The sequence below is a fragment of the Protopterus annectens genome, chromosome 15.part0 (assembly GCF_019279795.1).
Source record: "Protopterus annectens isolate FY-2018-M chromosome 15.part0, PAN1.0, whole genome shotgun sequence".
Lineage (NCBI taxonomy): Eukaryota > Metazoa > Chordata > Ceratodontiformes > Protopteridae > Protopterus > Protopterus annectens.
In genome coordinates this window covers 766,953,556-767,025,644 of record NC_056749.1, presented here as the reverse complement: position 1 = coordinate 767,025,644, position 72,089 = coordinate 766,953,556, and positions in this window count along the sequence as shown.

The window sequence follows — 72,089 nt, the reverse complement described above, 5'->3', positions numbered from 1 at the left end:
TTGTTAATTTTTGGCTGGACATAATCATATACAGTTGTAATGTTTGTGCAGTGCATTTACAATTATGTGCCTCCCTTTGAAAAGTACCTTTATACTGTGTTTCTTTTTACCTTATACTAGAATCATTATGCATTCTACCAATTGTAAAGTCATACAATTATCTTGCCTTCTGGGCTCTGGTCATGGCTGAATAGGGTCACTGGATCAGTCCACTTACCCGAGTAACAAATTTAAATAAGTAGGTAAGTAAATAAATAAATATGTATGTTGAAAAAAAATAGATGAAATACCACCTCTCTGTGCCACTAAAGGTGGCAAAGTGAAAGTGTGCTGTTTAAAGAGAATCAGTGCGAAAGCATATACAGAACAACAAGAAAAAGTCATTAACCTTGCAGTGTGTCCCCATATAAGTTGTCATGTTGGCTTATTAAATTAAACAAACATAATAAACACATCAAGCACCTTATCATGAGGCATGCATAGATGAGTCACACAGACTCAGTCTGAAAGGCCCATAATGCATACTCCAGTATTCTATTATAGGTGACTCCATAGTGCAACACAGTGATGCACCACAGTCAGTTGCCTATCAGTTGCCAGGATTTGCCATGTCATGCATGCACTCATGTCCTTGCACCACAAGTACACATAAGACACAGTCATAGTGCATGTAGGTATAAATGATTTTAGACATACTTCCCTGGGCTATATGAAGAGAGACACAATAGAGTTCTCAGGTTGTATGTCCAAGGCACGTTTTATTCTGTCTTTGAACTGCATTCAACCATCACCAAGAATGATGCAGCAATATGAACAAAAGATAGTGGACTTCAGCAATTGGCTTAGATTCTTGTGTCATTCTAAGGGAGTACAACATATATCATCCTGAGAAGAAATGGTACATAGTCCTGTTTTGTCAGAAATGACCTGTACATCTCCTGCAATGGCTTCCACATACTGACTAAAGCCTTCTCCACTCCATTGTGCTTTTTTTAGGCAACGTCAGACTTCCTAAACTTCCAAATGTAACTAAACAGAATTAGAACAATATTAAGGTATGGCTGCTCAATGCTTTGAGTCTTAATACAAAAATTCCACACCCTGCAAGTACTACATAGCCAGGAAAATGTCGACATATGCATCATTACAGAGATCTTATTAAAGACCAGTGAAAACACTCTTTCTGTGGAGGGCTTCAATGCCTGTCACTCGTAGAGGCCCACCACAATAAAAATGGTGACTAAAGGTAGAGATGCGTCTGTATTCTTAAAATAAAAATCAGCTCACCGCCAGACCCTATTAGACAAGAAAATGACATGGAACTCCTCCAGTTCAAAGTTACTATAAACAAAACAATTATCATATCAAAGCTAACTACAGGACTCCCTCTATGTACCCCTTGGCCCAAACCTCCTACCTAGCCAGTATGACTCCTATGTATTAAGCCAGTACTAATCATATATCTAAATCGCACAAAGGCAGTCAACAGTATTCCACACTCGAGCATCATAAATAAAGTCTTACAGCTAAGTTTTAACCGCTATGTAACTCACTGTAACTGATTTGTTAGTAAATTGACTCAGAAATAGAGGAGGGGCTATATGGTTGATTGGCTCTACCTGTTTCAAGTCAGAAGTGGAATGCCCAAGGGTTCAGCCTTTGGACCACTTCTCTTTCATATCTACCTCCTAGAGGTCAAGGCTAATGTTAAGGGATTGTGACCGGCAAAGTTTGCAGTATGCAAATTCAGACATATAAACTCCACAGAGGACAACATGTTCCTATTACAGGGCTTGTCTCAAACAAATTATTGGTGCCAAAAGCATGGACTGAAAACAAATGTTAAGATGTGTAAAACTGTACCTTTCAGCAAGTATGACTCCCTTTGTAAATACCACATTGACAACACCAGCCTGAGAACTGATCCTGACTACATATCCATGGCCGTAAGGAAGTCCTTTTTCATTGCACTGCTTATATCAAAAGATATGACTTCCAGATACAGGGATGTCATTATTTCCCTGGACTCAGCACTCATTAGGCTAATCACTGAGACTAATGCCCCTTTCAGTATATACATCTCCTAACAGCTGTCATAGATAGAATGGCCACAGTGGTTCCTCACTAAAAATAGGGGTCTAAATCATAAAAACATCACAGACCATCACAAAGGCTGGTCTCTCTTCTCAGTATCATACAAGGTAGTGATAGGTGACTCCTGCCTCACCTATACAGCCTCAACTGACCTTGTCCTTTCAGATCAATGACACTTTTTGAATTTCAAAGGTATCAGGAACACCCCCTAGAGGAACCTTATTCACTTATGCACAATTAACAGAACATGCTGGACGGATAGCTATGTATCACAGTGTGTGCCACCTTAATGGAACTGGCTTCCACTCCAGATAAAGTCTACTTACCTCTCTTACTGTAGTTAACCATGATTTGGATGAATGGCTGGATAAGTGCAGATTCATTCTGGATTAGCACCAGTGGCCCTCATGGATAAGGGGTACGTGTAAATACCTCACAGTTACTTGTCTAGCCCCGTCTGTGGAGATGCACACTGTAAAACATACAGGCTACTGACTACTCTCAGAAATCAGAATGCAGGTCTAGGCTACGCAAGATCCACACAGATCAATAGTCTAGTAAGTAATTATGAACCTGTTCTTGTCTCATTCAGTTTTGCACTTGCAAACTCTTATCAGTGCCTTCCCCTCTTCTTCATATCATCTGTCATTCTTTCGGTTAGTGATGCCCACACTCACTCACTGTTTCACACATTGTAACTCATGCATAAACACTCACTCACTGTTTCACACATGTATATTCACTCATGCATTTCCTCAATCACATACTCTCACAACTCACTGTAATCATATAGATAGTCACTGTCTCATACAGTATCATGCACAAACTCACTCACTGCTTCATTCCTTTATTCACACAAAGTCGTGCATACTCTCTCAGGCAGACACTCTCACCCTGCACCACACATACACACTACATACTCATGCCCTTACTCGTACATAATCATTCATACTCTCTCAGGCAGACACTCTCACCCTGCACCACACATACACACTACATACTCATGCCCTAACTCGTACATGATCATTCATACTCTCTCAGGCAGACACTCTCACCCTTCACCACACATACACACTACATACTCATGCCCTTACTCGTACATAATCATTCATACTCTCTCAGGCAGACACTCTCACCCTGCACCACACATACACACTACATACTCATGCCCTAACTCGTACATGATCATTCATACTCTCTCAGGCAGACACTCTCACCCTTCACCACACATACACACTACATACTCATGCCCTAACTCGTACATGATCATTCATACTCTCTCAGGCAGACACTCTCACCCTTCACCACACATACACACTACATACTCATGCCCTTACTCGTACATAATCATTCATACTCACTCAGACATGCTCTCGCTCCTTTTTTCACTCTCATACATATGCATTCATGCCCTTATTCACACATAGTTATGCAGACTCGGGTCTTACACACACATTAATTCCTTTATTTGCACACTCATGAATACCATTCAGTCATGTATGGCCTCTCATTAGCTCATTTGCACTCTCACACTCTTTCCCTTATTGACAAAGGCATACACAATCAGACATTCATACACTCACTCACTTCTGCACGCACACACTCTGGAATATTTCAGAACTCACTCTATTATTGTCCCACTCATTGTTTCACTTCTACACAGTTATGCACACAGCCATGGTGTCACTCTTTACCTTCTACACAATCACACACAATCACACACTACTTCACTTGTGCACGCACACACTCTGGAATATTCCAGAACTCACTCTATTATTGTCCCACTCATTGTTTCACTTCTACACAGTTATGCACACAGCCATGGTGTCACTCTTTACCTTCTACACAATCACACACAATCACACACTACTTCACTTGTGCACGCACACACTCTGGAATATTCCAGAACTCACTCTATTATTGTCCCACTCATTGTTTCACTTCTACACAGTTATGCACACAGCCATGGTCTCAATCTTTACCTTCTACACAGTCACGCACAATCACACACTACTTCACTTGTGTACACTCACACACTGGCATATTCCCTCACTAACTCCTTTACAGCTACACAGATGTGAATACAGTCACTTAGCCCTTCACTGTCAGGCTGACTCTTTTACACACTTACTCAATTATTTGCTCCATCACTAATTCTCACAAACACACTCTGTCACTTATATGTACATTCATTTACTCTTAGATCATCACTCCATTTACAGAGAATAAAATGAATAACGTGTGTGTGTCTGTCTGCCTGTCCGTCTAAACTGCGCTGGATCCATACCTTGGCCCACTTTGTACAGACTGTATTGGTGTCGTTTGAGTTGATATGATTGTAGAGTGGTAAATATTTCAGAAGAGGTAAAGTTATTTATAGTTAAGCTTGTTAAATGTTTGCATAGCTGTGAATTACTTGATTGGTTGAAAAAAAAAATCTGCTGAAATAACTGGGTATGCTGGACAAATATAAAATGGACATTTTCTTTTCTTTCTGCATATTTGTATGTATAAGGCCATTGTTGCCTTCCTATATAAAAGCACAGACTTCTTTTGAATATGCCTGTACTTCGTGCAGAGATTTCAATAAATGAAAGAATTTTATTCACACTCTGTGATTATGTCTCCTGAAGCTGAATGTAAGAACGTGAATTATTTCTCTCTCTCTATATATATATTTTTTGTGAACAGTACACTATATCAGTTCTCAGTCTGGAGAGATAGCTTCCTACAGCACTTAAAATATATTTTTTTCTTAATTGCAGTTTTATGGATGCTTTATTTTTTTCTGACAGGCATTTTAATGAATGCTATTTTTAACAGTACCAGCTTCAAATCAATAAAATAATAGTACAGAGTAAACAACGCTTAGTTTAACTCGACAAAATATTTGTCTGTTGCCAAATGTACTGACGCATGTACTAAATTTGTCAATCCTGAGTCATTTATCTGTTGCCTGTCTCTAGGTAATCATATGGATTTGGTTGTTAATAACTCTTGCTATATGCCTTGGCAAGTATTGTTTAGAGCAGGAATGATAAACTTTCTACAGACACATGCAGACATGCAGTGAAGCACACAAGCATGCACATGCTCATGTGTGTACTTACACATACAGATACAAACACACATACTATACAGACACATTCATACAAACACAGGCACACATGCATGTATATAGTTATGCAATTAATTTTCTAATACAATATTTCTGTTTCTGATAATTATTCTCTGAAGATTTTTTACTTCAGGTATCCCCTGAAAATGGGCATTAGCACAGTTATTTCTTGATCATCAATGAGAAAAAAGTAACTAAATACAAATTCTATAATTAAAAATTGTAAAAATGACCCTTTATTTTTATTAATGCCTACACTAAATGTACAATAAGTGCACATTATTCTGAGTAAATAGACAACACAAGCACAATTCAGACTTTCTTCCTCCCGATTTTAGTTTTCCTGCAGATTTTATTCACAACCTTGAATACTGAGGGAAATTCATAAAGGTTACCACAATGTGTGGACTACATGTATACATAGTGTAATCTCTCTGTGTGGCTAGACAGAATACAAAATGTGGTAGGGATGTTCTTGAATACAGATTGTGTACACTTGGTGTAGATGTTAATGAAACTGTAGGTATGCTGGTTTAGAATGTCAAGTTAGCAAGATTTATATTATTCATGAGGTTATCTACTGAATCAGGAAAAGTAAAAGTTTCAACAGGGAAATGATTTTTTTGTGTTTTTATCATTCTAAATCAAGGAATTAAAGCAGACAAAAGCATGGCGGTTTGGTAAGAGTTTGTTAAGAGTGATGGTTCTTAATCTGATAAAAGGGCACAAGAGATTGTTTTTAAAAAAGGTCACTGAGGAAGATTTGAGCAGTTTAACGGCAATAAAAAGGCTGCATCTTTCAAACAAACCAAGAACATAAAAGTCATCATAGCTTGTTTTGGGAGGAAGAAGGCTGCACAGACAGACAGACAGACACACACAGAGACACAGACAGTCCAGATATACACTGTCTCAACAAATAAAATAAATCAAGCAAAATAACCAAATGACTATTAGAAACAAGCACAAATCCCAGTATATAAAATAATTTACCTTCACTCTGATATGAAAAAGTAGCTGCAAAAAATTAATATACTAGTTTAAAAAACACCAGAACTTTCTTCTTAGTGAAAAGCACCATGTTATCAAAAGATATTTATGTAACACTCATTAAGATTAAACAATCAAGCATTTAAATCAGCCAATAAAACCCTGAGTGTGCCTTGAAAGGTAAGCAGCAACATAATTATGTCACACTGAGCACGTCTAAATGAACAGAATATTTAAAAAAACAATGCATATTTACACTTCTACCCTTCTAAAAGGGCAACATTCATTTGGTAACTGAAGGCACTGCATGCATCCTTACAAGTCACAACTATACTGAAAGAGATTAGGGAAAGAACCCACTCGGGCCACCCTGGCATAAAAACAATAAAACTTTAATTCAAAAACCAAGGCTGAGCACTTTCAAGCAAAAACTGCTCTTCATCAGATCCATATTAAAACAGCACTTTTTAACAGAAGCAACAGCCAATAAGAATCAAGTATTGGTTCTGCGCCTTCTTAGGGCTGGTTTTAGAGGTAATACACCATTAAGCCCTGGTGGCCGATCTGCTTGTTGATCGGCTATCCATTTTAGTTCACTATATTCAGTCTCATGACTTATATTCCCTCCTCTTATATTCACTTTTTGTACATATAATACCATAAATTTAAAAGAATGCATAGGATTCAACATAAAATGCTGTGCCAAAGCATTGTGTATAACTTTATTATGGACGTCTCTCATATGCCTTAGTATTCTTTCTTTCTTTAACCATCTGGTTGGTTTTGCCTATATAGAATGAAGTCTAAAAGTGTAAACCTGACACTTCGCAAGATATATCAAATTCTTTTTCCGACAGTTTACATATAAATTATGCGTGTATTCCACTTCTGTAACTTGATGTTTTAATATGTTGGTATTATCACTATATAAGCAGCCTTTACAATGCATACAAGGAAACGTCCCTCTCCTGGTATATTTCTTCTCTTGTTGTAGAAGTCTGCCGGGACAGATGTCTTTACAAAGCATTCTTTTCAAATTCAAGCCATTTCTATAAGCGAATCCTGACATTTCCCCTACAATACTTCTGATGTGATCATCCATTTTTAGAATGTTCCAGTTCTTCTTTATTATTTGAGTGATCTTATTGTTGCAATTATTATATGGAAAATCATTCTCACATTATATTTTCTTTGGTCTTTAGAATCATTTGAGTCCTCACCATTCATTATAGTTTTCTTAAACCATGGCTTAGCCTTCGTATGACAGATTTCTGAACAATATGGTGTTTATAACCCCTCTTCATAAATTGTTCACTCATTTCCTGAATATTTTGTTCATATATATATATATATATATATATATATATATATATATATATATCATCTTGTGTACAGAGTCCAGAGACTCTCATCAATTGTCCCTTTATTATATTGGGATAAATATGTGGAGGGTGCATACTGTCTCTTTGTAGGAGCGAGTTTCTCCATCAGTCCTTCCCGTATAACTTAATTTGAAAATTATCAAGTTCATCTTTAAATAGATTGACATCCAAAAATTCTCTCTCGTAAAGATGCCTTCATAGTAAATGTTAAAAAATCCGTACTCTGTCCCAGATATTGCACAAATAACTGAAGTTGTTCCATGTCACCTGCCCAAAGAACAAAAATATCATCCACAAAACATCTGTAATAACATAGGGAGCTGTGCCAATGCTTATGTGATAATATAACTTCTTCTTCTTCCCAATGTGCTAATACTAAATTAGCATATATATTGGCACATGCAGTTCCCATTGCAACCCCACATCGTTGCCAGTAATGTTTGTGGCAGAAAAGAAACATGTTATTTTCCAACATCAATCATAGGAAAGTACAAACATAAAAACTACTTATATGCTATTCCCGAACTGACGTCAGTCTGGTTAACAACAGGAAAAATGATGCAACCCTTAAGAGTGAACCTACAAACTATCCTAAAACTTATCCATAAAAACTACAAACCAATAACTTGCCTTCCACCGATATTTAAACTTTATACTGGAATTGCTGCTGACAGTTTTTAGTCATTCAGAAGATAACTCAATTGTGGCAACAGAGCAAAAGGATAACCAAAAACAGTCATAAGAATCATTTGTGGTTAAATAAAGTCGTAACAGAAAATTGTAAAAAGGAAAGCATTTAGGTATGTCATGGACAAATTACAAAAAAGCATTTTGAAAATATCCCACATTCATGGATAAAGGAGTGCCTACAGATAAGATGCACCCTATATTGATCAGTTACATTAAAGTGACCATGAGACAGTAGCAAACCATTTTGCAGTTAAACCATGATTAAGGACAAATTATTATCCCAGGTATAAAAACTCAAAGGGGGGATATATTCCAGATTGTTTACGTCATCGCTGTTCTATTGTCTTGCCCTTAACCCATTCAGCTGTCTACTTAACAGATTAGGTCATGGCTACAATTTCTCTCCCAGAAGACAAGTGTAAAGATTTCTCATCTTCTTTTGTGGATGATTTAAAACTATATAGTTCATCAGATGAGGAGGTGAAAACACAACTGCAAGTGGATAAAACTTTCTCAGATGATATAAGAATGGCATTTTGTCTGGATTAATGTGCAAAAGCAACATTTAAAGGAAGAATGCTGCAATGTAAAGAAAAGTTCAGTCTGGAACAGGAATGTGATATAAAGGAACTTGACTAGGAAGGAGTGTATAAGTACATGAATGATCATCAATAAAACATGAGCAAATGTGAACAAAACTCAATGAATATTTTAGAAGATTAAAAATACTGAATACAGCCCTGACATCTATGAACAAAGTCAAAGCTAAAAACCAACTTGTGCTTTCTGTTTTTACTTATAGTTTTAGGGTGATTGACTAGCCCCAAAAGGTATTAGATCAGATGGACAAGTAAACTGGGTACTTGCATATTATTGGAACCACATTTTGAACAGGAGGAACGGCTCTTTTCCAAGTGGCTCAGCGGTTTCTTATGTTCTAAATCGGATTGTGATAATAGGTAAGAACCCTGGCATTTACTCTGAGAAGAAATAGAAGAACTGAAACATAAATGTATAACTTAATTGGAAAGCAAACTATATGAAAGAAAATGAAAGGATATGTTTACTTGCAATGTAAATGATGATTTAAACAAACAAGCACTTTTGTAAAATGGAGAAGCCGTGCTGATGGCAAAGAATCATTGGCAAAAATGAGTTAATTGAATAAATGCAGACCATAAGCTGTGATGAACCCATGCTATTCCTCCAAAATAAATGACAATTGTTGAAAGTAACCTGAGGATAAATCAAAAAATCACACACACAGTTACCTTACAGAAGGATCTTAACAGAAATCAGGTCAACAATTCGGTGAAATAACAAAACCAGTGTGCTTAACAGCTGGTACTGCTAATGCATATTTCCACATAAAACACATGGCCATCCTATACAGACGTATTAACACACATAACAGAAGCACTGCTGTTATTACCAGCAAAAGTGTGTAATGAAGGTAATATAGTACATGCAAACAAACTTATCAGTAGCAACTTCTCAAAATATGTACGTTTAATCAATTCCAAAATGGAGCTGATGAAACTTGCCTGATCAAGTACGATATGAAGACATAAAACTTCAGATGGGATCAACAGTCCAGACATTCAGTCCGCTGCTCATCAATGACAAGTAAACAATACAAGGCAATATGGTACCAGCATTCAAATACTCAAACTACTAACATCATAATATTACAAATAAGATGCAATGCACACTACACCAAGTAAAGTTACAGTACTGAAAACGACATTATAAAAGTCAACAAAATAAGCTTCCACTTTTTGAAAATATTTTCGTCAAACCATTACAAAGTATCGCAGGTTGGAAATGTGGTTGCGATAATACACAAGTACTGAAAAATTTTTATCAAATAATAAGTTAAAATCAGTATATACCAGGATTATATATCCCTCGTTCTGAAGGAAGTATGGGCCTCCTCAAAACTGATTACATGTACAGATCTTCAATCATAGGACTGCATACATATTTGCTGACTTCACCAGATCCAAACATATTGAAAATTTTAAAACATGAGGGGAAGTGTAAGATGATGCCCCTGCTTCATATAGCAGAAACATATCTGTGTCATGCAGGAACGTAAGTCAAACCAGAAGCTGATCAAAATCAGGCAGCAAATGAATGTGACAAAAACAAAAGAAAGAATATGAGAAGTATCAGATGAGAAGGCAAGAAATGTGAAAAAGGCAAATATATCTGTAAATAAAGAAAACTCTTGGAACAACCTCATGGCAATCAGTATCTGACACAGGAATGGTTAAGGAGAGGTGAACTTAAAAAGATGAAAGGTTAATACTGGTGGCGCAGGACAGTGGCCTATGTACACATTGGTTTACCAAGTCCATTGAACATGTGGGAGAAAAAGACAAATACAAGTTCTGTAAAACAGAAATAGAAACAGTAGCACATCTTGTTGCTTGGAGTGATACACTAATGGCAGATGATATATGGGCTCACCCATTTCCAACAATTCAAAAAACAGATGTGAGAAAACCAAATATAGTAGACCATGAAAATAAGACAAAAGTAGCACTGATCACTGAAATTGCTACACCCAGTGATTATAGTGTCCTACGTAGGGAGAGACACAAAGTCCAAAAATACCATGATTAGCAGGCAGAAATGAGGGCAATGTGGAGGAGGATACCTAAACATTTCCAATAGTAGTAGGAGCAATGGGTCTCATGAAAAAGAATTTACAGCTACATTTAGATATGCTATCGATAAAAATAATTCTGTATGAGCTACAGAAAGAGTAATTTCTGGCACATTCTGGGTGCTGCAAAGAGCACTTCTGATTAACATCAAAGACTGAAACAGTACTATTTTTGTGAACTTTAATGAGGCTTTGACTTGCAAACGGGGTTCCTCCCTATCATGGTACTAGAAACACAAAAGACTTTGAGAAATTAATCCAAGAACTGGATATACAGTGTCATTATCACATCAATGGTTATACAGTATCACATCACTGGGTATACATTATCAGTATCACATCACTGGGTATACATTATCAGTATTACATCACTGTGTATACAGTACCAGTATTACACCACTGGATATACAGTATTAGTATACACCACTGGATATACAGATTCAGTATCACAATACTAGACATACATTATCAGTATCACATCACTGTGTATACAGTGCCAGTATTACATCAATGGATATACAGTATCAATATCACACCACTGAATATACAGAATCAGTATCACAATACTAGACACACATTATCAGTATCACATCACTGTGTATCACATCACTGTGTATACGGTGCCAGTATTACATCACTGGATATACAGTATCACAATACTAGACATACAGTATCACATCACTGTGTATACAGAACCAATATTACACCACTGAATATACAGAATCAGTATTGCAATACTAGACAGATAGCATCAGAATCACATCACTGGATATACAGTATCACATCACTGGATATAAAGTATCAATATCACATCAGTGGGTATACAGTAATAGTATCAAAACACTGGATATACCATATCAGCATCACATCACTGGATATACAGTATCAGGATCACATCACTGGACATACAGTATCAGTATCACAACACTGGATAAACAACATCAGTATAACATTATTGGCTATACAGTATCACTGCAACAGACATACAATATCAGTGGCATACCACTGGATACACAATATCACTATCACTTCACTGGATACACAGTATCAGTATCACATCACAAGATATACAGTATTAGTATCACATCACTGGATATAAAGTATCAGTTTCACTTCACTGGATATACAGCATCAGTATCATCACTGGATATACAGTATCGCATCACTAGATATGCTGCATCAGAATTCCAACACTCAATACATAGTATTCATATCACACCACTGGTAGCTTTTTATCACTACCACACAACTACATACACAATACTATCCTATCAGTAGCTACACAGAGTATGTATCATACCACTCAGTAAACAGTATCACAATTCAACCAAGTGGATACAGGTTATTGATAATAACATCACCAAAATAATCTTCCAGCAATTCCTACAGACAGCTTCAGTCCTACATCTTTCATTCAAGTACTCTGAGAACACCTATCTTCCTAATGGAAGTGTCACTGCAGTAGGAGCAACATTTAAATTATTTAGATATTCGCCTTCACAAATGTTACCAATACTATCTGCTGAATATATACAGTAAAGGGAGTGACTGGTTATTTTCTTTATTACTGTCAATGTCACAGCCTACATGTAACAATACTGGGAAAATGCTGAAGTACCAAGCTATGTTTATAGCTTTTAGTCAGGATGCACTTCTCTATATCTGTTTATCTATCTACATAAATATAAATATATATATATATATATATATATATATATATATATATATATATATATATATGTATATTTATACACACATACATACATATATATATTTATACACACATACACATATATTTATATATGTGTGTACATGTGTGATATATATATATATATATATATATATATATATATATATATATATATATATATATATATTTATATATGTGTGTATGTCTGTATATATATATATATATATATATATATGTGTGTGTGTGTGTGTGTGTCACGTATATATATATATATATATATATATATATATATATATATATATATATGTGTGTGTGTGTGTGTGTGTGTATGCATGTGTATATATATATATATATATGTATATATATATATACATGTATATATACATATATAATATATAGATAGAAGAGACCAGTTGGTATAATGCTTAAGGTCTTTGCCTCTCGTGCACAAGAAACAAGGTTCAATCCTGACCTCCAGTCAATGCCTGTATGAAAAGTGCATGTTCTCCCTGTGTTTCTATGGGGTTCTTCCTATCTTTGAAAATCATGCTGTGTTTCCATCTGAAACTCACCAGTGAATGGAGCTATGGACAGTAGCATTATAGGTTGTAGAGCTGTATGTATAGATCAACCACTTGAGGCATCTACCGTGGTGCTCAGTATCCTCAAGATATGTAAATATGGCTCTAGGTGATTAGGTAATGCTGACTAATGTCACCAAATGGGCATAAGTATTTGCCAGTGATAAGTAGCTTGAGGACAAAGCCTACTCCAACCTATGCCAGAGACCCATAGTAATTGTGGGAGGGATTAACATGCCCCTTCTGTCCAGTGTGTGCCTGTGATAAAATCCAGCAACACTGGGTCAATAAACTACTGGCCAGTTGCACAGTCTGGGTTCCCTGGGATAGCTCTGTTGAGCAAAAGCTATATGTAAACTAAGCAACCTGCCAAACATGAATTATTAAATGCTGCATTCAGTGTAGATTCACTGACAGGATGGAGCTTGGAAATGGATGACATGATGCTACAGAGGAGGCTGGACATCCTATGTATTCAACAGACAAGATGGAAGGGCAGTGCAGCAAAGCCACTTTGCTTGGGAACCAGAGTCTACTACTTAGGAGGAGGACAGGCTAGAAATGGTATGGGAATTTTCGTGAGCGATAAGCTTCAGAAGACAATGAGGGAGGTCATCAGAATTAGTGACAGACTCATGGCAATGAGACTCCAACCTAATGATAGGCTGAGATTATGAATACTGCCCTGTGCCTCACAGCAGGGATGTGATAGTGTAGAAAAGAGTACATTCAGACAGCAGCCACAGGACCTACTAGAAAAAGCAACACAACATGAACTGTGTTGATAATGAGAGAACCGAATGCACAATAGTGAAAATAAGTAGTCGCACACACAACTTGATGGAGACTGCCTGGGTCCACAAGGGAAGCCATTTTAGACTTCTTCCTGGCAAATGGCTTGATTGCAGCCAATGTAAGGTTCAGAAAGAGAGAGAGTCACAAGATCACATACAAAAGTGACCAACACACAACTCAGGTAGACTTTTTCCTAGTAAGGAAATGGCAATTGAGTCGAATCAGTGATTGCAAAGTCATCCCCAGTGGAACAGTCAGTCCACAGCATAAACCACTGGTTACCATAATCCGGTGCAAGCAGTGGTCAGTGAAATCTCTAAGGTCAACAGAGACCAGGCTAAAGACTTGGAATTTGACTAGAGAGAAAGTGCTATAGTTCAATGAATTACGTGGGGCTTTAGCACCCCAAGAAGAGGAGGAAACAGGTGGAGTTGAAGAAGAATGGCAGCACCTCAAAACAGCATGTGTGAGGACTACAGAGCAGATATATAGCCAAGCCAGATATGGAAATAATGTATTTAAGGAAAGCTGGTGGTTAAATGCAGAAGTCAAGGAAGTCATAAAAAAAAGAATGAGTGCAGGAAAAAGTGGGAGACAGAAAAGTTGGACCAGGTTAGGAAGGAATGATGGTTGGCTAACAAAGAAGCTAAAAAAGGAGTCCCAACAGCAAAAAATGGGTATCAGAGGCACTCTACCAGCTTTGGGAAAGTGACTCAGTAGGTGACACAAAGAAATTATAAGGGGTTGAAAGGCAAAGATGCCAGTAACAACCTGCTCACAAGTCCACAGGACATAAATGACAGATGGAAGGAGCACTTCCAACAACTTGTGAATGAAGAAAACTCCACAGAAGCTCTACTACCTCAGACACAGCCTGCAATGAGAGAAGAAGAGGAGCCCACCCTAGAAAAAGTAAGAACTACACCAAGGAATTGAAGTCAGGGAAAGCAGCAGGCTCAGATAGCAGATAAGATAAAGATTTGGGTGAGATAGGGGAGAAATGTCACCTGTGGCGACTCATAACAGTGTGGAGAGAAAAGCGTATGCAAGATGACTGGAGAATTGTGTACAACAACAAAGGGGAAATTCACAACTTGACATACAGAGGTATCAAACTCCTGTCACATTTCATGAAAGTTCGAGAGAGTCTGAATGATAAATGATTACGCAGAGCAGTAGAAAATAAGATAGGAGATATGAAGTTTGGATCCGGATCACGATGCAGCACAACTGACACAATGTTCATAGGTTGGTACTAGGCTATCAGCCCTAGGGCCTATACAAGCATAGCCATAACAATTCCCTGGCTATTTCTTCCCACACTATTTACTTCCCTGGATCCCTGTCTAGCAGGGTGACTGACGTGATCCCTGGGATGAATTTCCTTTCTCCCATCCAATCGTCAAGGTTCCTTTTGAAGAGGACCAAAGAGGCACTCTGCTTGACATGTATGGGCAATCTATTCCAGAGTCTGGGGAGTCTCTGGGTCAGGAACCTATCCCTCAAGTATGTTTTGTTTATTGTGATGACAAGGTTTAGCTCTCTGGAGCCTGTGGCTGAGGGATTGGGATTTCTTTAAGTGTAGCATGTCCAACAGCTCTGGGTTTGACATGGCCTTGTATGTCAAGCAAAGATCGCCTCTGAGTAGACGATATGCGACAGAGTATAGCTGGAGTTTTTTAAGGTGGTCAGCGTAGGGCATCTGCTTTAGGCCTGTCTTTTAGTGAGGTATTTCTGTGGCCTTCCCAGTTGTTGCAGATGTCTTGAGAAGTACATACCAAAAGGGGCATTGTATTCTATAATGGGTCCAATGAGGGATGAGTACAGTGGGACAATGACCTCCTTTTTTCTGGATGAAAAGCCCTTAGTGATGAGGTGTGCCACATAGAAGGATTTCCTGACTGTTGTGGCGATGTGGTTATCGAAGGTGAGACTGCTGTCCACCTGTGTCCCTAAGTCCCTTATCACACTTTCGGTGTTTAGTGTACTGCCACCTATATGGTAATTCATGGATACATGTTTTTTCCCAAAGGGGATAACTATACATTTCTTGGCATTGAGCTTGAGCCCATGGCTCTGGCACCAAGCATCTGTTTCTGTAAGGCCCTTTTGTAGAGTATCCACATCATTTGGGGATTCAATAATGGTTCCCAGTTTGCAGTCATCTGCGAACTTTGTTATCCAGAGTCCCTTAGTGTTGGCCTGTACTTCAGAGAAGTAGATGCCAAACAAGAGCAGTCCCAGGACTGAACCCTGAGGTACTCCACTTGCATGTTTGCAGTGAGACAGATAGTTGAGAAGTTAGAGAAGAGGAAACAGTCTAAATGGGCATGCCTTGACTTGGAGAAAGCATATGACAAGGTGCCAAGATGATTTGGCAGTCCTGCATTGGTTTGAAGTCCCAGAAGCATTGGTAGAATTAGGGCAGCCTATGTGCAAAGAACCAGTGATGCAAGTATGAACAGTATTTGGTCTCACAGAAAGGATCCCAGTGGGACGTGTGCATCAGGGTTGGGCTATGAGCCCATTGCAGTTCATACCAGTGATGAATTACATTAGCAAAAATGTCAGAGGGGACAGATCAACAAGCCTGCTGTATTCAGACAACGTGACATTATAGGCAGACTAAGCAAAAACTTCAACAAAAGGTAGTGGAATGGAATGCAAAACTGAAGGCATAGGAGATGAAACTAAGTGCAGATAAGACGGTGCTAATTTGTGCAAATTGGGGAAATCAGAAGAAGCTGAAAATTGAGATATCAGGGAAGATAGAACAGTTTAACAGCTTCAAGTGTCTGAGAGGGGTGGTTAAGGAGAAAGGAAATGTGAATGAAGAAGTCAAAGGTAAAATCAGAGTGGCTGCAGCCAACTCTCACAGAGTGTCAGAGGTAATGTGTGACAGAAGAATGCCAAAGACGCTGAAAATTAAGGTGTACAAAACATTGGTGTGACCAATACTACTGTATGGTACAGAAACCTGGGCAGTAATGGCAGAGCAGATGAGGAAGCTAGGGATGATAGAAATTAAGTACCTGAGACAGATGATAGGATGCACACATGGGACAGATAAAGAAATGAGGATATAAGAGCTAAAGCCAAAGTAGTTCCAGCTGCAGAAAATACCAGAGAGGACAGATTATGGCAGTTTAGGCACATGTGCAGAAGACAATCTCGTGAAGACGATTTGGGACAAGATGGTAAAATGAAATAAGGATATCCAACAAAGAAGTGGATGGATTGTGTGAGAGAAGGTCTGCAACAGTCATGTATGATTGCTAAAGAAGGCAGGAGTGTGGCACTGAATCGAGAGAGATTTCAACAGTTAACATGACACCCCACCTCATGTAGAAAATGGGAAAAGAGGGGTTGATGATGATGATAATTTGTGTCTATATTAAGGTTCACATTTGGTATATTTTTCTGTGTTTTATGTACTTAGCTTTACATTTTACTTTTCTTTTATCCACATGCTTCTGATGAAAACTGGTTATGACTTGCCTGATTACTCTAAATAAGTAAATATTTTATTTTATATATAGTACAGATTCTGGTTTAAAAACAACAAGTTTACTTAGACAGTTCTTTGATGTAGAGGGATACAGCCCTGATTACAGCACAGATGACATGGACTCAGACATCTCTAGGATGTGCCTGGAGAGGATCTATATTAATGTTAATTTTACTGGGACCCTATCTCCCCTTGCTAAGGAGACTCAGTGCATGTAATCTGTCTTACATATGTTTTTCTAGCATCTACCTAAACTTGAGCAGCATTCTGCCTTGGTGCATGTGAAAGTAGCCTACCACTGGCCATTGCACAGCCCCCCCCCCAACCATGGCTTACAGTCTACTCCCCACAATACCTCTATTTAATCTCTGTAAACCTAACTTCTCTGTTGAACCTATTCTCCTCTGAGTGCACCTCCCTCCTTTATCCACTAGGTGGCGGCATACTCCTAATAAAAAGACCAGCAATAATCCCTTCTCCCTGCTCCACTAACTTACTCTGCATAAAAAGTGTCTCTGCCCTACACTAAGGAAACAGTAAATTACCTCCCCACACTTATGCACATTCTTTTAGAGAGTTTTTCACTAACCAAACATGAAGTCCTAAGTTATTAACTGTAAAACAAAGTTTGTAACCATATACCTGCACCCCTGCAGTAGTTCTTCTCCAGCCTCAGGTCACTGATTGTTTTTTGGGCCCTCCCACCTTCTTGACTCTTCCTCCTCTGTTCACCCTGTGGGCTTACTCCGCTCCCCTACACTGCCCCCAATCTCCACCCGCCCCCAGTGATTCTACATTTATCCCCCTCCTACCAGTCCCTCCCTCTCCACCAACCAATCCTGATGCATGTTTCCCCCTCCCCTTCCTCCAACCTACCTATGTCTCACTACCACTCCCCCCACACACCTAATATTACATTACCCTCTTCTCTATCACTTCTGACTCCAACTACCATGCTCACCCATCCTCCCAAAGTCCTTTTCTTCTCATCCTTCTTCTTCCTTCTATTATCTCTATACCAAATCACCTCCTATACTGATTTCCATTTACTCTCTTCTCCTTTTGCTCCCAGCACCGCCTTACATGCCACTTCCACAACATCTCAGCATCTTTAGTTCCCTCCCACCCAATCCTTCTCTTAAAATTAAAACTTTTTCCAATCTCAAATAATAACTACAAACCTAAACCAAATCACTACTAGCCTCTTCTATCAAAATACAAAACTAATAAAACGTATCCCCCATCCCTCTTACCTTTACTTAGCAAGCGACATTCACCAATCCAGGACCAAAATTCTCTCCAACAAATCACCCATGCACCAACAACAAATCCTCTAATAAAAACCTCAAGTTCCTCACTACCAACGCCCACAGCTTAAAAAATAAATTAACCCTCTTACATGCCTGGCTCAATCACAACTCTCCTGACACAGCAGCCATCTCTGAAACCTGGTTAAAATGTCACATTAATGACTCTGAATTCCTACCTCCAGGATTTCATTCTCTCCAATCTGACCACCTTTATAGAAAAGGTGGTGGTGTTGCTTTAATCTACTCCAACCTCTTGTCCATTACTCCTTACCCTAACCACACCCCTTCTTTCAATAATGCTGAACTTGTAATTGGCATACTAAAAATAAACAACCATAAAAGCATCTGCATTATTTGCCTCTATATTCCTCCAGGTAACAATACCAATACTCTGGAAGACATCCTCTCCTGGACCTCCTCCAATATTAATCTAGAAACCTTCATTATGGGAGATGTAAATATTGACTGGGGAAAAATCATTAACCCTAATCCCACCATTACAATCAACCTATTCAACTTCACTCAACTTACTAACTCCATTACTAGACCTAACAAAACCAATCCCCCCGGCTCCATACTTGACTGGATCCTAGTATCTCATCCTAACAAAGTTATAAAATCTGGTGTCACTCCTGACCCATTAGGAGACCACCTCCCTGCCTTCTCCATTCGAGCTACTCCCACCTCCCCACACTCTCACCACTACATTCATACTCGTAACTTAATTTTAACCCTACTTCTTGCTCTGGCTCCCTTAAGCTAACTGACTGGAACCCCCTAAAACACTACCATTAGATGAAGCCACTGACTATTTCAATTCAACATTCATAATTGTCCTTAACTCCCTAGCTCCTATAAGGACAAAAAGAGTTAAAACAAAAAACACCCCTTGGCTCTCCAATGATACAAAAAAGATTATGCTACAAAGGGATAAAACCTGGAAATCCTACCTTAAACACAAGTAGCCTGAAATCTTCCTTAAGTATAAGCAGTTGCCAAAAAACAAGTCATTAAAGATAAAAAGTCTTATTACATCAAACTACAAGAAAACCATGCAGGAAATCCCAAACAATTCTGGAATTCTATTAATTCCCTCCTTAGGCCAGGTACAAAAAACAACCCCTGTCCTGACACCAGCAAATCTGACCTTGAAATTGTCTCACTATTCAATTCCTTCTTCACCTCTTCCATTGCTGAGTTAACCAAGACTTTTACCAACAATAACTCTCCTCCCTTCCCTGCTCAATCTTCCCTTCCTTTCTCCCCCCTCTTTTGAACTCAAACCCCATATCCACCGATCTAATAAAGAAATTTCTCTATAAACTAAAGCCTTGCTCCAATGTCCCTGACAACATTGACAGCATTCCATCCTCCTTCCTACAAATAGCCTCAGATGCTATTGCTCTACCTATCAGCATCCTAATAGGTCTCTACTTAAATCCTATGTACCTAAACTATGGCGCACTGCTTTTATTCTTCCTCTCCATAAGGGTGGCAAAAATTGTAATGTCTCCAATTTCTGCCTCATAGCCATCCTCTCCCCTATCCCCAAAATCCTTGTAAAAAGCATCCACCTGCAGCTCTAGCCATTCCTTACCAAACACCAACTACTCTGTCCTACCCAACATGGCTTCCGCCCAGGACACAGTACTAATACCACCCTTCTCTCCTTCTTACACTCTGTCAATTCAGCACGTGAGTCCGGTAATATGGTATCCTCTGTTCTGCTACACTTATCCAAAGCTTTTGACACCATCTCCCATACCCACCTTCTAAACCATCTCTCTAATCTCATCCTTTGCCAAAAACTCTTTCCTGGTTCTCCAGCTACCTTTCAAACAGGTCCCAAGATGTGAATCGGAGCCAAGCCACCTCTACTTTCCTTCCTACCCCTATTGGAGTACCCCAAGGTTCCATACTTGGCCCATTGCTATTCAATATCTTTATTAACGACTTCCACAAAGCCATTCCTAACATCAAAATTGTGCAATACGCTGATGATTCCACTTTGATCAGCTGCGCCTCTAACCTAACAAAGCTCCAAGCTCTGACACAAAGTGCCTTCTCAACCACTGAAAATCGGATGCTTCAAAATCACCTCTCTCTAAATGCAAACAAAACTAAGATCCTCCTTTTCTCCCCCTTTAAATCCTGCTCTCTTGATAAAAACTAATTTCAAATTACCAGCCTTAACAACTCCACTATCGAGATTGTACCCTCCAACAAATTTCTTGGTGTTATGATGACCAACTAAAATGTAATACTCATATCCAGCTAAACATTAAAAAACACACATAAAACTTGACTTACTGTATAGAAACAACCACTTCCTCTCTCCTCCCACCAGATTAACTCTTGCCTCTACCTGCCTCCTTCCCTCTCTACTGTATGGCGCTCCTCTGCTCACTAATTTATCAACCACACTTACCTCCAAATTGAAACAATGTTACAACAAAATCTCCAGATTTGCCACCAATACCAAATTCTCCTCTCATCACTGCACCTCCCTTCACTTTCTAAACCATCACTGCACCTCCCTTCACTTTCTAAACTGGCTTGAGCTCCCCAATTAACTTGACTTTCTCCAAATCACTACAGCCCATAAATTATTGTTCCATCCTACTAATTGCCCTGCTCTTTCCAATATTCTACAACCTTATACATCCCTTAAATCTTCTCAACAAAACCTGATCACCGTACAAAAACCCGAGCACCCAGCAGGTCAGCTTCTCTTATCCTTTACCCTAGCTAAAAAATGGAATGCCCTGCCCTCCACACTAAGGACCTGTAACAACCTTAATAACTTTAAAACCCAACTTCATTCCTACCGTTATTTAAACCGGAAATGCAACTGCAATCTTCAGCCCAAAGCTCTCTTTCTCCCTTCACTCCGGGCTAACCTATTTACCTTCCTAGCCTTACTTTTAAATATAGATAGAATAGGTAATTAAATAGTAAAATCTTGTTTTTATGCTATATGCCTTTTATTTCCTCCTGAACAAAATAGAAATTGTTAGTATTCTTTTTTTGTAGCAACTTGATACTTGTAATGTAAACTGTCTTTGAATTTTCATGTAATTAAACTTTCTTTGCTGTGGAGCTTTTCTCCCCAGGCCTTCACTGAAAATGGGCCCCCAAGCCCAGTGGACCTCCCCGGTAATCAAACTGGAATAAATAAATAAATAATAAGGAATGGCAGTGAACTGCCATTATCAACACAAAAAACAGGGGTGTGGTGGGGTGTGTGTGTCTCTACCTCTATTTGGATGGCTCACAGCATTAACATATGTGTGTGTGTGTGTGTGTGTGTGTGTGTATACATATATATATATATATATATATATAGATATATATATATATATATATATATATATATATATATATATATATATATATACACACACACACACATACATTTACATATATACATATACATATATATATATATATATATATATATATATATATATATATATATACACATATGCACACACACACACATACATGTGTATATAACACGTACAATCATGCATTTTACCTAAAAGCTATAAACACAACTTGGTGCATCAGTGTTTTCCATCCATGTGACACCAGGCCTAGGGTGCACACACACTGCCATGGTGCTGAAGCATGCATTTCAAGGACTCCTTTTGCAGACTTATACTTCTTGCGGTAGCAGCACACAGTAGAACTCAGAAATATGTTCAAGGGAGTGTCCCCCCAGGGGAAAGTAGGCCACCCAGGAGGACTAGCCAGCTGACCAGCTCCCTACCACCTGAACTTTTTCTCTGCTTGGAGAACAAATGGTCTCACTGAGCTTCTGGTGCAGGAGGACTTTGATATGAAGGGCTACAGCACACATAGCTAGGCAGTTTAGTTCAAAATCTAAATGCTGACACAAAAAATATACTGGACATTGAGTTTATTTTAGATGGTGCAAGAGATTGTGCTATAATCTTCCTATTTTGCCTGTCAAAATGCTACAACACTTCCTCCTGATGCAGATAACTGAACATACATAAGGCAAAACATATACATATATATATATATATATATATATATATATATATATATATATATATATATATATATATTCATTATGTTTAACTCCCATAAAGAAAAACAAATCAAGATGAATTATTAGTTCCACTGGATGCACCTCTGTGGCAATCAGCCTTTGTGTCATGGATGATGCTACCTCAGACACTTTTGCTTCTATGGCTGAATGCATACATTGCATGTGTTCACTGTCAGTGCATTGTAAATATGGGAAACACACAGAGATGTTCATACATAGCAAGGGTATGTCCTGCAGCCTACCTTTGAGGCAGGTACTATACTACATTGGTGGTTGCTGTGCAGCACAGCAAACCCACTGCAGTCATGTCTGCTGACTTCACTGAGAAAAGTGAATATCAAAGCAGGAGTTGCATAGACAGGGGTAAAGTAGTAAATCGGAAACATAGGATTGCCGTTGCATATACTATGCGCATTCACTACCTGCGTGAATCAGATGGGGCTCTGCACTATGGTTATTATATGCTGACTGTACAATATGGTGGTAAATATGATGGTTACAGCCACTGGGTATCTTTTTTCCTACATAGGAACATGTAGCAAATGGGTAACACTCCCCTATAAATTGTAAGTAGCAGTGCCAACAAAAACGCAGTGGTAAAGTTGGCTTAATAACTGCCCTGTGCCAGTCCTTGAAATAAGGTCCCACCCACTTTCTAAAACTGAAGAGCCAAATAAAAAACTGCTCACAGCAGTATGAAGTATACACCCCTCCCAGGCAAATATCCCCTCCTTTTCACAGCTCTTCATCAGGAGATGAAAGAAACACAAGAAAATCAGCTCCACTCCAATACAATGGCTGCCCACACCAGCCAGATACACAACCATCGTACACCTCCTTTTCTAAAGAAGATCCAAATAGTGCAAGAACTGTTGCATTTTAAACTGTAACAAGCCAATTTGTAGCAATCTGTTTATTTAGCTTAACCGGAAATTGGAAAGTTGTTTCTGTACCGGCTTTTAGAAATGCCAGTACAGAAAGAATAATGCAAGAGCAGCATCACAGGATTGTGCCGTCTAGCAACTTTAACCTGGCGCACAGGCCCCCTTTGACCCTCCCTTGCTAATCTACTGCACAGAAGCAAGATGCAGGTCAATGACAGCAAATGTGTCAGACACATGAGGTCTGCTCCAATCACAGGTCTGTACTCCAAAGGTAAGTTTCTGTAAAATTCAGAATATATTGATTTAGTATATCTTTCCCTTGCTGTTTGTGTTGCACAGAGCATCAAGCATTGCTGACACACTGATTAGTATACCTCTGCTGCATCAATTCATACTGTGTCATGTGGGAACCATTGCACTGAATGTGCTGACACCCTGAATAGCATACATCAGCTGCTACATTCACACCGTACCATGTGTGAGTCTCTGCACTGTATGTGCTGACATACTGATTAGTATACCTCTGCTGTCTCCATTCATAGTGTGTCATTTGGGAGTCATTACACCAAAGGTGCTGACACACTGATTAGTATACCTCTGCTGCATCAATTCATACTACGCCATGTGTGAGTCATTGCACTAAATGTGCTGACACACTGATTAGTTTACCTCTGCTGTCTCTATTCATACTGTGCCATTTGAGAGACATTGCATGGAACGTGCTGACAACACTAATTCTTATACCACTGCTACCTCCATTCATACTGTCATGCAGGAGTCTTTGCACCAAATGTGCTAACACACTGATTAGTATACCTCTGCTGCTCCCATTCATACTGTGCCATGTGTGAGTCATTGCACTGAATGTGCTGACACACTGATTAGTATACCTCTGCTGTCTCTATTCATACTGTGCCATTCAGGAGACATTGCATGGAATGTGCTGACAACACTAATTCTTATACCACTGCTACCTCCATTCATACTGTCATGCAGGAGTCTTTGCACCAAATGTGCTGACACACTGATTAGTATACCTGTTCTGCTTCCATTCATACTGTGCCATGTGTGAGTCATTGCACCAAATGTGCTGACACCCTGATTAGTATACCTCTGCTGTCTCTATTCATACTGTGCCATTTGGGAAACATTGCACGGAAGGTGTTGACAACACTAATTCTTATACCACTGCTACCTCCATTCATACTGTCATGCAGGAGTCTTTGCACCAAATGTCCTGACACACTGATTAGTATACCTCTGCTCCTCCCATTCATACTGTGCTATGTGTGAGTCATTGCACTGAATGTGCTGACACACTGATTAGTATACCTCTGCTCCTCCCATTCATACTGTGCTATGTGTGATTCATTGCACTGAATGTGCTGACACACTGATCAGTATACCTCTGCTCCTCCCATTTATACTGTGCCATGTGTGAGTCATTGCACCAAATATGCTAACACCCTTAATATACATTTGATGCCTCCATTCACATTTTGCCATGTGTGAGTCACTGCACTGAACATGCTGACATACTGATTAGTACACCTCTGCTGTCTCTATTCATACTGTGCCATATGGGAAACATTGCTCCAAATGTACTAACACACCAATTAGTATACCTCTGTAGTCATAGTGTGCCATTTCGGAGTCATTGCACCAAATGTGCTAACACACTAATTAGTATACCTGTTCTGCTTCCATTCATATTTTATCATGTGTGAGTCATTGCACTGAATGTGTTGACGCACTGATTAGTATACCTGTGCTGTTTCCATTCATACTGTGCCATGTGAAAGTCATTGCAATGAATGTGCTGACACACTGATTAGTATACCTTTGCTGCCTCTGTTCATACTGTGGAATGTGGGAGTTGCTGCTAAAACGATACTGACACACTGATTAGTGTACCTCTGATGCCTCCATTCACACCGTGCCATGTGGGAGTCATTGCATCAAATGTGCTGTTACACTGATTAGTATACCTCTGCTGCCTCCATTCTTATTGTAGCATTTGGGAGTCATTGCACTGAATGTCTTGACAAACTGATTTGTATACCTCTAATGCTCCCATTTATATTTTGCCATGTGTGAATCATTGTACTGAATGTGCTGACACCACTGAATAGTAAACCTCTGCTGTCTCCATTCATACTGTACCATGTGTGAGTCATTGTCAGAACGTGCTTACACACTGATTAGTATACCTCTGCTGCTTCCATTCATACTGTGCCATGTAGGAGTCATTGCACAGAATGTGTTTACACACTGATTAGTAAACCTATGATGTCTCCATTCATACAGTGCCATGTGTGAGTCATTGTATTGAATGTGCTGACAGGTCTATAACATATGAGCGAATCACACAAATTGCGAATACTCATATCGAACATACCGGACCTCGAAGTGCTTTTCTGAAATCGCGGTACAGTGAATAATGGGATATTTGTCCTTTCCTCACAGTAGTGCGATCTCAGAGTTGGAATATATATTTATCGGGGGTGTGGGGGGCACAGCCCCCCACAATAGGAAGTTTGAAGTCCAGTACATTCGATATTATGAGCGTTTGCAATCTGTGCAATTTGCTTAGATGATATAGACCCTGTGCTGACACACTGGTTAGTATGTGGCAGTCATTGCACGGAATGTGCTGATAACACTGATTAGAATACACCTCCTGCCTCCATTCCTACTGTGCCATGTGTGAGTCATTGCACTGAATGAGCTGACACACTGATTAGTATGCTTCTGCTACTCCCGTTCATACTGTGCCATGTGTGAGTCACTACACCAAACGTGCTTACATAATGATTAGTATACCTCTGCTGCCTCCATTCATACTGTGCCATGTGGCAGTCATTGCATTGAATGTGCTGACACACTGATTAGTATCATATGCCTGAATGCCATAGAGCAAGAAATCTGGAGAAAACCTATAAATAAGTGAAGGACAAAGGCCCAAAAATAGGGACAGTTTTTAAATATTGCTCTTACAAATGTAGAAAGTTGATAGACTAAAAGGTTTTGTATGAGTATGAATTTTCTGAAGTGTATGAAGTCTGAAATTCTAATGTCTGTCATTATTTCCTAACTTAATTTCTTATTGATTTGCCACTAATCTGCCAGAAAAACACAATTTAATGAAAAATGGGACAAAAATATGAGGCATAAATATGAAAATTCTGAGAAAATCCATTCAGTTGAAAATTATGATTAATATACCTCTGCTGCCTCCAGACATACTGGGCCATGTGGGAGTCATTGCACCGAATTTGCTGACACACTGATTAGTATACCTCTGTTGCTTAAATTCATACTATGCCATGTGCAAGTCATTGCACTGAATGTGCTTACTCACTGATTAATATACTTCTGCTACCTCCATTCATACTGTGTCATGTCTGAGTCACTGCACAAAACTTGCTGACACACTGATTAGTATACCTCTGCTGTCTCTATTCATACTGCGCCATGTGTGAGTCATTGCGAGTCTGCTGACACACTGATTAGTATACCTCTTCTGCCTCCATTCACACTGTGCCAAGTGTAAGTCATTGCACCAAATCTGCTGACACACTGATTACTATACCTGTGCTACCTCCATTCACACACTGTCATGTCTGAGTCATTGCACTGAATGTGCTGACACACTGATTAGTATACCTCTCCTGCCTTCATTCATACTGTGCCATGTGGAAGTCATTGCACCAAATGTGGTGACACACTGATTAGTATACTTTTGCTGCTCCCATTCATACTGCGCCACACCTCTGTTGCTACCATTCATATGGTGCTGACACACTGATTAATGTACATCTGCTCCTCTCATTCATATAGTATCATGTGGGAGTCATTGCAGCAAATGTACTGAGACACTGATTTGTATACATCTGATACTCCAATTCATACTGTACAATGTGTGAGAGTCATTGCACCAAATGTGCTGGCACCCTGATTAGTGTACCTCTGCTGCCTCCATTCATACTGTGTCATGTATGAGTCATTGCACTGAATGTGTTTACACACTGATTAGTAAACCTCTGCTGCCTCCATTCATAATGTGCCATGTGTGATTCATTGCACCAAAGTACTGACACATTGATTAGTGCACGTCTGCTGCTTCCATTCATACTGTGCCATGTGTGAGTCACTGCACCGAATGTGCAGACATACTGATTAGTATACCTCTGCTGCCTCCATTCATAATCAGTGTGTCAGCACATTCAGTGCAATGACTCACACATGACAATATGAATAGAGGCAGCAGAGGTTTACTATTGTGTCATGTATGAGTCATTGCACTGAATGTGCTGACACACTGATTAGTATGACTCTGCTGCTTCCATTCATACTGAGACATGAGTGTATCATTGCAATGAACATGCTGTCTAACTTCCTGCATTTAATGTATCCCGAGTACCCTGCTTGTTTGCACATGACTCGCAATCCTTAGTTGTACTGCTTCATTTGAAAAGGCTAGTGATTACTGGTCTCTCAGCTTTGATAGGGGCCAATCCTCAAAACAAAAATACAAGTAGAAAGAAATTGTTTCCAAAAAACATAAGATAATGTGAAATAAGTGGAAAATGGATGGCACACACAGTATATGAAACAAGCAGAACATGCATGGGACATGCATAATGTGAAATTAATAAGATAACTTATAGGACTTACAAAGAGTGAAGCAAGTGGAAAAGTCATGGGGCACATGTAATGCAAAGTAAGTGTTTAAGCAGACTCTGCAACCCTCCAGTATTTACAGAAATGTCAACAATTTGGCTTAGAATATAAACATTCGCTTCAGAAAAGCTACTTTAAAGCCTGATATTTTCAGAAATTTGACTATCGTGCTTACACTCAAACAGCGTGGAAAAAGTTTGATTTATCATAACTCCCTTTTTACTTTCCATACATACATCAATATTATTATTAATCAATATTATTTTTGAAGGAAGTTAATAACTGCCCTTTTAAGTCTAAAGGGTATCTTATCTCGTAGTCTTAGAATGTTTTATACAACAGAGATGACATATACTTTTCCATTACCGATATTTTTAGTATTGGATTCTCCAGTCTGGCATTAGGTCACACTTCTGAAGTCTGAAATTCTAATGTCTGTCATTATTTCCGAACTTCATTCCTTAATTATTTGCCACTAATCTGTCAGAAAACCACAATTTTATGAAAAATGGGTCAAAATTATGAGGCAAAAATCTGAAAGTTCTGCGAAAATGCATTCAATTGAGAGGTATGATTAGTACACCTCTGCTGCTTCCCTTCATACTGTGCCATGTGTGAGTCATTGCACTGAATCTGCTGACACACTGATTATGAATGGAGGCAGCAGAGGTATACTACTGTGTCATGTATAACTCATTGCACCAGACGTACTGACCGATTAGTATGCCTCTGCTGCCTCCATTCATACTGTGCCATGTGTGAGTCATTGCACCAGACGTGCTGACACACTAATATGTATGCCTTTGCTGCTCCCATCCATACTGTGCCATGTGTGAGTCATTGCACCAGACGTGCTGACACACTAATATGTATGCCTCTGCTGCCTCCATTCATACTGTGCCATGTGTGAGTCATTGCACCAGACGTGCTGACACACTAATATGTATCCCTTTGCTGCTCCCATCCATACTGTGCCATGTGTGAGTCATTGCACCAGACGTGCTGACACACTAATATGTATGCCTCTGCTGCCTCCATTCATACTGTGCCATGTGTGAGTCATTGCACCAGACGTGCTGACACACTAATATGTATGCCTTTGCTGCTCCCATTCATACTGTGCCATGTGTGAGTCATTGCACCAGACGTGCTGACACACTAATATGTATGCCTTTGCTGCTCTCATTCATACTGTGCCATGTGTGAGTCATTGCACCAAATGTGCTGACACACTGATTAGTATGCTGCTCCCATTCATACTGTGCCATGTGTGAGTCATTGCACCGAATGTGCTGACACACTGATTAGTATGCTGCTTCCATTCATACTGAGACGTATGTGTATCATTGCACCGAACATGCTGTCTAACATCCGGCATTTCATGTATCCTGAGTATGCTTGCTTGTACATGACTCACAATCTTTGGTTGTGCTGCGTCATTTGAGGGGACTAGTGATTACTGGTCTCCCTGCTTTGATAGGGGCCAATTCTCAAAGCAGTAAAACAGGTAGAAGCAAATTGTTTAAAAAAAAAATAAGATAATCTGAAATAAGTGGAAAATGGATGGCACACACAGTATATGAAACAAGCAGAACATGCATGGGACACGCATAATGTGAAATAATTAGATAATGTATAGGACTTACAGAGTGAAGCAAGTGGAAAATTCATGGGGCACATGTAATCAAAGTTAGTGTTTAAGCAGACTCTGCAACCCTCCAGTATTTGCAGAAATGTCAACACTTAGGCTAAGAATAGAACCACTCCCTTCAGAAAAGCTACTTTAAATGTTGATATTTTCAGAAATTTGATTATTATGCTTAGAGTAACAGTCAAATGCAGCCTCCTGCACGGGAAACGTTGCACGGCACCAACAAATGTCCATAAGCACAAAAAACCAAAACAGAGCCAGCAAAGTAGAAATTAATCCAGTACAAATAAAATCCAACCTCTTTAATAAAAAGAGATTATAGCATACACATCACATCCATCACAGACCGGTTTCAGCTGGCAAAAAGCACAGCCTGCTTAAGTGAAAAAACATGAATGAGAAATGTGACAGTTTAAATAAACAATAGCTTACATCTCATTGGTCCACTCAAAAATTCTCATTTAATCCAGGTGAAAGCAAAGCACCTAGTTTGGTAATCCATTTCTTTTCTTTAGTATCCAAGATAGTGTGCCAGCCAGTCTTGTTCAATTTATTGTCCCTGATCATATCTATAATGATAAAGGAAAATTTAGCAGTATTATGTTTTAAAGTATGTTTGAACAGTGCACTATTAGTTTTCTTAGTTCTAATATTACTTATATGTTCGGAAATACGTAATTTCAAGGTTCTCGATGTCTGGCCAACATAGAAGGACCCACAATTACATGTCGCCAAATAAATAAGCCACTCACTACTACAGTTTTCAAAGAACCGAATTTCATAAACCTTAGAGGAATTCCTACTTGTAAATTGTTTAGATTTCATAATCTTATCACAATTAACACAATGCCCACAAGGGAAACATCCAAGACTTTCACCAGTTAAGGAAATTTGTCTTGATTGTGAAGTGCTAGCAGAATGTGTATGTTTATAGTGACTAAAACATGAAGCTAAATTCTTCCTTTACGAAAAGAAAATAAACATTTTTCAGGTATTATATCCGATAAGTCAGGGTGGCTTAAAAAGATGTTCCAATTTCTCTGAATACTATTTATAAGTACTTCCGAGTTCCTAGAATATGTTGTAACTGACCTGGTTGGCTGTGCAGTTACCTGTTCTCTGGATTTGTATATAAGCAAATTCTGCCTAGATGATCTATTGGCCCAACTGCTGGCCTGTAGAACATGTCCCATGGGGTAACCTCTTTCACGGAATCTATGTGTAAGATCCCATCTATGTAACTGAAAGGTATCATCCCTGGAACATATACGTCGCATATGTATAAATTGAGATTTAGGTATATTTTTAACAATGTGTGGTGGATGAAAGCTGGAGGCGTGGAGGACCGTGTTATATTCAGGATATTTCCTGAAGACCTGTGTGCTTAAAGTATCATCATCCTGTCTCGTGATAAATACATCAAGAAAGGTGATAGTATGTAACTCATAAGTGATGGTAAAATGTAAGCCCCACTTGTTATCATTCAAATATGAAACAAATTCATTAAGGTATTCAACATCGGCCCTCCAAACCATCCAGCAATCATCCAAATAACGTCTCCAAATATCAATTTCGGCAAGGTATATATTATGGCTGCTATTATAAATAATTACATCCTCAATGTATGCCATGAAAAGGTCAGCATAAATGGGAGCAAAAGATGCTCCCATTGCTGTACCCTTAGTTTGCCAAAAACACAAATCTTGATAAAAGAAGACGTTATTAGTAAGGACATGTTCTGCAAGGCCAACAAGAAAAGTGTTAAAATCAGAGTCATATAAATGAGCCATATTGAGCCAATGTGTCAGTGCTTCTAAACCAACCTCATGTGGAATGTTCGTGTACAGAGAACTAACATCTAATGTACATATCAGTCACCCATGCTATGCAACTTACCGTACTGTGACATTCCACAGTCAACGGTACAGGTATTTTACTATTTTGCAGGGGGGCAAGCCCCCATGCACCCTCCCAGACCCCTTGCAAATTATATATATCAACTCTGAGATTGTACTACAATGAGGAAGTGGGTTCATTCCCCGTTTCTCACTGAACCATTATCTCCATTCACAATGCCGAACTCAGATAATCAAACTACACTACCCATTCACTGTAGTGTAGTCGATGTTTTTTGAGTGGGCATTTTGCCAGTTTGAAAACTGCCTTTCAACCCAATGCTGGTCGACAGCAGTCACTTCGCAGATTCAATAGAAAAGCTGTATTATTATTTATTATTATTTTACATTTGTTACCCGGGACAGTCTGTCTGGGTGTGAGCCTATTTTCAGCAAAGGCCTGGGGAGAAAAGTTCCATAAAACATTATTTACATATGAAATAATATAAACAGAACAAATGCAGCAATATTTTGAAGTAAGTATAAATATACATTAGCAGAAGTATATAAAATATATAATTAGCATAACATACTTATATATATAGGTGTGTATATATATATATATATATATATATATATATATATATATATATATATAAAGATATATATATATACATACATATATACATACACACACACACACACATATATATATATGTATATATATATATATATATATATATATATATATATATATATATATATATATATATATATATATACACACACACACACACACACACATCAAGGGTTTGTGGGGAGGCTTGGCCCTACATAGGAAGTTTAAAGGAGAAAAGTGTTAGTGAATATTCACTCATTTCCCTTATTTTCAGTCTTTTTTTTCTGCATTTTGGGACTTAGCCTTGCAGGACACAGCATCATCTGGCTATGCCTGAACTCTAGCAGACAGATATACAGTATGATTGCTCTTCCAAGGACAGGCACCCCCATTCTCCATGTTAGCACCCTCAGATGCACATGCCACTAACTGAACATTGTGTCCAGTGTTGTGTCTTTCGGCTTTTCCCGGTTAGGGGTCGCCACAGTGGAACTCCGGTCCGCTAATGATTGGCAGTAGATTTTTACATGCCGAGTTGCCAGCCCTGACGCACAACCTTCAACAAAGGTATGCCCATTCACGCATGTCTCCACACAGAAGACGCTCTAGCTGAGAATCGAACAGGACGTCTTACTGTGAGGTGACAACGCTACCGCAGCACCACCACCGCAATGTATTCCTTCATGAATACCTGTCCATAGTCTTAAATACTTGCAGTTTGATTTAGCACTTAATCATCTGTGAAACATTTTCACTTTACCTGTAAGACATCGATCTTGCACATCACAAATAGCCACCTTGCTTGTATAAATTCCTATACCTCTTCCTATCAGCCATGTAATCCATGAAATGTTTTCAAAAATTATTCTTGGATACTAAATGTTGGTTTCCTATTTTAACAACTATAATCACAGTCATTCCTGATCAGTAAATCAATCTGATGCTCATTTTTCTCTCTCCTTAATTAATCCTTTTACAAATAATAAACATTTTTAGCATCCATAGTCCCAGACTGTTTGACAGTCAACAACTATTACTGCCCTGTCATCAAATAAGTGCACAAATAATAATAGCAGTTATCAATAATTAAATGTATAAAATTAGTACACTCTAAAGTATGAATGCAAAGTGGGGCATTCCTTGTATACCTTACTAAAAATACTCCGTATACATTAAACAGAAGTACTGTCGAATTTAAATTTATGTCATAACTTAATGAGCTATATGACCATGCATATCTTGTTTTATAAATAACTGCAACATATTTCTTTACCTAGGTTGCACATTTGCAACATTCTGTTAAATGTATTTACAAGCATGATCTGTGAATTAAACCCATATTTCACTGCTACATACTGGTCTATGAAACCCAGAATCATCAAAAGCTGCTGAATTTGTTGAACTTTCTTGAAATGTATCCACTAAGGTCTACTCTAAAAGTAACCATTTAACATGAGTAGTTGCTCATTTACTAAAGTATCTCAATGAATGAAAAGACACACGTGAGCGCATACCCCCCCCCCCACACACACACACACAAAATTTAATAGATATTAAAGTAAGACAAAAACATCCCCTGTGTACTTTAACTGATATTAAAATGGTGAAAGACTTTGTTGGTTCAGATTAGTGCACATATTAACTAAACATTGTAAACTTGAATTACAAATGTTGTTTCCTTAATTGGGAACAGGATTATGTTGGATGACATTCTTATGAAACGTCCAAAAAGACTTATGAAGTGGTATTAATATTAGTAGCAACCTACTTGAAACTATTTTCAAAAATTATTGAGTTACTGCACAGCTTTTCTTATCATGATACATTGAAATCAAACATGTTTGTCACTTCATATACTCAGATTAACACTTGCCCAGTGAACTTTAAATATCAGGCATAAATTAATAGCAGTTTTGTGGAGTAATACCCATGTTGGGCCAAAGGACATTCGCGGACCATTATGGTACCCTCAATTTAATAAGTGAACACATAATATTATGGAATGGTCATTATATTTAGTCAGTTTCCTAGTCTACCTAGTGTTAATACTAGCGCTAAAAAAAGATTAACGTAAATGTTCCTGGGAACATCTGAAGTACATCATCTGTGGCATGCAACTATTTCAGTGTTAAATCCAAGATTAATAAGAGAATATTCAAAGCCATAACTAGATCTTTGTGATTTACCTTCAACTAATAATCCAATGGAACGACTGAAGTAACCCAAAACCAAAATTCCTAATTAAAAAAATATATATATAAAGGTCAAAGCAAGTAATGAATATTAGTACAGTATGAAAATTATTGATTTAATGTATTTATAACATTAACTACTGTGTAGAGGTGGTTAATTATATATATATATATATATATATATATATATATATATATATACACACACACACACACACACATATATATGTTTTTAATATAGGTTTTAAAATGTGTGAAATAGCACGATTTTTGTGATAACATATTTAAATGTATAAAAAGTAGTAAAATAGTGTGTGTATTTATTTATAGAAAATAAGAGCTATAGTTTTAAGTAGTTGTATTTCTTTAATTAGGAATTTTATTAATTAGGTGTTGGGTCCATTTAAACTAAGGGCGGGAACTTGGAAAATGACTCTGATGATGTTTCCGTGATAGGAAATGAAAGCGCTAAGTCCGTTTTTTGTATTGTGTAAAGTCAGTCTGTTTTGTAAGCTCTACAAATAAATTACTGAAGTCTTACTTGAGCTTGGTTTATTGAGACCACCTCCTTTGGGCTTGGAATTCAACTGAAGTGTTTGGTGGAGTTACTGGATTTACCCTCAACTAAACATACTAATTTTTAATACTGGAATGCAATATTTTATATGTCACTGTTAAAAAAATACAGTCATTCTTTATATCATCTAATGCTGTGTGTATATTTATGTATATATATATATATATATATATATATATATATATATTAGTTCCCCTTTATAATCTCGAAATACTGAAATCTCAAATTTCAGTATCTCGAAACCATAAAGGCGAATTTTTAGAATAGCGAAAGTGCATAATCGTGAATCCGAATATCTCAAATTCATGATTATGGCTTTAAGCTATGTTGCATGCAGTGTTTTGTGTGGCCAGTGTCTGGTTTTGTGTGTGGATTTAGGTGCAATTTAAGGTAAGTGAGTGTTTTGTAAGGGTTTTGGGTGGGAGTATGAGTGTATGCAAGTGTGTTTGTAACTTGTACATGTGGGTTAGGGTAGGCAGGTGAAAGTATGAGTGTGTGTGTGTGAGGGACTGTAGAATGTCTAGGTGTGAGTTTGTTTCTTTTTCTGTTTGTGCAATCTTGGAGCTAGTATATATAAGTAGGGAGGATGTAGGGGTGCAGGGGGCTTGTCACCCTGCTTATTTGTAGTGTAGGCTTGTGAATGTGTGGTGTTATGTTTTTGTGTGTTTTTTTGTTTTGTAGTTTGGGTAGTGTGGTGTGGAGTATGCTGTGTGTTCAGGATTTTAAATTTTGCAGTTTTGGGCTATCAGTGTTTAGTGAATTCGACTTCATGGTTTTGAGATACTAAAATTCAAGATTTCAGTATGTCTAGATTATAAAGGGGCATATATATATATATATATAGATAGATAGATAGTGTGTGTGTATATCATGTCCATCTATCTATCTATCTATATACGTGTGTGTGTGTGTGTGTGTGTGTGTGTGTGTGTGTGTGTGTGTGTGTGTGTGTGTGTGTGTGTTTACTACCAGCTCACCAATGCTCAATGTACTGAACTGCAGTATCTTGTGCAGAAAACATCCAGGATGCATAATACTGAATGACCTAATGTCAGGTTTGAAGACATTAGGCATTTTTTGAAATGTCTCTTTTTATTTTACTTGGACTGATTGCAGACTCATGACATAGAAGCACCAGAGATGATTCTCTGTGAACACAATGAATGCTGCAGAATAATAAACATTGACACAAACTTCCCATCCAAATAAAAGAGGTAAGCTTATGCATTCACAATCCCATCCTACAAATAACAAACAAAGATACAGGTGCCATATCTAACATCAAATTAGTACAGTGGATTTCACATCGAATGGTAGTAACATACAGCTGAATATGGATAGTGTTCTGATGTGTTTAAAGGAGCAGTAATGACAGAAAGCTTCCACCAATCCTTGAGATGAGAGCTCACCCCTCCTCTGTAGTAGTTTTATGAAGACTGCTTCTTTATCAAGTAGTCTCCTCTTCTTTGGAAGAGACGGCACACGATAGAGTGATTTCTGTCTCACGGCTACCATGTCATTCTGCTCCAACTGCATTGCTTTAAATATGCCAGCCATCCAGAGTATCCTTCTCATAAGGCTTCATCATCAGCAATGCCATTCCTCTACTGAATTTTGGCTCCAAGGATACCCATATGATGATCTACAGCAGTGATTCCAGAATGAAATGTTGGATAACCATATGATGATCTACAGCAGTGATTCCAGAATGAAATGTTGGATAACCATATGATGATCTACAGCAGTGATTCCAGAATGAAATGTTGGATAACCATATGATGATCTACAGCTGTGATTCCAGAATGAAATGTTGGATAATCATATGATGATCTACAGCTGTGATTCCAGAATACAATGTTGGATAACCATATGATGATCTACAGCTGTGATTCCAGAATGCAATGTTGGATAACCATATGATGATCTACAGCAGTGATTCCAGAAGGCAATGTTGATGAGTAGCAGCTTCCAGAATATGTCAATGTCCCCTTTGTCTTATGTCTATGGTGCTCATTAATGTAGTTTATATCAAAAAGTTGCACACTGGTTTCCGCATCTCTGGTATATAATCACACATACTTTGAAAGGTGTCTGACATTTTCTGGATTGACAAAAGTAATGCTAGGTAGTTGTTTCATAGTGACAAAAATGCAGTATTAAGTGCCCTGCCACAAATTATGAACCTGCCAGCAAACAAACTGAGAATGATGGAACCAACATCCTATAGGGATGCTTTCTGGAAAATATGTTTAACAGAATTGACTGCTCTTTTCTCAAAATCAGTTAGGATTATCTATGGAGAATATTGCAAAGATCTAGTACCATTAACCAGAAAATGTTGCTGCAGTGCTGTGACATGCATGGTGGTGTATCATAAACAAATGGAAGAATTTTGTGGTCATCTAGCACACCTATTCTGCCATGTATGGTGTACAACTGCCTAAGCGCAGGGGGTCTTGATAGGAAGTTTTCCATTAACTACTGTGAAAGATGTGCATGTTAGGATGACTACATCACTTGAAGTTTTTATAAAGACTACTGGTGACTTGGTTACATTGTCTTTATTGAATCAAATTTGAATTTGCCTATTTTACTGGTATTATTTCAGGTGTTAATTGTCTTAGATCAAACAAATCTTTTTGGACACTATGTTCTGAGCTTGTCTTTTAAACTGCACACTTTGCCTCAGAGCTTTAATTTCTTCAGATCATGTTGCTTATTTAGACATGCTGCTTATTTAGATGTGACTATTAGAAAGAGACAAAACAGATTTTTATCAAATATTCACTGAAAATAGATGAACTCAATATGGACAATCAAGGCAAAATATGTCATGGTGCATATAAAGGTACAAAAAATTGTGGCCTTTGTAGTCAGTGTAAATACATCTTACACCTCAGAAGACATCTGCAGCAACTGGAAAGGTCACAGAAATACCTCACTAAAAGAATCACAGGACTAAAGCAGATGCCCTATGCTGACCATCTAAAAAAAGTCCACCTATACTCTATCGCATATTGCCTACTCAGAGGCTATCTCTGTTTAACATACAAGGCCATGACAAACCCAGTGATGTTGGACATGCTGCACTTAAAGAAATCCCAATCCTTCACAGCCACACGCTCCAGGGTTCTAAACCTGGTCATTACAATGAACAAAACATGCTAGAGGGATAGTTTCTTGACCCAGAGACCACCCATACTTAGGAATAGACTGTCCATACATGTCAAGCACAGTGCCCCTTTGGCCCTTTTCAAAAGAAACCTTGACGATTGGAAGGGAGATAAGAAATTCACCCGGGGATCACCTCAGACACCCTGCTAGACAGGGAACCAGGGAAGTAAATATTCTGGGAAGAAAAAGCCAGGGATTGTTATGGCTAGGGCCAATAGCCTAGTACCAAACTCTGAACTTAATGGTTTGGGAAACAGTCAGTGCTCAAGTTTTATACATGGTTGCAATTGTAGAACAACAGGCTTAATGTGTGTGTGCGTGTGTGTGTGAGTGTGTGTGTGTCTGTGCACTTCCACGAACATCGGTTCAATGAACTGATGAAGAACACAGAAGCATTGTTTTTGCAGGGGGCAAGCCCCCATGCACCCCTCATGTGGGTTGCTGTGCCCCCCACACCCCCCACACCCCCCACTTAAATATACCAACTCCAAGATCGCACTACAGTGGGGAAACACGTAAATTCCCTTTCCCCACTGTAGTGTGCTTCAGCACCTGTGTTCCTTAATGGTTCGTTGAACCGTTCTTCACGGAAGTGTACTTTCGCTTAAGTGCACTTTTGCGTAACCAAGAATCCACTGTTCGTTTTCGAACAAGTGGATTTTTGCTCTTTTTAGTAGATATATATATATATATATATATATATATATATATATATATATATATATACACATATACATATACATACACACATACACACACACACACACACACACACACACACACACACACACACACACACACAGCCACTTAGGTTCATATGTGGGGAAACTGAGTAAACTTTGTGCAAGAGATTTCAAAAACACTATTAAGATATATGTAAAAGAATGAAAACAATGCATTGTACAGGCTTACAGTCAGTTATAACAACTATGGAAAATTTATGTTCAGGATTTTAAAGAGAGAGTTTAAGAACATCCAAGGTTTGTCACTGGGAAAACAATATTGAATATAACAACTGGTGTGGCATCTAGCAGTGAATGCTGTATCGCTGCTGGGACGGAATGATCATTTGTCCATTGCCAGTGTTCTTAGACGGCAGGCAGCAACAATTTGATCACAGGGGTTATTCATTTTATTTGTGGCATGGTTTATTGTGGAGTCCTGTACGGTATTGGTTAATTTATTCATTACATAAAGACAACTTATCATTTTATCTTAACTTCAGAGATACATTTATTTAGAATTAACTTGTTAAAACAGGTACACAGGATATGTTATTGAAATGTATGCTTGCATATTTTACAGGATATGTTATTGAAATGTATGCATGTATATTTTAAATGTATTTTATCATTCATTCTTTAGGGTACTTGATGTGTTACTCATAAGTAAACAACGAATTACCATATTTTTAATTCATTATTTAAATATCAACATAAATATTTTTGATGGCACAGTGGTGCAGCAGTAGCATTGTTGCCTCACTGCAAGAGGTTTTCTGGTTCAATTCAAAGCTGGGGTGCCTTCTGTGTGGAGTCTGCATGTCCTCCCTGTGTTCGTGTGGGTTTCCTCCTGGTGTTCCAGTTTCCTCCTATGTTATACAGACATACATCTGGAATATTTCTCCCCAGGCCTCCACTGAAAATTGGCTTTGTTCCAAGTCAGACTTTCCCAGTTAATCCATGTTAAATAAATAAATAAATATTTTACATGCTGATGGTTACAATATTTTAAATGTGTATTTGCTAGTTATAGTAGTGCATGTTATCAATTTACTTTGCAGTGTTTGAGTTCAATTTCATCTTGTGATGAAGTTTTAAATATAAATGGAGCAGTTTTGAAGGATTTGACTTATTTGGATAAAGTTATTGCTTCATATGGTTTGCAGAACCAAAGTGCTTAATGATGTACACTTTGTAAGTAAAGACTTTGTTACCTAGAGCACATTGTGAAACTACTGATGTTTTGGGGGATTAGAACTACTTAACTGTATCACACATTTTTCACTTTCAAGTTATTTACTAAAAAGGAATGCAGATATTATAACTATAAAGCGTCCAACTTTTGTAACACTCTTTGGTGTTGTCCAGTTCTACATATGTAAGATAGTGCCTACATGAGCATTATTGGCCTCTCCATTGGTCATTTCATTCATAAAGTTGGAGTGAACTGATCTGAGTGGATTTAAAGCTTTCTAGTAAATTAAAAGTAAGTGCAAATAGGGCCGAAGCCATGACTATGATCCAGGAGACCTGGGATCATAAACTGCGCCCAGAAGCTGGAGAGACTGACTAATTGGGGGGGGGGGTCCAAATGAGAAGCTTAAATGCTGACTTACCCATTCTCAGGGGAAGATGAGGTTTTCAGATTGGCTGATGTTTCTTTCCCATTCTGGGCCTCTAGTTGGGGCAGACAAAAGTGGCAGGCAGGAGTACATAGGTAATCTGCAGGAAAGGTAACCTGCATGGTAACATGTCCACTCAAACTACAGTGACATCATTGTTCATTAGACATAAGGAGTGGGAATGGGGTCTGGTCAGATTGGAAAATCCTCCTCTCTGATCAGGACAGAGCTATACTACTAGGATCTCCTGTGCCTTACTATATAGAGAAAAAAGGAGGAACGTGGGGCAAAACAGGTGATGGGTGGTGGTAATGGCCAGCAAAATACATTTAAAGAGATCTTTAGATAACTCTCATGTCTTTAATTTAGTTTATTGCTATTACTTGTGACTATCTTACCTTAGTTAGACGTTTTTTCTTCCATTTATTCTTTGTCCTTTTGTTACTTTGCTTAATTTACACTCCAGGCTTCTTAACTTTTTAATTATTCTAATTTGTTGGATATTCCTATATGTAATATGGTACTGATTTTTCATTAAATAATTGTATAATGCAGCCATAGCACAGTTTATACTGTATCTCCTTATAGGTTCGTAGGTTAATAGGTGTATACTAGACTAATGACCACTAACACCCTTATAACCTAACCATGCAACCTAAATGTAACCCACAAAATTGACCAATATAGGGGAGTGATTTAAAGACTGCCTCTATCAGAGGCATAGGAGCCATACCAGGGGTGATTTTCTAATTACCCATCCACTGATCCAAGTTATGCTTAAACAGAAATATGGAGGATATCTTCTTTACATGGATGGACAGCCTGTTCCAGAGAATGGAAATTCTCTGAGAAATCCATTTGTCTCTTAAATGTGTACTAATGTCAAAAGCAAAATTAAGGTCTTTTAATCTAGGACTTCTAATGCTCTGTTTTGTAGATGTGGGAAAGGGAGGCACGTACAGTGGTATGATGACCTCTGTGGACCTAAATGACATGCCTTTGCTTATAAGTTGAGCAACAAAGAAATATTTTCTTATAACCTTAGATAGATGTTGGTTGAAGGCTATGTTACTATCTAGATGAGTCTCCAGATCCCTGAGTAGGGAATCGACTTTTAAGGGTGATTTATTGATTATGTAATTACTCGTGGTGGCAGCCTTCCCAAAAATACTATAATGCTTTTCTTGGTATTAAGTCTTAAGCCATGGCCTTGGCACCCATCATTTGTTGTATTAGACCTTCCTGAAGGGTTTTCTCTTCTTGGGGAGATTCAGTGACTGTTCCAATTTGCAATCATCAGCGATCTTGGTTAGTCAGAGACTTTTGACATTGGTTTGACATCTAAGATGTAGATGCTAAAGAGGAGTCGAGCCAGTACAGAGCAAAGGGGGCTGAACAGAAAGGATTCTACCCCAGGAAGAGACTGCAGTCATACAAAAAATGAACAGGATATTCTTAAAAACTTTTATCTAACCACAGCAAGTCTTTTTGAATTTTCAACAAGCTGTTCTGCAAGGAGATTAAATCATGCAACAAAATTCAAAATCAAATGATATTTAGTTGAACAGCTAACCAATCATAAGATAATTCAATTAAAATCAATCACAAATTAGCTTCTTTGAAGAACTATCATATTCTTGGATTTATAAATACAACTAACTAAAAATCAAGCTTTTCAAAACATTTCACACAAGTGAATCAGAAATTCATAATTTGTAATGTCACTGAAACCTGTATGATAGAAGTAATTTGATTTTAAAACCACAGCTGAATATTTGTATGAAAAGTTAATAAGTATCTAAATTTATGGAGAATGTGCACTTGAACTTTTAACACGCAGGGATCTGAAGTAAAGAAAGTATAAAACTCTAAAGATAAATTACTTTTTGGATCTTTTGCATTAACAATGATTTGACGTCACATAAATCTGAAATGAATCCTTAATGTCATCTCCAAATCACTGACCTCTGAGGACACATTAAGAAGGCGTGAAACTGATGTACTGACAAAGAGTTATATGCTTCACAAGAAATGCTATGCCTGCTCTCTAGATGGGTGTCCAGGCAGAAGGAAAACAGCCTTAGGCATTAGTCAGAGCAGTGTAGATGAATTCCCTGATGTCTTGGCCAAAAATCTTTATCTGAAAACTGGTGCATGCAAATTTCAGGTTGTGTGTCAGTGAGGCATTTCATATTGTCTGTAGGAATATATTCACTCACATCACTGCCAGACTGAGATACACATGTGTGTGCATACAGGTTTGTGTTGAGAAAAGTGCCATATAATTAAGATCATTTACTCATCTTTCTGCAACCTTATTGTTTGACTTCAAAGGCTTTTGCTATTATTTTTAGCCCTCACATAGCTTGTTTCTTAAGAGAATGTCTTTTGCTGTATAGCTGTACAGTACTTTGTAACGTAATCTAAGGATCACTTTTCAAAGTGATGATTTTTTAAATAAATCTTTTAAGTCTGCTTCAAGTAGCATTCTATGTTATGTCATGAATTTCTCTGCGCAGTATAAGGAATATTTGAAGAAAACGTCTTACCTAAAATGCTTCTGAGTTGTAACTTTAAAGCTGACCTGCAGTTACTAATTTTTTTTTTATGTTTATGCGGTGGTGCAGTGGTAGCATTGTTGCCTCACAGCAAGAGGTTCTCCCATTCGATTCTCGGCTTGGGTTGGGAGTGCCTTCTGTGTGGAGTCTGCATGTCCTCCCCGCGGATGAGTGGCGTTCGAAAGACATGCGTTGAATGGGTGTGCCTTTGTTGAAGGTTGGGCTGGCAGCTCAACACCATAAAAACCAACTGCCAATCATTACCGGAGTTCCGCTGTGGTGACTCTTAACCGGGAAAAGCCGAAAGGCAAACAACAACATCGCACTTATCTTTGCAGCATTTTATTTAGCACTTCTCTGGATCATCACACATACCTAAATATTACTTACTTTTTATTTATTTATGCACTGGACACAAATGTTTCTTTTCAGGGGTGACCTAGGAATGTTGACTGGTAAAATGACTTTTTCAGAGACACCAAGAAAGTAGGTAAATGGAGTTGGAAGGAATCAAATCATCTACCCTTGATTACAGGAAACAGTTTGCTAGTAGCTTAGAGCTTTAACCCTCTGCACCAACTGGTATATTTACAGAATTAGTGAGTTAAATTATTTGGATGATATAGTGTGCTATTAATGTGTGTGTGATCACCATTTGAACTTTTCTTGAATGCTGAAATATTGGTGCCATCACAACTAAACAGACAATTCTTTGTTAAGACAGGAGTTCATAGTCAATGAAATGTTACTTGACAAAGTCCATTGATTGCAACATATGCTAACATCAGCTCTCAAACTGACATCCATTTGAAATGTCAGAACCTGCTAGAGGGAGTACTGCTATATGTAGACTGAATGGCCAATAAAAATGGACCTATACATACTAAAAATGAGATGCCGTTTCTCAGACTATTCCCTTTTCTCTGTAGTATGGTGGGATGTTTGGGGGTGGAGGGTGCGTGGGGGTGGGGAGGTTTGCTTTTCAGTACTCTGCATTTCAAGTTCTGACATTTCAATTGGCAGCCTTTAAAACTTTCTATTTTTTGTAATTTATATACTATCTGCTTTACATTGTTAAATTTTATAGTTAAGGAAACTGAGTGCCTAGAAACCGGATGATATTCAAAGTTGTTGTACATAAGTTTAGCGGGAATTTGTGTTGGCTGTACTTGTGACTGACATCAGAAACACTAAGGTACAGCTGTCTGTACCAGTCTGAAAAACCTCTATGTAGATAAATGTATAATGAAATGTAAATGAGCAATATGTGAAAAATCTGTGACTATATTATGGACATTAGGAGCTACTTTGCACAAGTCTTAGTCACTTTTTTATATGGATCTGAGTTGTGCGTAATTCTTATAAAAAGTGAAGTCACTCATTTTCACCTAATTTGCAATCCATGAAGATAGTTTGACAGCAGAGAGAAGAAACAAAAGGAACAAACAAAAAAGAGGAGAGATATAGAAGACGTATCAGAAGCTAGTGATGCAGAGTATATTAACTGGAATAAAAGAAAAAAATAACCCAACAGGTACATGAGTAAGAGAAAGGACAAGTACATTTATTCAAATAAATATAAAAGGAAAAAGGTAAAAGGCTGAATGAAAAGAGTAGGAACGCTGAACACAACTTGTACAAGTATTTATAAAAAGGAAAGGGACAACTGTAGAATACTAGTAGTAAATGTAAACAGGCCGAAAAGCTGAACAACAAGGTTAGATATTATAGAATGGCGTAACAAGTTTACTGCAGATTTAGTGTTAGCGGACATAAGATGTTTGAACACAATACAAAGATTACAGACCGACGAACTATGGAGAAACATTTTGTGAGATATGGGTAAAGGTACATGTGCAGGAGTGTCAATATTTTTGATAGAAACAGTACATGTATTAGACATTGTTTTAGTGTTAATTGGAAGATTATCAGTTACAAATATAAGATGGAAGGAACACATGTATAGAACATCACTTTATGCTTATGTGAAGAGTAAAGAAAGAGAGAATATGTTTTAGCAAATTATAGCTTATGCAGCCATAAACATGGACATAATAACAGTAGTAGACATAGCTGTAATCAAAGAAATAAAAACGGAAAAGGGAATTATGTATATAAACCGTCAGAGGTAATAAGGTGTGGTAAATTGAGTTTATGAAACTCTACAGCACATATAAGATGAGATCACAGAACAGAATTAGATTATTCCAACAGCAGCAGTTTCCTTTCCAAAAAAGCAAGGTTGCTTTTAAAACACAAGCATAAACTATGCTACAAATGTCTATTCAGACCAATATTCCAACGACATCAATTTCTTTTACAAGAAAACAAAGTTGTAGAAAGATATATAAAAGACTGCTTTTTATTATTAATAACAAGGAGGTAAGCGCTTTCGCTTTACAGCTTCTTCAGACCATGATAAAACTGAGAAAAACTTCACTTTTATATACACACTCATAAATAATTAATCAAACAATTAAACAATTAATTCTGTTAGTAAAAAATCAGTTTGTGAAAATGAAGCCATTCACATAGACTGCAGTGAATTCTGTGACTTCAATAAAATGTTTACATTCATATAAAATCATATAACAGAACTGATATATAAAATTAGTATAAAGTTTACACAAACATATATAAAAAATAAAATATGTCTCATATGAAATATAGTCTTCCATCTAGCATTTGAATTTTCTACTTTTTAGCTTGGGTTTTAAAGGAATCTTGTCATTCAATCCTGGGGGGATGTGTGCTTGCAATCTAATTATCCAATCTGCCTCTAACTGTTCAGTTCAATTCCTTATATCTCCCCCTCTCCTGCTAGGTAAATTAATTTCTAAAATCATACACTTAAAACTATGTTTGGCCCCTTCCTTTAAGACATGCTTGGACAAGGCATTCACTTCTGATTTTATTTTAATTTGGTACACATGCTCCCTGATTCTGTTCCTCAACTGTCTGTCAGTTTTTCCTACATAAAAACCACTACATTCCAGGCAGATAGCTAAATAAACTAAATGTTCTGTGTAACATGAACCAGTAACCTTGAATGTATAGAGTCTTGAGGTTAGAGGATGTACGAACACGTTACTGCTGTCTATATATTTACAAAAATTACATTTTCCACAAGCTGCAGTGCCTCTAAAACTTGGTGTGTTTGGTATGGTACTATCTGGAAAACATAATAGCCGATGTAAATTCTTTTTGTTTCTAAATGTATATCTTGGGTGTTCTCCCACTAGCTCCTTTATATCAGGGTTTGTGGTAAGAATATCCCAATGTTTATTTAGTACATCCTTAACCAAACCTACATCTTGGGTGTAGAATAAAGTTATTTTCTGTTGTCCACTATCAGCTGTGTCCTCTGTTCTATCTGGGTTTCTATAGTAATTTTTGCCCTTATCAGAGAAGTAGGGACATGCTCCATTTTCTCTCTTCTGCACAACATTAGTAAAGCAAGCTTCTACTTCTTTATGATTATAGCTACGTGTAGTTAATCTATTACTTAAAACCTCAAGTTCCTTTTCAAAATTATTCTGCCTAGGGTTCAATCTAGATGCTCTTATAGTCTGTCCTGTAATAATGTTTCTAAAGACATGTTGGGGGTGCATACTATTTCTGTGCAGTAATGTATTTTTGTAGCAGTCTTTCCTATGTATGCCTGTATTAAAAGCTCCATCATGCATGCATTGTATAGTTACATCCAAAAAGGCTATACTGTCCTTAGAAGTAGTCATGGTAAATTTTAAGAAAGGGGTTAAAGAATTTACTTCATCATAAAATAAACGCAGATCTTCTGCTGTACCAACCCACAGAAAAAACAAATCGTCCACGAACCTCCTATAAAAACAAACAAATTTCTTAAATGTTTCAAGTTGAAAGAGTTTTTCATCTTCCCATGAAGCCATCACTAGGTTGGCGCAGCTATGGGCACAAGGAGTGCCCATAGCTACGCCATCCTTCTGTAAGTATAGAGAATCCTCAAACAAAAAATATTATTGTCTAATACCAGTTCAAGAAATAAGCAAAGTAATTCTCTTTTGGTTGTATTTAAACTACAATGTCTTTCTAAATAAGTTCTAATATTCCTAACACCTATATCATTGGGTATATTTGTAAACAGTGAGGTGACATCCATTGCCACCATTATAATTAGCTCACTGTTCTTTAATTTTGTAGTTATATCATAGAAATCCAACAGGAATTGTTTAGAATCCCTCAAAATAAAAGTATTTAGATTAACTATGGGTCTTAATGTCTTCTCAACGAACACTGATAAATGCTCTGCCACCCATCCTTGACCTGAGACAATAGGTCTCATTGGAGGATTCTTTGAATTTTTATGTACTTTCGGTAATCCTTGGATGACCGGAGTGACAGGTGTGTCTACAAAAAGGAAGTTATACAGATTAATATCAATAGTTTCCTTTCTATATAATTCATCTAAGATATTGTGTACTTTTAAGACAAATTCTTGTACTCTTTGTCTAGATATAGATTCATAATAACTTGTATCTCTGAGCATCTCAAGCATGCTTCTATTATATGTATCTCTATCTAGAATGACTATAGGTCCACCTTTATCTGCCGGCCTTATAGATATATTTCTGTCATTTTTTAAATTCTGGAGAGCATTGAACTTTCTCGATGTTAAATTTTGCTTATTACTAGTGCCATAATTATTTTCTTTCATATTAACTAACTCCTTTTCAACAATTTTACTGAAGGTGTCAAGTATAGGGTGTAACACAGGTACAAATGTGCTAGGTTTCCTAAAATGACCATCAACCATTCCTCTTTCACTGTTCTTAAACAGCATTTTCAGTTGTACACTTCTAACAAACAACTTAACATCAAGGATAGTTTCAGTGACATTACTGACCCTGGACGGAATAAATGAAAGACCTCTATTCAATAAATCCCTTTCAAACCTGTCAATAGGTCTATGGGACAGGTTCCTGACTGTCATTTTCTCCCACATTTTCTTTATAGTTGGTTCTCTCAAGTCTGTTCCCATAGCCTTCCTCTTCTGTCTTCCTCTGCTCATGGAGTGATTTCTCCCTCTGGCAGAGTTCTCGGCTATGGGGAAAGGGTTATGTTTATCTGGGCCAGCATTAAAATTGGATAGGAAAGTGGTTTTGCTACGTACTACTATATCATTGCTATTACCCTTAGCTCTATCTCTGCTGTCTGCAGAGGTGATGCTAGGTGATGTTAAAGCCGAATGGTTCAGTACATCTCTTACATTCAAATTGTTTAAGTCAGGGTTAGTAGCATTAGTTACATTTTCTCCAGATGGAGTAATATTTAAATTGTCTTTGTTAGTGCCTAAAAGAGCATCATTCTGACTCATTTCTGCATTGGGAACATTATTACTAATACAATCATTATTACGCACATTCACATTATTACTATTAGGAAATAAAGTTCTTTCATGTCCACTTCTAACATTTCTCGGCCAAGTGAAGACTTGCCCATTTGCAAAATCATACAAATCTCTAGTTAATTTATGTTTCTTCTGCTCCAACAGTCTTTTTTCATATAAGCACACTGAATCCAACAGGCGGTCTAAAAGTGGATCAATTACTATAGGCTGGTATCGACTGTACTAATCGTATTGTTTATTCTCTATAAGTTCTTGTAATTTGACTTCTTCTGGTAAGAAGAACTCATTCAATAATTTCATGTAGTTAAGACTTAGTTCAATGTTTAGCTGCTGCCAGCGAAAAAGAAGTTCAGGATGAGTGTTACCTGTGGTTGGCATTTTTAAAATCCTGAGTCCCCTTGGTATTATCTTCTTCTGGATGCAAACCTCAAAGTGAAAACGTTGCATTTGGAGTCGTTTTAATTTTAGGAGATCCGATTCCATGGTGGAAATAGTAGAATTAATGCTTTCATATTCCGTACTGCTAAGCGAGGCGCCATTGTTGGAAGCTACCTCCAACAGCGGGTTGACAACACCAGTTACACAGTTCTGTAGCCTGGAATGCACCATTTTCTTCAATGCGATGTTAGCAGGATTATATGGTAATTCAACGCTACTTTCCAAGCAATCTGCCATGGTCAATACGTGGTATTTTAAAAAAAAAGCAAATGTATAAATAGTAACAGAAAACACCACAATAAAGCAAAGGTGCCTGCACAGTTCCAATAAAAATGTCATAAATTGTAAATGTAAACGAGTACTGTGCAAGACTCACCCAGGCTGTTTTTAAGTTCCAAGCATAAACTATGCTGCAAATGTCTGTTCAGACCAATATTCCAACAGAAGCAGTTTCCTTTCCAAAAAAGCAAGGTTGCTTTTAAAACACAAGCATAAACTATGCTACAAATGTCTATTCAGACCAATATTCCATCGACATCAATTTCTTTTACAAGAAAACAAAGTTGTAGAAAGATATATAAAAGACTGCTTTTTATTATTAATAATAAGGAGGTAAGCACTTTCGCTTTACAGCTTCTTCAGACCATGATAAAACTGAGAAAAACTTCACTTTTATATACACACTCATAAATAATTAATCAAACAATTAAACAATTAAACAATTAATTCTGTTAGTAAAAAATCAGTTTGTGAAAATGAAGCCATTCACATAGACTGCAGTGAATTCTGTGACTTCAATAAAATGTTTACATTCATATAAAATCATATAACAGAACTGATATATAAAATTAGTATAAAGTTTACACAAACATATATAAAAAATAAAATATGTCTCATATGAAATATAGTCTTCCATCTAGCATTTGAATTTTCTACTTTTTAGCTTGGGTTTTAAAGGAATCTTGTCATTCAATCCTGGGGGGATGTGTGCTTGCAATCTAATTATCCAATCTGCCTCTAACTGTTCAGTTCGATTCCTTATATCTCCCACTCTCCTGCTAGGTAAATTAATTTCTAAAATCATAAACTTAAAACTATGTTTGGCCCCTTCCTTTAAGACATGCTTGGACAAGGCATTCACTTCTGATTTTATTTTAATTTGGTACACATGCTCCCTGATTCTGTTCCTCAACTGTCTGTCAGTTTTTCCTACATAAAAACCACTACATTCCAGGCAGATAGCTAAATAAACTAAATGTTCTGTGTAACATGAACCAGTAACCTTGAATGTATAGAGTCTTGAGGTTAGAGGATGTACGAACATGTTACTGCTGTCTATATATATTTACAAAAATTACATTTTCCACAAGCTGCAGTGCCTCTAAAACTTGGTGTGTTTGGTATGGTGCTATCTGGAAAACATAATAGCCAATGTAAATTCTTTTTGTTTCTAAATGTATATCGTGGGTGTTCTCCCACTAGCTCCTTTATATCAGGGTTTGTGGTAAGACTATCCCAATGTTTATTTAGTACATCCTTAACCAAACCTACATCTTGGGTGTAGAATAAAGTTATTTTCTGTTGTCCACTATCAGCTGTGTCCTCTGTTCTATCTGGGTTTCTATGGTAATTTTTGCCCTTATCAGAGAAGTAGGGACATGCTCCATTTTCTCTCTTCTGCACAACATTAGTAAAGCAAGCTTCTACTTCTTTATGATTATAGCTACGTGTAGTTAATCTATTACTTAAAACCTCAAGTTCCTTTTCAAAATTATTCTGCCTAGGGTTCAATCTAGATGCTCTTATAGCCTGTCCTGTAATAATGTTTCTAAAGACATGTTGGGGGTGCATACTATTTCTGTGCAGTAATGTATTTTTGTAGCAGTCTTTCCTATGTACGCCTGTATTAAAAGCTCCATCATGCATGCGTTGTATAGTTACATCCAAAATGGCTATACTGTCCTTAGAAGTAGTCATGGTAAATTTTAAGAAAGGGGTTAAAGAATTTACTTCATCATAAAATAAACGCAGATCTTCTGCTGTACCAACCCACAGAAAAAACAAATCGTCCACGAACCTCCTATAAAAACAAACAAATTTCTTAAATGTTTCAAGTTGAAAGAGTTTTTCATCTTCCCATGAAGCCATCACTAGGTTGGCGCAGCTATGGGCACAAGGAGTGCCCATAGCTACGCCATCCTTCTGTAAGTATAGAGAATCCTCAAACAAAAAAATATTATTGTCTAATACCAGTTCAAGAAATAAGCAAAGTAATTCTCTTTTGGTTGTATTTAAACTACAATGTCTTTCTAAATAAGTTCTAATATTCCTAACACCTATATCATTGGGTATATTTGTAAACAGTGAGGTGACATCCATTGTCACCATTATAATTAGCTCACTGTTCTTTAATTTTGTAGTTATATCATAAAAATCCAACAAAAATTGTTTAGAATCCCTCAAAATAAAGGTATTTAGATTAACTATGGGTTTGGCCCCTTCCTTATATATCAGTTCTGTTATATGATTTTATATGAATGTAAACATTTTATTGAAGTCACAGAATTCACTGCAGTCTATGTGAATGGCTTCATTTTCACAAGCTGATTTTTTATGTATGTAGTTATGTACAGCCTTAAAAATATGAAAAGCAGTTATGTACAATAACTGTTTTCATTTATTTTGGGTTTGAGGCTCAACGCTATAAGAAAATATTAAGAGTAAAGGATGGAAAGGAATAATTCAAAGACCTAAAAGGAAAGGAAAAGGTATTAATGAAGTGTCTAAGATTATCAAGAGCCCATTCATTTGGGAAATAAACATAAATTATATTGAAGATGACAGAAAAGTATGTTTAATATATTGTGATTAATCATTTTATGTATATCTTTGAATAGATTTAGGGGAAGGTAAGATCAGGGTAATAAAAGAATGGAACTATATCAAAATATAATTGGATGCCAGGACTTTTTGTGTGGAGACTAGTAATTAGGAAGTTGCCAGTTAAATCAAATATGTCATATAAAAGAAGAGAAGACTGAATATGTAATTAATGGCCGAGTATGTATTCTTAAGTTGTAAAATAATTGGAAGAATGTGGAAAAAATTAAGAGAGATGAATTATTTTGAGGCCATAACAAGGATAGAAGATGTAAATACAGACATTAAATGTTCAATGTTATATGGGTTGTATGGAATTAGAGAGAGTCAATGAAATAATGATGAATGAAAAACGTGATTTAGCAAAAATATTGGAAAAGATAAGATTTTCAGTTTTGGAAAATGGAGAGGTGGCCCCAAAGTATAGAATTAAACTAAAACTGTAGAACATGAAGAAATGTCTCAACTATAAATACTGTAAATAGTGTATATACTGTAAATATTGTATCATTAGTAAGTCTTTTAAACAAAATGCCCCCTACTATTTTAATAGGTGCCATGGGATCTTTTACATCCACCTGAGCTGCCACCAACTCAGGCAGAACGGGCCTTGGTTTAACTTTTCATTTGAAAATATGCATCAGAATGCCCCCCCCCCCCCAGGGAAAGAACTGCAGGACCACATCCACAATCACATAAATCAGTTGTCAAGGAGGAGAAATTAGACTAGATTAGAAAACTCATAATGACTACCTGAATGATGGCCTATTGTGATCGCCTCTCACCTAGTAGTAGAATAAATTGTTCAACTGATTGTGCAATGTCTAATGTTTGGCAGGCAGCAGGGGATTAAAAAGATATAAAAATAAAACCATTGCTCATATTTTGGCTTTCAGATTTACTAGATTTTCAAAACCTACTGCAAATATGTCTAGGTTCAAATGCAGCAAACATTAATAGCTTCTTCTCACATTGGGGCAAACAAAACGCATAGAGTATTACGCATACTTCACTTTTATAACATAAGATGTAAAAAATTTCAGTGAGTGCATGTTTCCTTGAACTTGAAATATTCATAAAGAAAATTAGAAAATATTGCTGATAATTACAGTAGTAAAACTACTACTACATTCGGTTTATAACAATGCACAAAATCACACACGACCATTAGCCTGCCCATCTGTTACCCCTTTAATCAACATTTATTCCCTAAAAGAACTCTCAGATCAGAAGACAAACAACTTCTCACCATAGTTGTACTCATTACGCAGTAACAAAAAATGAAATTCCTTACCTCTGACCACCAGAACTATTTCTAACCTACCCACCTTAAATACTTTACAAAATCATGGACCTATCCATTTGCCAATCCTGGCTGAATTTACTCACTATACTTCACTCAGCCCCATCAACACAGATTTCACTTCACAACCCTTTCCAGCCTCCTACTCCACTCCTTTCTTTTGATTTTCCCACTACCTTACTATACCACTATATCTCTGCAAACCCTTTCTCTTTCCACCCTACTCACCTAAGCTACCTGAAGGTACACCACCCCGCACTCTTCTTATAATCTCCTTTTCTCGCCACCCTTCTTCAACCATAATATGAACACCGTCTATTATACTAAGACATCACTCAATTACTTCTCACCGTCTCTTATCATGTAATCTCTAATATCGCTTTTAAACATCTTATTAGAATCGTCTCAGATCTCATTTATTACATGCTAATCTATGTAACAAATAATATGACTAATTGTTTCTCACATATTTTCTCCAACTCATGTTATTGTTTTACTCTCTACTATGAAACGTGTTCTGTGTTTTTCTCATTACACTTATGTTTTGTAGTGTAACATGATAACTTTGTAATTTAAAATATCTGTAATTGATTTTTGAAAGATTGTGATTGTGGAGTTTTTCTCCCCTCGACTTCTTTGAAAATGGGTACATTCTGGCCCAGTCAGACTTTCCCAGTAAACAAATTTCAAATGATAAATAACAAAATTATGAACTACAACTCAAACTGAATGTGTAAGAGCTCTATTACTGCTGCATGCAATAGCACAGTCTAGAAATACGTAGTCACTGACTAAAATGTTTACAAAATATCTAACAGTTTTGGAGATATATCCCTGCAATGATGGATAAATCCAAAAAGCCCACATCACATTTAAAATTTGCCAGGTAACCAAGCTGCATTTTATTCTAAAAGGGGTGAGTGTATGCATTCTAACCAAAGTGGAAAATGTAGTACCTTTCAAAAACATATCTACAGTGAGTCTTCAATATATCAAAAACACAAATAATGTTTTTTAAAAAGGAATTAGTCATGTAAAAATGAAAAGTCTCATTGTGTCCAAAGTGGAAATGTGTTAGAGACGAACTAAACACTTGCACTGAAATTTCTGATGGTAGAAATGGAAACTTGCATGTATTTTGTACCTGGGTGCCTAACTACAATTTCCTTAAAGTCTGACTGAGAGCTCCCAAAAAAGAGGATTGACATATTTTGTTTTATAAAAGGATGGAGAACACAGATTTTGCAATCTTTAGCAGTGGATATAGAACAGTACTTCATTCCATTCAGACTGTTAATGTAGAATACTTTCAGAATGGAATTTCTGTATCCATACTGCAAAATGTCTCTAAACTCCTGAACTCTGCATATATGTATAAAAAGCCATATGTCAGCCTTCTTTTCAAAGTTCTTGGTGAGAAACAGCACCAGAATACTCAAGACTTTGAATGATTTTAGCAGTTAAAGCATTGTGTGTAACTTTATGCTTGGTTGGTATAAGGGGAGGCTATAATATTAATAGTCCTGTCTGGTAACCAACTTGGCCCACTGGATGCACTGTTCTTTTTCAGGGGTAACCCGGTAGCAAAGTGTGGTTAAGTGATTTGTTCAGGTTCACACAGTAGGCAAACAAGGGGTTGAGTGAATCAAGCATTGTGCTACAGGAGCTACAGCTCATAGCCTTAACCTCTGCACCAAATGTCAGGGTGGAATCATATATACTTTTTTTTCTGTACCCCCTCCTACAGCTGATTGTCGGCTGCCACTGGCTCCTCTCATCATTAAAGGGGTCTGCTGGTACCACCTTAGCCTCCCCTGAGCTCAGCCTAATTGACATGTGTGGCTGGTGAAGAGATACAGGATACTACTACAGTGTCATAGTCTTGTCATTGAGTGTGTCCTAATCCCTACCACCAAGTGCCAGCCTTGCAATCTCTGCAACTGCTACCTTCAGGTAGTGCATGCATTCTTTTGCACAGCTGCTACCTCCCAATCAAAGGGTATACAACTTTAGTGTGGAGTCCACCAGGCTCAGAAAACTAAGGCTGCCATCTCTTCCCAGGATGGGTCAGCCAGCATTGGATGTTTACTCCCATCCTTCCTTCAACCAATCGATCTAGCATGTCTACCTTTACCTGAACATGGGCAGCAGTAAGGGCTTAATCCCTTTGCACCACAGGCCTGTACCAAATTATATACATTTCCTGGACCTCAGGCTCTCTTTTGGGACCGCTCCTATTTGGCATCTACTTCTCACAGGTAAAGACTAAAGTCAAGTGCCTTTGGCTAATCAAGTTTGCAGAGGACTTCAAATTGGGAGCTATCACAGATTCCCTCCATGATGAAAAAACATCTTTACAGGGTCTAACACACAAACAAATGACTGGTGCCCAAATCACAGAATAAAATGTAGTACCATCAAATTAATTATAGTGCATTTTGTGAAAACTGCCAGCCAAGCAATTACCCCATCAATAAGACACCCCTAAGAGTTGACCCAGTAATCAGGGATCTGGAAACATATGTATACAGTAATCTGGCTCTTGGCCAACATGTGGCCAAGCTAGTAAGAAACTCATTATTTTTCACCTAATTTATAAGTAAAGGCATGTAATCCAGGCCCATGGAAGTCATAGTGCCCCTTTATTTATCTCTTATCAGACACATCATTGAGTATTATTAAGTATAACACCCCTTCAGCATGTACCTGACAAAACATATGGAACAGCTGTAATGCCCATAAATGTTTCTTACCAGGAGAATCCAGACTATAAGCACATTGTTCTACATTGGCTCTCCATCCATATGAAGCAGAGCCCATCCCTAACCCTATGTAAGTGCAACCTTGACCATTGAATGGGAAATCAGATATTCAACCTGTGTCTGAGCCCCATGTCTATGACAGACAGAGGCAGACAATAATGTCCAAATTAACCCCACATAGCTTGTAGATGCTTCCAAACATTCCCTCTCCTAATAAAAACCCATGATACATAGGGACACAACTGGGTCAGACTGCATGGCTATGCTTATAAAAGCCCTGGTGGTCATTAGCCTATTCTATAACTATGAACTTATAGAGAACTTGTCACTGAAAACATGATTTGGCCAAAATGCTGTGCACTGGTATGAGAGTGGGTGCAATATGCATTTGAGTAAAGGGGTTGTATTTGCATGTTGTATCTAAGTCTCCAAACTTAATTTACCAATAGTTCTAATATTCTCAAAGAATGGAATAGTTGCATTATATTATTTATTTTATTTATTTATTTACTGACATTTGTTAACCGGGTTTGGCCAACTGGGCTTGTGGCCCATTTTCAGTGGAGACTCGAGGAGAAAAGCTCCAGCAGTACATTTTAAACAAGTATAATTTTAAACAATATTGATATAATAGCAGTTATAGCATTTTATATATATATATATATATATATATATATATATATATATATATATATATATGTATAGGTACTGAATGCAGGGATTTACAGTCATTTTACAAGAATTATTGCAATACTGCAGTATGCTTTGTTTCACTTAATGGTGGGCGTGTGACTTCTCTTCAAGATAAGGAATACAGAATATGCCCAGAAAATATGTGCATTGAATTGAAATTGCATAGTAGCAAAGAACATAAAATGTTGCCTAGTCAGTAATAAGATGCCATGAACAAAATCCCTGTAATGAAAGGAGAAATCTAGTGACATCAAACTCAGCAGTGAGCTACATTTAAATCTGTTATACTAGAGGGGCATTCTTAAATGTAGTTTTGATATTGTACAAGTATGTGAAAGATTTACTGACAACTTTGAAAAGAAGCAGGGCATGGCCTTTTATAGTGTAGTACAGAAATATAAATGGCATTCTAAAGACTAGTGCAGAATGTAGAAGTTTACATGCATTTGGCAATGACAGCCATACATACTGAACTATACTTAGTATTCATGAGAGGTTGAGTAAATACGTAGTCTTTTTGGGATGAGAAAGCAGGATTTCCAGAATCATTTTCCCCACCCACAAGACCTTTTTTCCAATTTTTTATACTAGTTCCGGGTTTCATGCAACCTGCACCACGTATCTTTATTCATAGCCACTCTTCTACCTTCTTAGTAATGCCTGTCTGTCACAAGCATTCTGACATGCGATCTACCCATCACTTGGCTGGCCATACTCCTCATCCCTTGCCTTCTGCCTGACTTTTCCAAATCATCTTTTGCTTTTGAGCACATGGCCACCCTCCACAATGCTCTCTCTGACATACTCTGTAAATGGGGCTACTTTTGTTTCAACTCTACTGTTATTGTTTCTTCATATATCTCAAACAGGCTACCCCATAGTATCCACCCTGGGCACTTCAGTTCTTACCTCAGGCTTCCTCAGCTGTTCTGCCTCTGCTGTGCGTGCCCCACAGAAGCACTGGACTAACCACTATTTTCTACACCTTAACTTTCAGCTTCTTTGGCATTTTTTTGTCACACACTGCTCCACCACTTTGTACCATTTTGCTACACATCTGATTCTAGTTTTGACTTAATCATTTAGACTTCTCTTCTACTCAGCCTAACTTTGCAGCTATCTGAAGGTTTTAATTCATTATATTGCTTTCTATTTATTTCACTTTGAATACCTTCTTATTTTTTCTCTTTCTTGTCATGTTTGCTGTCTTACCTTTATTTGTTTTCATTCCATGTGCTTTCAGTTTTGCATTCCAGCCTCCTATCCGTTGTTAAATCTCCTGTTCAGAGTTTGCTTGTAGTGCCACATCATCTGCATACAGCCTTGTTAATTTTACTCCTCCAGGTTTTTTGGTGATGTAGTCCATCATTATTATGAGCAAGAGAAGACTCAAGATATATCCAACCTATTAAATTTAAAGAATTTATTTTAGGACTCTTACACAATTCTTAACAAATTCCATATTTTTAAGCTGAAATACTTTTAATTCACTGATCACATAGACTTTAAATGTATTTTAAAGATGGGTTGAGTAAGACTTTAGTAAGTTGTTGACAGCAACCTTAATATTTACTAGAGATGATGCTAATCAATGAATACCAGAGTATATATCCCAGCTGTTTATTCAAGCAATATCTATGTATTAGCAGTGTTTCTGCTATTCCATTGCAGAGTAGCACTGAAACATCTGACTATAAGACTATGAGATTTGCTTAGCACTCTGCTCCTCTTGTAAGAGTATATAAGGAGTGATGACAACAGAGGGACTAGCAGAGAAGTTAGATAAATATACTTTGGTATGCTATTTAAACTAGAAATGCACATCACACACATTATAAGCATTCCGCTATTTGTGACCACTTTCTAAAACTCTAAAGGCAGTTTTTTTAAACAGTCATACTGGTGGTTAATGGAGAAATCTATAAAACTCCCTACAGAAGTAGGAATTGATTTGTCAAGTGAATCTTAATGTGACCTGCCAACTAGGCTTAAAAGTTCTTATCAGTGAAAGCATTTAATGTTGAAACCTATATGTTCTTGTTAGTTGTCAATGTCTAGCACAACACATCATATTTCATATAATTTCATGTTAAACATTATTTTAATGTTTCTATTTTATGCTAACAGAGTTTGTAACAAAAATGCTATATCATGCTAGGACGATTTAAGTGTATTGTGACAAGTACACACAGGATTTACTTTTTTTTGGTTCTTTGATGATCATGCAGCTGATTATTATGATTTGGTTTTGCATTAGCAAAGCTAGCTTAGAAGAAGCTTTTCATTGTTATAGATAAAAGTGCTAACCACATTTTTTGTACAGAAATGTTTTTCTGCATTGCACTTTAGTTGTTTGAGTCTTTTGGGTTGTTTGGAGTTCGGTTCACTTTCATGGCCAGTACTGTAGTTTTTTTCTTTCATTTTTTTATAGAGTTGTCATTGCATAAAGTTTATACATTCTATATATTTCTGCAGAAAAGGGAAATTGCCATCTTGCACTTTTAATAAGTTTGTATACTCAGATGGCAATGCCATAGTAATTAGTTGCTATATAATTAGGCATAAAGATTCTGCAAACACCTGGCTGGATAACAATAGTCTTTCTGCTAACAGAATCTGTTATGTTAAGAGGGGTCCTGAGACCCTAACAGCAAGCAAATACAACTTCAACTTCACAGTGGTTTTATGCATGAAGGATACAGGAAAATCAACTCAGTGGGATAACAGAAAGACATGTTTGGAACTCAATGCATGTGTTAAATGTAGGTAGGACTCTGGTCCTGAATGTAATTCCAACTTTATATATACTAAATCCAGATTCTTGATTTTCATTTACTAATTTATTAATTAATGTATTTTTGTTTTTATTTGCTTGTCTGACTGAGATTACTCAAAAAAAAAAAAAAATTTCATTGGAGGCCTGGGAAGAAAACATATCACAATTTTTTTAAAAACAGGCATTCATTAATAGACATGAAAAGACATTAAGTATTATGCATTAAAAATCATGCAACATGAGACATACATTTGCAAACTGGATTACATTTACATCAAAATAAAGGAAAATATTGAAGTATAAATGATTCTTCTATATTAGTAAATGAACAATGAACATTTGAAGAGGTAAATCAGTGTGTTTTCAAGAAAAAGATACTTTAACAATTGATTAAGGAGCTACTATCATTCATCTGGAGGTCAGTATGTGCAATCTTGGGGCAATATGAGTAACAGACCTACTTGCTCTGCAAGGGATGACGTTAACCTTTCATGCAATGGTTTCTACATATTGGTATAAGCCTTTGCTGCCTTTTATAGGCAAAGGTGTCTGCTGAACATCCTGCCATAGCTAAATGCATACATTTCAACAGCCAGCTACATTTAGGTCATTATACTCAATGTCAGATGTCTTAATATAGAGGATTATGATCAGTCCCCTATCATAACCTACTTATGTGTGTTTGAGACAATGATGGCAATTAATTCACCTCGCAAGTGAAGCTAGCTTAAATATCCATATGAGAGACTCTACAGGTTTTGATATTTTAATCTTTCATAATAACTTAAAATATTTACATCCACTGATGTCCGTGGTATACTTCCAATGTACTCTAATTTACTTATGATAGTTTTTTATATGATGTCCATATTATTATTATTATTACATGCACATGTTTGGGTCTAAAATAACTTACAATTATTTCATAATTTCTGATTTCCTAGACTTTTATACAGCCTGTAGTTTTGTAACCAATTGGTTGATATGATGGATCTATCCATATAACTAGGCTTTTAAATGAATCCACAGTTTCAATAATTGTGTGCTGTATTATATATTCACCCCTCAGACTCTCTCTCCCAAGTTTTGTTTTTGATGTATTTTTCATCATATTATTCTCCTGTGTTGAAATCATCAATTTCCTCAAGTTCTTTTGCAGACATGCTCTATTTTTTTACCCATTTAAAAGCTATCTACATACAGACTACAGAACACCTCATATGAAAAAGAAAACAGATTTGAAAGATACAACCTAAATAAGTATGGGCCTAGGACAGGGCCCTGTGAGGCACTTGACTGGAGCCTAAATTTTCACCTGCCTAATTGCTTTATTATACTCATGTCCCATTTGTAATTCATGCAGATTACATTAATATATAGTTGTTATAATTTAAAAATTAATGTTTTCTGTATGATCCTATCAAAGGCTGAAGTTAAGCCTATATAAATTTCATCACATCACATTTATTTCCATCTGTTATTATATTGTAATAGAACTTCATATTACAGGAAAATCAATTTTCGATATACGGATACTGAAATATAGTTTTAAGTCTCAGACTTTCCAATTATTATGATAATTTATTCAAAATAACCCCATTTTTTTTCCATGACAACAAAGTAAACATATTGATCTAAATGACTGGGTTTATCCTAGTCTCCCTACCATTAAAGACAGGTTTAACAAATTCATGTTTCAAATCCTGAGGAATCTCCCCATATGGAAACTTAATACATAAATATAATGGTACTATAAGTTCATGCTGAAGTCATCTCAGGTCATTATTATTAATTACAATCTCCTCTCTGTGCCTTGTTTGGGTCCAGTTTGCATAGTTCTTTTTCAAAATAATGTAATTTTATGTTGGTATTTAAAGTTAGATGGATGTTAGTAGCACAACTTATCACCTCCTTTTTGGAGCCAAACTAATTTGCATAAGATTGTATAAATATATCTAAAATTTGCATTGTTTCAAAATAAATTTTAGTAGCTACACATAGTTTTATCAATGTATATGTATTTACACTTAACCATTTCTTATCAAATATATCAATAACATTTTTCCTGTTGTGCTCAATATATTTATGTAAATTTTATTCAAATTTTCCCAATACCATTTCACACTATGATTAGTTTATACATCCACTTTGTTTAGTTCAATTTTCTGCATTACAGTTCAAACACCCATTTCTTAAATTGTTTATCTTTCATCTTAATTAGGTAAACTGCTCTTAGATCAATATACCTTCCTGACCTTGTGTGCCTATATCCAGGTGTTAGACATATTGTCTCCAGACAGATTTCACATGACAAAATCGGAACTTGCTGAGATAAATTGCATACATTATTTCCTTTTATGTTACCTTTTTACTAAAAAGCTATATTTTGTGAAAGTGTTAGCAGAGTTGTCATACACAATAACAACTCTATGTTGGAGAAATCCTGTTATTAAATTAAATGTATGTACCACTAATGTAGGGAACAGTCAGTGATTCATTGACCTAATAAATATAACTGCCCAGAACAAATAGCCAACCTACCTATTGGACATTCTAGATCTTGTCCTACCACTGCTACCTCCTGCACCACACCACCATATCTGCATCTCTGGTCAGATCAAAATGCTATTCTGTGGTCAACTCTGTCATGACTTCATAAAATAAAACTGCCTCAGCAAACACCTCAGAATTCAAGGACTTTGAAAGGGGAAATCCAATATAAAAACAATATGGAGAGCTCTCAAAATTCTATTACAATATTTCAGGTTCCTATATAGCTAGTGTATACTCATCCCTTAACATTTTATTCACATCAGTTGAAGAGCACAGTTCAAGCAATCCCAAATAAAAATCAACTCTAAGTAGAAATTCAAAAACAAAACAATTTGGTCTAGCCACATTAGTAAACTCTTCTATAAATGAAGAAAATCGTAACTACCTACAACTCATCTTCATCTACCAATACAAGTGGCTTAATCAATAGAATTATAAATAGGTGAAACACCACCAAAACCCCCACCTAATGGCAATTAGAAATCCTTCCTGACCCCTCCTGTAATTATCATGGAACAAGTCTCCACTGTCTTCCAAGGCCAAGAAGAAAACATACATGAGCCCAGATAACATTTCTAGATGCTAAAAAATAGTGTTTAATGCATACTATCTGATCCTGTCTTAAACTTCTTTAATGTAAGCTTCTCCACAGATTATGTTCCTTAAGCTTAGGAATTAGTTGTGATGCCAGTACACAAGCTTGGCCCTACCACCAACTCTTTTATCCCTAGACATAAGTTCATAGGTAGGTACTAGGCTATCGGCCCAAGGGCCTACGTAAGCCTAGCCAACAAGGTTCCATAACTTATGCCACCCAAGAAAGTTATTTTCCTGTGCCACTGTCCAGCAGAGACACAGAAGTGATCCCCGGGGTGTATTTCCTATTTCCCGTCTACTCATCAAGATTTTTCTTGGAGTGCTAATGAAGAACTTTGCTTGACATAGATGGGTAGCTTGTTCCAGAGTATACATAGCAATCTAACAAGCCTAATTTGTAAGGATATATCATATAAGATGTTCTAAATACTTGCATTAAAAGAATATTGCCTTGGACCTATACCAATATGACTTTGTCAAGGGTAATGGTTACTGAATCTAGTTAATATCTTTAAAAAGGTCACAAACTGTGTACTGTGGCTAAACTGTCTATACTATTTCTTAAATCTGACTAATGCTTTCAACATTATTCCTCCTGCATGTGTTGCAAATAAACTCAAAGACCTAAACATTAAACCTAATATTTTGAGGATAATAACAAACTAGCTGTGTAACAGAAAACATTAGCTAAACTAATTGTAGTCACCTCAGAAAACAAAAGGTTGACTAGTGGGGTATCTCAGGTCTCTATGATGGGCTCTTCTTGTTCAGTATCAACTTCTCCAGTCTCAAGCAATAAATGAGGACCTTAGGCTAAATACATTTCAGTATATTTTCATCTAGAATGTCCAAGTGCAATTTTCTAAATATGTTACTAAGAATTTTAAAAGGGGGCTGAAATGTTGCTTTTATACATAGGTATCAAGCACACAATTATACAGACATTTGACAGTGAGCCCATAGCATATTGCATTCTATTTGGCTTAAGTTAGATGTGACAGTATCTTTTCAGGTTGAAGAATGCAGAACATGCTTGGAATATATTTGCAAATATTTTCCCTTACATGAGATGTAATATCTTATGTAGTTCTCCTGAAAGGGGAAGTTTCTGTCTCTATATTTGCACACCCGCATATCTAAACTCTTAAGTTATGTTATTACAATAATATGAATATATAGATGTGTATGTGTCTTTTTATTTGATGTTTGTTTACTTTCTCAACAGAATCTTGCATCCCACAGGGCGGTATGCAACCACACAACACCCCCTGTATATACAGCACATCAGCAGCAGCACATGCTCTGCAGACATAACCATTATGGTAACACCTAGTGCCTTATCTAGGTGTCATCCAGGTGGGAATCCAGGGCTGCTTCTCTCTACATAGAACAGGCAAGCCAACATGTCCAACCCCACTATCCAGCTCCTCCACAGCCTGTATCCGTCCGGATTATACTAAAGGTGTCATCTGTCATATGGGACCATGTGATTCTTATCTGAAATAGTTTTGCTCTGTAGCTAAAGGTCATGGCAATTTGATTGAAGATTTAATTTAGTCTGTTGACACTGCATAGCCATTCGGGTATTTTTTTCCCTATTAATTTTTCTATAGCTGTACATATTTTATATTTTTCTTGCTGAACAAATTTATCAAATATCTGATTCATACCACAAGTTTCTTCCTAGGAAATTAGAACTTAATATTTATGATAAAATTAGAAACTTATTTCATTTTTAAATGTTAAAGCAAAGTCATGTTTTAATTATTTAGCTAGACTGGCACACAACTGAGACTGTTCTCTGTCTTATAACTAGTTGATCAATGTATTATTATACTGGAGTATCCATGTATGCTGTCCTGATCAGACTATCTGGAAGCCTTATAACAATACTTGTATTTGTAGGCAGAATCAAATCGAGGAGAGAAGTGCCATTGGAAATCAACAGAGAGATTGATTTAAAAAAAAATTCAGTTGAAAACAAGCATCACTTCTCTTCTGAACAGAAACGCTGTCACAGATAGACTATAAACTGAGGTTGTACCTAAATGAGCTGCAGGTAGTTCTGATAAATGTAAAATAAAAATAAAACTGTACTTACTGAAAAAGTAAGGGTCGTTTATTTTACAATACTGTCATCCAATATTTTCATCTAGTTACAAGATTCATATTTGTATTGCATTTATACATTTTTGCATATTTACTCCCCAGCTCTGACGTAATCAGAATAATTTTCTTAATAACCGCATTCAAATTCAGTTTTTGTTATATGAAGCTTCCTGATACCCATTCTTCAGTATGGACCCTGCGCACATCTTTATCATTTTGTCTCTCTCTTTCCCGGGTCTGCAGTCCCTCTGCTTCCATAATCACCATACAATATCATTCCCATATTAATATTTGACGTAATCCCATTTTCACTTTTTTCTCCCCCAAACCCCTCAGTTCCATGTTTGCATGCTGTAGTGGGGTAAGCACCAAGGGATTTTAGTTGATAGGGAGTGTTGGGGCTATATGTGTGCATGTCTGTATGCGAGGGGCAGCATATGTGAGTGTATGTCTGAGTATATGTCTGGGATGTTACAACAGGGGTTTGTGAGAGAGAAGGTTATGTTTGTGTGTGGGGATGTGGGTCAGGTTGGGGGGCTTACCTAAACTAATGGCCAAGTCTGGCAAGACTGGGTTGGGAGAAACACTTGACTCCAGGAATCACTCTTTCAGCTTGTGCTCTAACAGCACTTAAGAAATGCGAGGATGGACAGGAAACCAGGTGACACTAATGTTTATACTTATCATGCTTTAATGGCACTTAGTGGTGAGGGCCCAGTAAACTCCAGTGATACTCTATACATTGTATTTTAAAGGCCCGGAATTAACAAAACAGCAACTGCATTACCACACAGTTGTTGAAAAATGAAACCTTTCATATCTGGCATTAATGATTGAATATCATTAATTGTGATTTAAGACAAAATGTAATGAGAGACATCATGGACATTCTGACAACTCAAACATAAGGAAGGTCTGTGTGTGTGTGTGTGTGTGTGTGTGTGTGTGTGTGTGTGTGTGTGTGTGTGTTTTATTCAGTGTGTATATATGGGAGAGTGAATGAGGGGAAGTGTCTGAGCCAACAAGATGCATGTACAAATAAAGTTATCTACCACAAGAAAGTACTGCTCTGTACTTGCAGTAGTTAATGTGTTATCAACCACAGGAAAGTGCTGATCTGTGCTTGCAGTAGTTAACAATGGGTTAACTATCACAGGAAAGTGCTGCTCTGTACTTACAGTGGATAATGTGTTGTCTACCACAGGAAAGTGCTATGTACTTGTGGTAGTTAATTAATGTACCACAGGAAAGTGTTGCGTGTACTTGCACTAGTTAATGTGTTACCTACCACAGGAAAGTGCTGCTCTGTACTTGCAGTAGTTAATGTGTTATCTACCACAGGAAAGTGCTGCTCTGTAGTTGCAGTAGTTAATGTGTTACCTACCACAGGAAAGTGTTGCTCGTACTTGCAGTAGTTAATGCGTTATCTACCACTGGAAAAAGCTGATCTGTACTTGCAGTAGTTAATGTGTTACCTACCACACAAAAGAGCTGATCTGTACTTGCAGTAGTTAATGTGCTACCTACCACACGAAAGTGCTGCTCTGTACTTGCAGTAGTTAATGTGTTATCTACCACTGGAAAGTGCTGCTCTGTACTTGCAATAGTTAATGTGTTACCTACCACAGGAAAAAGCGGATCTGTACTTGCAGTAGTTAATGTGTTACCTACCACACGAAAGTGCTGCTCTGTACTTGCAGTAGTTAATGATTCACAGACATGAAAATTGGCTTATAATGAAGCCTTTTCGTCATTGCAGCATGTGTGCATCTGAACTGCAATATACCACATTGTAGAACTGGACACTTTTCAGCACAGGTATTACCATGAGCAGTGGGGTGTTTCTATGTCCTTAGGTAGATCTTTTTTTTCTGCAATATTGGTTATACATGTCTTCCACAAAAAATATTTTGTTTTGGTGTTCCTTCACTCCATTATCTTACCTAATTTTCTTTTTACCTACTTCATAATATTCTCACTAATCCTTATACTTTTGAAATGAAAACTGTCCCAGTTAATTCTCTAACTCCAAATATTTCACCAAAATATAATGAATGTGTAAGGAAACAGAAACACTGTTGGATTAATTAATCTAGTAAAACACTGCTGGATTAATTAATCAAGTAAAACACTGTTGGATTAATTAATCTAGTAAAACACTGCTGGATTAATTAATCAAGTAAAACACTGCTGGATTAATTAATCTAGTATCTCCTTTATCCCTTTCATTTACGCAATTCCTCACTTAACCGGATGCAGTCTCAAGCCTCTGCAAACAAATTTAAAGTTGCATTCATCACCTCTTTTTATTTTCTAGTGACATTTACTCTCATGCCTTAGATCCAAAACATCATGGTATCATCGGTATGAGCTTTTTTTAAAGCCAGTGTGTCTTTTTTTATTTAATATTCTTAACCACTCTTTTTAACATACTGGATGTTTTGGTATGCTGTATCTAATGTAGTAATCTGTTCTAAAACAAACACTGCCAGTTTTACCTTTATGCCTCATAACTGTATTTTGCTTACTAAATTTCAGCTTAATGTTCAGTTCAGTTTTTTTCCTCCTTTTTATCCCAACGTTCATCCATACTTTATTTTTAGCTATTGCTCTCGAGTTACATTCATATACTAATGGCGGCAGTACTATTATTCTTGTCTGTTTCCCATCTCGACTCTACAAGTTTTAAAGGGCTATTTCTAACGCTGCACTCATAACTAAACAGAAAACAGAACTACATTTTGGGCAATCTATTCTTAACCTCTTTATTCGTTTCACTATCTCTAAGTATCCATTTATCAACCACTTAAACCATGAGTTATCATGTTAACTTTTAAAAAAAAATCAATATTGCTTCAATAAAACCATAGATTTTTAATATACTCCATATGTTTTTTTTGAGGTTAAAGTTATCATTAGCCTTTCTGATTTCACAGTCAACCAATTCTCATTAATTGAATCCTACAATAACGCACTGCATCTCTTTACATTATCAATATTTAACTTCTTTTAGTTTTGGTTTATAAAGGAGTTATTTTTTTAAAGTTGTACCTGATCTTGACTGCATTATTTTTATTTTCATTAAAATGCTATAACTTATGTTACACACAGAGCTATTGGTCTCCAGCTTCTATTAATTCCCTCCTACATACAAATTTGATTACAGTTCCACATATCCTTTCATTAATTATTCCCTCTTCTATCCAATCATTACATATATTGATAAACCAATTTCATCTTTTCCTTTGTTATGGTATTATAGAATTACTTGATTAAGTGAATAACTAATTTTCTAGGTGCTTCCCCCCTTTCCCTGCTATCCATCATTCCCCCCTCATAACAGTCTTGTGCCCATTTGCTCACCCACCACTGATTAGCATGAATGCAAGAGTTCACTAGAGGGATTTATCATTTAGGCATCTATAGACAAGGTATACATCCTTGTTTGGCAGCCATATTGTGGTAATTTACTTACGATTTAAACTTGTTCACCTTTGAACATATCTACCTGCAATTGTCATTATTTGCTGATGTTTATTCTAAATCTTGTCAATAAAGAGAAGGAAGATAAAGACAACACTATCCTATAACTTTATCCTCTAACTTTACCTTCTGAATGAAAAGGAACCCTCTCTCATTCAGATTTCCTGACATTATCCTTTGACACTTCATATTCTTTCTTCTATGCTTTCATTTTACTTTGTTCCATAACAAGATAACTCCTGTCACACTTCTATGCCAGTCACCAATTACTCCAAGTATCATAGAATTCTATCATTTAAATGAATTCATGATACACCTAGAACGGATTTAATTCATGCTTTCATTCTTTAATAAGGAGACAGGTTTAGTTTTTTTTTTTAGCTTCCTGTTGTATAATAATGTTCCAAAGACATGTACCTGCAGCATTTCTCCCTGGGCCTCCAATGAAATTAGGTTCTGTCAAATAAATAAATAAATGTGAAGGTGTAGAGGCGATGTACTTGGTCTTATTTATAATAATTATCATTTTGTTGCTGGTGCAGCCGAACAGTACATCCAAGCCCTGTTGAAATTTCTCAATCTTCCGAATGGGCAACATATTTTCAAATATTAAATTGTGAGCATATAGACACTAAAAATATCTATGAAATTTTTAAAATTCTGACACAAAAAATGTTGTAAATGTTATTATACTGAAAGATGTAAATTTAGTTTACTGAAATTCATTTGACTCAGGAGTGAGACAGGCATTATGGCAAAACCCTGGGTCAAATGAATTTTAATATAATAATAAAATGTACAACATTCAGTTTATGTGGTGCTGGAGTTACTTTTTATTTGGTGTGACTGCATGTTCTGACTTTATATACCTAGTCAATGTAGTCGTATCTGTGCATCTGTCCAACCATAACCCCCTTTGTCCCAATTCTTCACATGGGGGCAGGTTGTCATATCAATAGTGACCATCATCTACAGTGCTACAGCCAGTGTTCATAATGCCTGAAAGCTAATATGTTCATGTTGGTATGAGCAAAAAAAAAATTATATATATATATATATATATATATATATATGTGTGTGTGTGTGTACATATATATATATATATATATATATATACATATACATATATATATATATATACATATATATATATATATATATATATATATATATATACACACACACATACACACACCTATATATATATATATATATATATATATATATATATATATATATATATATATATATATATATGTATACATTATATACACACACACACACACACACACACATATATATGCACACACACACACCTATATATGTATATATATATCTATATATATATCTATATATATATCTATATATATATATATATATATATATATATATATATATATATAGCTCCATAGGTTGGTATTAGGCTATCAGCCCTAGGGCCTATACAAGCCTAGCCATAACAATTCCTTGGATATTTCTTCTCACACTATTTACTTCCCTGAACCCCTGTCTAGCACAGTGACTGACGTGATCCCTGGGGTGAATTTCCTTTCTGCCATCCAATCATCAAGGTTTCTTTTGAAGAGGGCCAAAGAGGCACTCTGCTCGACATGTATGGGCTGTCTATTCCAGAGTATGGGGCGTCTCTGGGTCAAGAACCTATCCCTCCAGCATGTTTTGTTCATTGTGATGAAAAGGTTTAGATCCCTGGAGCATGTGGCTCTGAGGGATTGGGATTTCTTTAAGTGGAGCATGTCCAAAAGCTCAGGGTTTGACATGGCCTTGTATGTTAAGCACGGATCGCCTCTGAGTAGATGATATGCCACAGAGTATAGCTGGTGTTTTTTTAAATGGTCAGCATATGGCATCTGCTTTAGGCCTGTGATTCTTTTAGTGAGGTATTTCTGTGGCCTTTCCAGCTGTTGCAAATGTCTTGTGAGGTACATACCAAATGGGGCATTATACTCTGGAATGGGTCTAATGAGGGATGAGTACAGTGGGACAATGACCTCCTTTTTTCTGGATGAAAAGCCCTTAGTGATGAGGTGTGCCATATAGAAGGATTTCCTGACTGTTGTGGTGATGTGGTTAGCAAAAGTGAGACCACTGTCCTCCTGTGTCCCTAAGTCTCTCATCACACTTTCGATGTTTAGTGTCCTGCCACCTATGTGGTAATTCATGGGTACATGTTTTTTTCCGAAGGGGATAACTATACATTTCTTGGCATTAAGCTTGAGCCCATGGCTCTGGCACCAAAGCCCTTTTGTAGAATATCCCCATCATTTGGGGATTCAATAATGGCTCCCAGTTTGCAGTCATCTGCGAACTTTGTTAGCCAGAGTCCCTTAGTGTTGGCCTGTACTTCAGAGAAGTAGATGCCAAACAAGAGTGGGCCCAGGACTGAACCCTGAGGTACTCCACTTGTCACTTGTGTGGAGCTGGATTTGGAGTCAGCTACTTTTACTGTCTGGTTTCTGTCAGTAAGCCAGTTTGCAACCCATCGAGTGACGTAGGGATTTATGCCCAGCTTAGTAAGTTTATCTATGATTTCAGAGTGGGGGATGGTGTCAAAGGCCTTGGCAAGGTCCAGATAGGCTGTGTGGACCACCTTACCCTTGTCCACAGCTCTGGAGACTGATTTGAAGAAGTCAATCAGATTCAGGAGACAAGATCGGCCCTTCACAAACCCAAACTGGGTGGGGTCCAGTGTTTGAAGGTTGCCAATGTCTTTGTTTATAAGTTCCATGATAATGCGTTTCATGCCCTTGCAGATCAGGCTTGTCAGACTGATGGGAAGGTAGTTCCTGGGATTCAAGGCGGATCCTCCCTTGTGGAGCGGGATAACTGTAGCTGTGCGCTACTCAGTGGGCACAAAGCCTAAGGTGAGGCTATGATTAAACATGACACTTGGGTGAGATGCCAGTTCATTTTGTAGTTCATGTAGTACACAGCCTGGGATGTTATCTGGTCCCATGGATGATGTATTCTTAGCTTTGGAGAGTGTGGCTTCTACCTGTGTGGCCGTGATTACCAGAATTTGGTAATCTTTTGGTATTGAGATGGGCCCTTTAGGGGGTGAAAGGGGGGAAAAGTTGGCACTAAATTGATCTGCCAGGATATTGGCAATATCCTTGGGATCAGTAAATTTAATGCCATTCTGTTGAAGCTCAGAGCAGATCTGAGCAATGCCATTTAGATTCTTGACATAAGTATAGAATGCCTTGTGGTTGTCTTTGGAATCTTTTGCAATTTTATTTTCGTTAACTAGATTTAGAGGATTTTATGAGGGATCTCAGCTCATTACTAAGGCTTGTGAGGGAGTTTTTTGCATCCTGGGATTTTCCTCTTTTCTGCAACAGTTTCTTCCTTCTGTTGTATAGTTTGTTTATAGCAGGGGACCACCAGATTGACTTCCTTTTTTGGACAGGATATATATATATATATATATATATACATATATATATATATATATATATATATATATATATATGTATATGTATATATATATATATATATAGATAGATATGTATATATAGATATATATATATATATATATATATATATATATATATATATATGATGGGCACACACAGAGATATGTGTGTTGGTGTGTTTGTATAAGTGAGTTAACATTTTATATATACATATATGTGTGTGTACACACATATATATATATATATATATA